Here is a 72089-nt window from a genome sequence, read left to right on the forward strand (position 1 = left end):
GTATATCTTGATGATATTCTGATTTTCTCCAACTCACTAGAATTGCACCGTACCCACGTCAAGAAGGTCCTCCTCGTCCTCAGAGAACACAGGCTTTACTTAAAAGGAGAGAAATGCAAATTCGAAAGAGACACCATCCAATTCCTCGGGTTCATCATCTCCACAGGAGGAATCTCAATGGATCCACAAAAGGTCAAAGCTATCCAGGAGTGGCCAGCCCCATGTCACCAGCCACATGCCACCAGATGCAGATTGCCACATGTCACCAGATACAGATTGCCAGTCACTTGCCACCAGATGCGCATTGCCACAGACACATGCCACCAGATGCAGATTGCCACAGTCACTTGCCACATGCCACCAGATGCAGATTGCCACAGTCACCAGCCACATGCCACCAGATGCAGATTGCCACATGTCACCAGATACAGATTGCCACAGTCACTTGCCACCAGATGCGCATTGCCACAGACACATGCCACCAGATGCAGATTGCCACAGTCACTTGCCACATGCCACCAGATGCAGATTGCCACAGTCACTTGCCACATGCTACCAGATGCAGATTGCCATAGTCACTTGCCACATGCCACCAGATGCAGATTGTCACATGCCACCAGATGCAGATTGCCACATGTCACCAGATACAGATTGCCACAGTCACTTGCCACCAGATGCGCATTGCCACAGACACATGCCACCAGATGCAGATTGCCACAGTCACTTGCCACATGCCACCAGATGCGCATTGCCACAGACACATGCCACCATATGCAGATTGCCACATGTCACCAGATGCAGATTGCCACAGTCACTTGCCACATGTTACCAGATGCAGATTGCCACAGTCACTTGCCACAGCCACCAGATGCAGATTGCCACATGTCACCAGATACAGATTGCCACAGTCACTTGCCACATGCCACCAGATGCGGATTGCCACAGACACATGCCCCCAGATGCAGATTGCCACAGGCACATGCCACCAGATGCAGATTGCCACAGTCACTTGCCACATGCCACCAGATTCAGATTGCCACAGACACATGCCACTAGATGCAGCATCTTAAATGCAAATTGTCACTAAGCACAGAGGCAGTGCAGTGGAGTGGAGTGGTGGGTTCTGCGTGAGAGAGAACAGAGGTGATGCGGGGCGGGCTGTGAGAGATGATGTAATCTCTCTGCTCCCCCGCTTCACCTCCAACAGTATACTGGCCGGGCTGTGTGGGCGGAACAGCGGTGATGTGGGCGGAACAGCGGTGATGTGGGCGGGCGGTGGGAGATGATGTCATCTCTCTGCTCGCCTGCTTCACCCCCAGCAGTGTAGTGGCAGGGCTGTGTGGGCGGAAGTGCGGTGATCGCTCTGCTCACCGCCACTGTCACTTCCGGGGCATTCTATGATGGGGAGCAAAATATGACACTACACCGCATCTCAGTGCACACTTCGCGGCCCGGCTGAAAACAGGCTACGGCCCGGTAGTTGGAGACCCCTGCATTAAGGGGTTCTCCCCGATTATTTCCCCCATCACTCAACTGACCCACCATCAAGTTAAGCTCCAATGGTCTCAGCAAGCCCAGGAGGCATTTGATGAATTAAAGAGGCTTTTTATATCTGCTCCCATCCTTCGACATCTGGATCCAAGTCTTCCTTATGTATTGGAGGTAGACGCTTCCGAATCCGCAACAGGGGCTATCCTTTCCCAAAGAAGTGGTCCGAAGGCTCTTCTTCACCCGGTAGCCTTCACTTTCCAAAAACTCAGTCCTCCGGAGAAGAATTATGATGTTGGAGACCAAGAACTTCTCGCTATAAAATTCACTCTGGAAGAATGGAGATACCTGCTGGAGAGTGCGTCTCAGCCCATCATGATCTTTACAGACCACAGGAACCTGGAATACCTCCGAGCTGCTAAACGTCTCAGACCCCGACAAGCACGCTGGGCCCTCTTTTTCTCCAGGTTCAATTTCCATGTCACCTACCACCCTGGTTCCAAGAATGGGAAAGCAGACACACTCTCCCAAATGTTTCCAGAAGCCGATGAACCATCTCAACCCGCAACTATTCTGTCTCCACATAACTTTCTCCAAATCATCCAACCTGATCTGGAAACAGCCATTAAGCAACATGGGCACACAGCAAGGTATTTATTCCTCCTTCAGTAAGACTCCAGATTTTGCAGACTTTTCACGATCACAAGATGGCAGGACATTTTGGGATCCAGAAAACTGCTGATCTGATCAACCGCTCTTTCTGGTGGCCGGGTTGGAGGCAGGATTGCAAGAACTATGTCCAGCCGTGTGTCATTTGCTAACATAACAAGGGACCAAACACCAAAGCCTGGCAACTTTTGAAATCCTTGCCTGTTCCCGAACGCCCCTGGAGGGAAATCTCTATGGATTTTATTGTTGATCTGCCACCCTCTGACAAGTTTACCACGATCCTAGTAGTAGTGGATAGCCTCTCAAAGATGGCACATTTCCTACCCATGCTTGGCACTCCTTCTGCTGCAGCTACGGCAAGTATCTTTATAAAGGAAGTCATAATACTACATGGTGTCCCCTCCAACATCGTGTCTGATAGGGGAATCCAATTCCCCTCCAAGTTCTGGAAGGACCTCTGCAAGGCTCTAGAGATCAAGACCTCACTATCTTCGGCATACCCCCCGCAAAGCAACAGTCAGAGAACTAATCAAACATTAGAGCAATACCTCCGTTGTTTCTGCTCCTGCTCCCAGGACAATTGGTCCACTCTCCTGCCCTGCACGGAATTTGCTTAAGCCACGTTCACACGGGCGGACTGTCTGGCCAACTAAGTCCATCAGACAATCCGACAGACAGTCCGTCCTACTTTTGAATGAACGGACTTGACCACACACGATGAACAGACAGTCCGTTGAAAGCTTGCGCGATGACGTGTACAGCACGTACGACGGGACTAGAAATACGACGTCCAATACACTGCAATGCAACCTTCGGCCATGTAAATCCTTTCTGAGCATGCGCCATACTTAGTCCGTCCAACTTGCCTACTCACGAGCGGACTGTCCGCTGAAACCAAAGTTGGACGGACAATATTACGGAAATTCCGAAAGACTTAGTCCGCCAGACTGTCCGCTGAAAAAGTCCGCTGAAGCCCACACACGAGCGGACTGTTCGCTGAAATGTGTTTCAGTGGACTAAGTTGGACGGACAGTCCTCTCGTGTGTACGCGGCCTTACAATAACTCCATACACTTTGCCACCAACCAAACACCCTTTTGGGCTAATTACAGCTTTCACCCTTCCTTCCTGCCAGATTCCGTCCCCGAAGTCTCCACTTCTGCAGTACAAGAACAGGTAAAGTCAATCCAGGACAATTTCCTACAGATCCAAGAGGCTATCAAAAAGGCTCAAAGGGATTACGAGGAATACTATAATAGAGGAAGAAAGAATTGCCCAAATTTCAAGATCGGGGAGAAAGTGTGGTTATTCTCTGTTAACTTGAAATTGCCATACCCATCGCGGAAGCTAAGTCCTAAGTTCATTGGCCCTTTGCAAATCAAGAGGGTGTTAAACCCAGTGGCCTTTGAACTTGCCCTACCCAGTTCATACAAGATCCACCTGGTGTTCCATGCATCCCTGTTGAAACCAGTGGTCCCAAGCCCCTTCGCCGGAAGAGAAGTGGCGCCACCTCTCCCAGTTGAAGTCGAAGGCGTAGAGAAATTCGAGGTGGAGGCCATACTGGACTGTAGAAAGAGGGGGAGACAGACTCATTACCTAAGTGGAAGGGGTATCCCCCCGAAGACAACTCTTGGGAACCCTCCAGTAACATCCACGCTCCCTGCTTGATATGGGATTTCCACCGGAGGCATCCTGAGCTACCAGCCAGATTGGGCATCCGGTGGCTGCCCCTTGGGGGGGGGCACTGTCAGAGGACCAACAGACTTCATACCTGTATGCGTCGGTGCTACCCTGTGCCCTGCGCGGTAGAACAGCGCACACAGGTGCGTGATACGATGGGTTTGTACATACGGGTGCGCAAATTAGCGGGTCTGCGTGCACACAGCGGGCGGCTGTGCGCACCACATGATTGCTCTGACAGGCCTATAAAAGGCAACAGTGTGCTCTGTGACCTTGCTGGTTTGTCTCTTCAGCTCCAGTGTTCCTGTGTTTCTGTGCCTTGTTTCCTGAGCCTACCCGTTGTGACCTGGACCGTGCCTGACTACTCTTGGACCTCTCCTGCGATTGACCTTTGGCTTGCCTCCCGGATCTCTCTCTCTGCTGTTCCCGTGTTTGACCCCCGGCCTCCTCCTGGACTTGTCTCTGCTTACTCCCTGTGTTTGATGCTCAAGATCTACTAATTGACCTCTTGTGTATGACCTGGCTTGCTCTCGGACTCTGAACCCATCTAGAATTCCTGGTGATTGACCCTCGGCCTTCTGCTGTTCCAAGCTCCAGGTGTTAGAGCTCCAGCCGGGCGTTTTCTCCAATCAAGTTCCAGGTCCATCTTGCACCGGTATCTCTTCTCCCAGAAGACCTTCTGCATACGTGTCACCTACTGGCAACCCGTGCCCCTCCATTCCCTGTATCTGCTGTTCCACCCTCAGGGGTACTGTGCACCCAGTTGCAAGGGAAGCCGCTCTCAGCAACTCGGCCCTGGCGAGTACATGACACTATGTCATTGCAGAGACACATCTCACACTTTCTCCTGATGAGTGACAACAAGTCACGACACTCGTTGAGCCAACAGATGTCGTGTGCTAACAATGTGTCACATTATTTTATACTTCATTGTACCTATTGTTCTCAGCTCACAGATAGTGGTCTCCATTATCCATTATGTTTTTGCCAAATTTTTTATGGACTTTTTTGAACTGTATATTCATCTATGTGCAATAAAGCTTTACTTATAGTATCATTTCTCATCCCTCTTCAATGTTAGGCATTAGAGTAATTTCAAACTATGCAGGTATCTATTTATGTATACAGTATGTACATTGCAAGGATTATAACAACCTTTGCTGCAGATTCCTACCTTTTGTTACGCTGATGAAATCCCTGTTGATTCCTGTGTGCCCCTGTGATGAGTGGGTGTAATGCAGACATCCCAAGCTGCAAAAACTAATTTCAGGGAGGTGACGCTTCACACCGGCAACTACCCCCCCATTTAAATGCAGCCTTACCAGTGCCAATGAGATAACAGTAAATTTAGCCCAATTTTTTTATATTGTGAAAGATAATGTTACTCCAAATAAATTGATACCCAACATGTCACGCTTCAATATTGCGCCCGCTCGTGGAATGGCAACAAACTTTTACCCTTAAAGATCTCCATAGGTGACGTTTAAGAAATTCTACGGGTGGCATATTTTAAGTTATAGAGGAGGTCTAGGGGTAGAATTATTGCTCACACGCTATCGATCATGGCGATACCTCACATGTGTGGTTTGAACACCGTTTTCATATGCGGACGCTATTCACGTATTTGTTCGCTTCTGCATGCGAGCTCGGCGGGATGGGATACGTTTAAAAAAAAAATTTTTATTTATGTTACCTTTTATTGTTGCACTGTTTTTTTTAAAATGGTGTCACTTTTATTCCTATTACAAGGAATGTAAACGTCCTTTGTAATAGAGAAAAAGCATAACAGGACCTCTTAAATATGAGATCTGGGGTCAAAAAGACAATGCTATAAAAAAAAATTGCCATTAAAAATAAAATATTTAAAAATGGCCCTTTAAGAGCTATAGAGGTGACGTTATGACGTCGCTTCTGCCCTGCATTGTTATGGAGACGGGTGGGGGCCATCTTCCTCTCACTCGTCTCCATGCCCAGCAAGGGTGAAGATCTGATCACTTCTGCTGCTGCCGGCGGCTCCGGTACTTACCGGAGGGCACTGGAGCGCGGCAGGTGGGGGGCCCTCTTCCACCTCCGATAAAAGTGATCTCGCGGCAAATCTACCGCAGAGACCACTATTATCGGAAACCAGGCCGAACAAGAGGATACCAGGGTTATGGCAGCTAGCTGCTGCCATAACAACAATATCCCCCTTCAAAGTAAGGAAGTATATACCGTGCGGTGGTCCGGAAGTGGTTAAACCCCAAAATACATTCTGCTGCTTCTCCTGAGTACGGGGATACCACATGTGTGGGACTTTTTGGAAGGACTAGTTGCATACGAGACCCCAAAAACCAATCACCGCCTTCAGGCTTTCTAAGGGTGTAAATTTTCATTTTCACTCCTCACTACCTATCACAGTTTCGGAGGCCATGAAATGTCAAGATAGCACAACCCCCCCCCATGACCCCAAGTAGACACCCCAAGCTATATGATGAGAGGCACGTTGAGTCCATTGAATATTTTATATTTTGCCACAAGTTGCGGGAAAATTACAAATGTAATTTTTTGCACAAAGTTGTCACTAAATGATATATTGTTCACACATGCCGTGGTTATATGTGGAATTACACCCCAAAATACATTTTGCTACTTGTCTTGAGTACGGGGATACCTCATGTGTGAGACTTGGCAGTCTTATGTCTCGTACACACGGACGGATTTTCTGATGGAAAATGTTCGGTGGGAGCCTTTTGTCGGAAATTCCGACCATGCGTAGGCTCCATCGGACAGTTTCCATTGGAATTTCTGTCGCACAAAATTTGAGATCTTGTTCTCAAATTTTCCGACAACAAAATCAGTTTGTGCAAATTCCGATCATGTGTAGACAATTCCGACGCACAAAGGGCCATGCATGTTAAATTACGAGACGGAAGCACTCGGTCTGGTAAAACTACCGTTCGTAATGGAGATAGCGCATTCTTCACGCTGCAATTTTTTAAATAGTTTAATCCTCACAAACTGATTTCTTTATTATTTCTCATGATCTCCTGAATATAATTTTTTTTTTCGTCAGATCTCCAGAATAATTTTTTGTTTTTATTTTTATAGTGATAATTTTTTTTGGGGGGGGGTTTAATCAAGATCTCCTGTTTTATTTTTTTACTTATATATCTCCCTAATATTATTTCTAGTTTTGTGTGTCAAGTTAACACAACACCATTATTACCTTGTATTTTTTAATCTCAAGGAGGTTGTTTGGTGTTGGTGTCCCTTGTTAATTTGACATTGTATTTTGGAAATGTACCTGCCTACTCACAAACTAACTGTCCTTTTTCAAGTTAAACACATAGGCAAGTATTGCTTAAAAAAATCCATTTATTGTGGGTCATAACAAAATAAAGAGGAAGGCAATGCTGGAGAAACTGGTGAAATTGACAAAGCCTTTGTACCCCAGGGCACACATCAATTATTTGCCAGCCAAAATTGGTGGCCTGAGGAGTCCATATAATAGTGAGTACAATCCGGTCCAGGAAGCCAAGAGATCAGGAACAGCAGCAGATGACATCTATGTCCCCAGGCTGTGGTCATACAACAGCCTGCGTCTTTTGCCAGACCAGACTGAACCCAGGCCATCATTTTCTTGTCTTCCTTACACGCTTCCTTCCAGGCTGTGGCTATAGTGTTGGAGGTGTGGCAAGAGGTGGAGGTGGATGGTCCAACTCAACGAGATGTGTATTGGGTGTGAGTTGGCCCCTCAACCCCTTATTTAATGTGAGATAAATTATTTCCTCATACATGATGCATTGGCCCTTCTCCGTGTTCTGCATTTGTCAGGCTGCCATGGAGGCAAAGGCCTCTTGAGGATTGAGGGGGGTTCTGAGTGCAGCATTAGCCTCCCTAATCAGCCTGACCCCTGCCTCCTCCACATTACTCCCCTTACTGGCCCTTTTTTGTGGAAGGCGGAGGGGAGGGACCTGAGATTGTGTCCGGCTACTGGGCCCCACGACCTCTTGGCTGCCACTAACCCCTGCCACCTCCTGGCTGCCACATTCCACAGCCTACACCTGGCTGAGGCTTTCTTGTGTAAGAAAAAGGGACATAGTTTTAGTATTTTGTTCATCAATCACACACAATTTTCAGCTCATGACTGTTGCAAATTGAATGTTAACAAATAGAAAAGACTATCATTCCCAACATTTTTCATTCTTGTCCCAAACGTTTTTGGCTACTACTGTCTATTGATATGTAAAACACTTTATTAAATCAGCAATTAGTGATCAATAATAACATCTATTTCACATAATTTGTTTTTCGAGAAGAAATATGTTGAACAATGCTATACCTGGCTCAAGCTGGGCTCCTCCACTTCTTCCTGGCTGGAAGGCCCAGGGTGGGCGTCGGAAGCCTCAGCTGGGGTGGAAGGAAGAGTGGAAGGAAGGGTTGAGAGGGATTCCCTGACTTCAGTCTGGTCTGCCAGAAAATGAAGTCTGTCATAGTACCACAGCCTAGGCACATAAATGTCATCTGCTGCTGCTCCTGATCTCATGGATTTCTGGAGCTTAGTACACTCACGATTATATGTGCTCCTCAGGACATTTTTTTTTTTTAAATAGTTGATGTCTGCCGTGGGGATCACTGGCTTCAACAATTCCAGCATTTTCTCCTCTTGCCTGCCTCTTTATTTTGTTATTATAATGCGGATGTTTGACCTGCCACAGGGCAGCTCCCTGTACTTATCTATGAATATTGGGAGGAAGCTCTGGTCTTTGAACCCATCCATTTTCTCTGCACAACACAAGACAAACCCTAATGCCAGGCAAAACTCTCCTAATCTGGACCCAATATCGGTCTCAATCTATAAGCAGTATAGGCCACTGATGCACCAAGTTAAAATTATACCTTTGTTATAATGATTGTCGCTTCCAATACACTTTATGTTCGTTCTAGTGTATTCCCTGCCCCTTCTCTTTCAGCGCAGAGGGTAGAGAACATGGCGGAGACAAAGCAGGTGCATGTAGAGGAGAGCAGGAATGAGGAAAGCCTGGAGCCATGAATGCCCCGATCCCGGAGGAGATTTAAGGCCTCAAATATGTCCTTTATAGAGATGGTGTTGATGGTGGTAATTTTGAAGGAAACGATGGTCAGACCTCAAATTAAGGGAGCACTATCAGTACAGAAAGATCCAGAAACTGCTTCTAAAAAGTAAGTATTTATCGTGTGTTTCTATTATTAGTATTACTTGCATGCTGCTCCATGTGATTTTCTTTACTGCTGTACAGTTTAAAATGGCAACTTTCATGTTCATGGGCACAGTAATCATTCGTAGGAAACATCATTTGTTTGCCCACTAATACAATGTTTTGGCAGATGCAGGTTAACTACATTTGGTCATGCCTATTTGTATTTAAAGAAGTTTATGACATTGTTGTCTAGATGGCTTTGTAACTAGAATGAAATGCAAACTTGATTCACTGTAAGGAGAGGACAATCAGCAGCTGTTTACACATCTGGACGCAGGAGCAGTAGTGTGGGACACCAGAACAAACTTTTAAGGTGTCCCACACAGGTGCTACAGTGCATACTAAGGGTGTCTCCATGTGTGAAACGTGTACAAAAAAGGTAAGTATTCCAGCTTGACAAAGGAATTAAAAATATCTTCAGCTTGGAGCTCTGCCAAAACAAACAATTGTACGACACTTCCAAGCAATGTTTCATATTACTATTTCTGCCCTCAAATATCTGGGTGCTAAGTATACCTTTTTTTTATTCACATAGAGGAGAAAAAGACTCGGGATATCTGAGGACACCGGGGACCCCACACCCCATAAAGAAGGGGAAGTCACCAAAATACAAGCAGAGGAGGATGAGGGAGACGTTTATGAAGTGAGCGAAATTGTCATCACAATAGGTGAGTGTCTGAGACCAAAAGCTTCAGGTAAGAGATCTATGCCTGCATATTTATAATACATGATGCGTTTTTTTCTTTTAGGTGATGTGTATGTTGTGGAAAAAGAATCTCATTTCACAAGTGAAAGTGCCGAGGTCCTCATCGGGGAGATAATGGGGTGCAATCGTGATTTAGAAAATATAAAGGAAAACATCAATGATGTTCAAAAAAAAAATGAAGAACATCATTGATGTTTTAGGCAGAATATAAAAAAACAACAAAATTGTACCATTTTATTGTGTATTTTTTAATTTAAAAAAAGTTTTAAAGTATTATAAAAGCCAAATTTTGAAGATGCACACAGTGTGTCAACATGTGCTAACTGCCATCATGGGATATCAATGTACGTGTTTTGTGGGTACAACCCCTTCCTCCCAAATCAAATAGGTGAGAGGAAGGGGTTGCACCCCCAAAACACATCCATTGATCCCCCATGATGGGAACTAACACATATTGACATTAGGCATGGGATCAGGAGGAAAATCCCCAGTTTGAATCCCAATTTGTGTGCATCTTCAAAATGTGTCTTTTACAGTGTTGACATCACCCCATCTGATGAAGGCAACATCAACACAGTTTGGACATAATAATGCCTCACATTGCCTTCAATTTATCAAAGTTGAACTTTGTAAGTTCCTGAGTTATGTATGTTATGTTTTGAAACATGCCTGTTTAACCAAAAAAAGGCTATTTCTAATGTGACAAAAAAATGTTAAAAACCAAAGATGTTGGTTTGTTCAAAAATCCTTTTCTAAACGCACATGTGAATGTGTTTTGAGTAAAATGTTTTCTACTCAACAATATGTGGCTTCTTCTTTCAATGCTCAATAGCAGTTTTTGGAGTAAGTTGGTGTTTACAGTGACAATGGGGGTTATTTACTAAAGGCAAATCCACTGTGCATTACAAGTTTCAAGTGCACTTTTGCAGTGCACTTGTATTGCAAAGTGAATTTGCCTTTAGTAAATTACACCCACAGTGGTTTATAATTTGCTACAATTAGCCCATTTTGTGGATCCACAAATCTCCTTCACAGTGCTGAAAATGATGAATATTTTTATCATTAATGCATTGCAGACATTAACAACAAAAACAAGCTGTGTGTAGCAGACCCACAACATAATATTTAGCTGAAGAAGAGATTGTCACCTCATGTATCAAATAAATTACGTTTGCACTATTGAAGAAAAAGGCAGAAAAAAAGCCCATTGGAGACATCTAAAAGAAACCCAAGTAGTAAATCAAATGAAATATTAATTCTGTTTCAAAAAGATATTTAGTTAAAAAATGTCTCAGACATTTGGTGGCTTATCAATGACCCCCCTACCCGCAAAGTACTCTAGATACTTTTGGTGAACTTCATGGGCACTTTGGGGGGCAAGCCAGGATGGCCAGCTTCAAGAGCCATCAGTTTTGGATCTGGTAATAATCCGGCCTCAGACCCAACTGAGGCCACATAGTTTGCTGCATTTTTGTGCAAAAAGTTGTAAATGTAAAATGCAGCAGGCAAGAATTATGTGATTACATTTATATTCCACCATGTTAATTGCAGTGAGGAATAGGCGGAACCGGCTGGCCATTATCCCAAAAGTGTTCTCCACCACTCTTCTGGCTCTGGCCAGCCGGTAATTAAAAACTCTCTGCTCTGGGGTGAGGGTCCTCATCAGGAACGGCCACATCAGGTGTTCACCAGACCAAATGCTTCATCAGCAACAAACACAAATGGGAGATGGGAGTCCTTCCACGTTCTCTTCCGGAGGTGGCAATCCCAAGCCACCACTCTGGAGATGCGACACCTGTAGAACTCGGTCTGGGCGATGACTCAACCACCCGACATCCGGCCATTCTTCCCCATGTCCACATAGAGGAACTCATATGTCGCCGACACCACCGCCAAAATCACAATACTATTAAACCCCTTATAGTTGTAATAGTATGACCCCGAGTTGGGGGGTGGGACTATGTGGACGTGTTTCCCATCAATTGCCCCTTCACAGTTTGGAAAGTCCCAAGGATCAGCAAAGTGGTATGCCACAGTCCGCCATTCCTGTGGCGTTGAAGGAAACTGTGGAGTCAAACAAGAAAAAAAATGAGTCATTTTGCACATAAACATTGCAAGCAAATTAGACACAAACATTCTTGGCCAACATCAGTATAACATTTATTTGAAGGAGTATTTAAAGACAAAAGTATAAGGTCCACCTATCAGATTCCTCCCCCTCTCTGATGACCCGGGGGGGGGGGGGGATGTTTTGGACAGGTAACCCTCTCCACTTCATTGAGAGCTGAATGCATAAATAACGTGTCTACTTTGGCCAGCCCCTCCTTACACTATTGGCAGCCCACTGGACAGATAAGAAGTGTCATAATACAAAAATATAAATACACACTGTACAAATTGAAGCACATTTTTACATTCTGCAATTACCTATCAAGATAATAGGAGAACAAAACTTTAAACAGTACCATTTGAAAGTATTCAGGCAGGCCCTTTTACTACATGCTTTGGTGAATTCATCCATAAATATGACCACAAAAGAAGTAGGTATAGTGTTTATGGGTTGGGCAAAGTCAGCAGACAGAGGATTGGTATCGGTTGACTTAGCGGTTGGGGGGAGGGGGGTTCCAAATGATTTTGGGACCAAACTAAAAGCCTCTGGCACTCTGCACGAATGTAAGCGCACACATAACATTTGTGCACATTTTAGGGGGTGTTTAGGGTAAAGCACTACAATGGAGCTGACAAAATACATTGTTAAGTGACCAGGCTAGGTGTGTATGGGCCCAGGATATCATGTTGTGGAGGTTTGTGAAGGCAATATGCATGAAGGACAAAAGAGGAGCATTAAAAACTTCCAGCATGCATGAGAACAAAGAGGACATTCACAGCATATTACAATCATGGTAATTAGGGAATGATGAAAGAAATACAATACATTAGAAAACATGAAATACATGGAATGTGATGTTAAAGGAGAAAACTTGCCTTCATATAGTCCTTCTGCAGGACCTAAATGATGGCAGAACAGGCCTCTGGAATAATGATCCCCAAAGCCTGGGGGCAGATGTCTGTCGAGAACTTGATGTCCTGCAGACTTCTCCCCGTCGCCAAGTACCGCAACGTGGCGACTAGCCTTTGTTCAGGAGTGATGGCTTGCCACATGCAGGTGTCCAGCTTGGTAATATAAGGGGACAGCAAAGCCAAAAAACTGTGAAAAACGGGGTCCGTCATCCAGAGATAATTACTGAAGTCGTCTGGATTATTCTCCTGGATCTCCCGCAAAAAAAAGGGATATGAGAGCATTTCCCTGTTCATGGACTGGACTTGGGTCAAAGTAAGAACCCCAACACCAAGCCCTTGCACAGCACGAACTCTACGACGTGTACGTACAGGCAACATGGCTTCAAAATGGTCGGCTGGTCAGAACGAACTAACAGAAAGCACTGAAAAACAGCAAGGCCTAAGAAGAGCGAGGTGAAAATCAGACACAAGTGGACAAGAACGCACTGAAAATCAAATACGTACTATAACAATAATACGCACTGACAAACAAATACTACACGCACTGAAGAACATATACGAACCCACAAGCACAAACTGAAGAGCAGTAACGATCGGAAAAGCACGAGTCCGAAAAGTGCGAATCGTCTCTCACCAAACTTCTACTAGCACGAGATTAGCAGAAGGAACCCAAAGGGTGATGCACTTGGTATTGAACTTCCCTTTTCTAGTCCAGTCGTACGCGTTGTACGTCACCGCATTCTTGACGTTTGGACTTTCCGCCCAACTTTGTGTGACCGTGTGTATGCAAGACAAGTTTGAGCCAACATCCGTCGAAAAAAAAAAACATAGATTTTGTTGTTGGAAGGTCTGATTGTGTGTACGAGGCATAACTGCGTACAGGACCCCAAAAACCAATCACTGCCTTCAGGCTTTCTAAGGGTGTAAATTTTTGATTTCACTCCTCACTACCTATCACAGTTTCGGAGGCCATGAAATGCCCAGATAGCACAAAAACCCCACAAGTGACCCCATTTTGGAAAGTAGACACCCCAAGCTATCTGCTGAGAGGCATATTAAGCATTTTTTCACAAAGTTTTGAAAATTAAAAAAAAAAAAAAAAATTATTTTCTTTCTTCATTTTCAAAAATAAATGAGATCTGCAAAATACTCAATAATCAACAATACCCTTGTTGTTTTAAAGAGGAAGTAAACCCTGATGAGTTTACTTCCTCTTTCATTCCCTGCAAAGGTAAAGCATAATGGACTACTATGCATCGCATAGTAGTCCATTATGTTTCACTTACCTGACACAGGAGCCAGCAAAGTCACCGCTGTCCCCTGTAGTCCAGCGCATCCATCTTCTCGGTGGGTCTCGCTGCTCCGCCGCTGTTATTCGGTGAAGCCGCGATGACGTCACTCCCGCGCATGCGCACGGGAGCCGCCACGCGTGGCATAGTCGCCGTTGACGGTGCTCAGTGCGCCTCTGTCTACGGCGCATGCGCCGTAGCCAGCGGTGCCGGTCTTTCGGCAAATATCTCCTAAACCGCATAGGTTTAGGATATATTTCTTGGACCTACAGGTAAGCCTTAATCTAGGCTTACCTGTAGGTCAAAGTGTGTTGTAAGGGTTTACAACCACTTTAATGTTTTAACTTTGGATAGTAAAACATTTTTTTTCTGCCAGTAAATATCTTATACAGCCCACTTCCTGTTTCTTGCCTTGTAATAAGCCTAGGCTTATGACATCATGCACAGCTCTTTCTCTTGCCAGGAAGGGAGGGGGTGAGTCATATGAGGGCCAATGAGAGCTGCAGAGCTGGAGGTGTGCCCCTGTGTGTCTGTAAATCCAGGAAGTGAACAGGCAGCAGCCTCAGCCTGCCCACAATTAAAATGTCTGCAGCCAGACTCAGTGGATGGAGATTTCTGCAGCTTATTTGGCAAGTACAGAATCACAGTATATATACAATAATATGCAAAGTGGTTGGAGGGAAGCTTCAAAATGGCAAAAATGTTTTTATTACAAATTATGTGAAAAGACTGCAGTTCCTCTTTAATCTACACACATCCCTTGCCTATGTTTCGTCAGATTAGGCGACCCGTTAGACTTGGTAACGAAAGTGACGTTCCGTCGCCACCATCTTGCTACACCCCTCACAAGGATACACTGAGAAGGGGGCAAGCGGACATCTTGTTACACCTACCAAAGTTTTGCATGTAAATGGAGCTTATAAGGTCAAATACGGTATTTTCGAAATCTGACAGACTGTTTAGATGTTGAATTTTCGAAGCAGCGGCAAACCTGCTGATCTCACAGGTTTGCTAATCTGACAGAACACTGCTGCTTTTATAATTCAACATGTAAACAATCCGGTGGATTTCTAAATACTGAAAGCGGAGCTCCACCCTAAAGTGGAGCTTCCGCTCATTGGAACCCCCCCCCCTCCCCCTCCGGTGCCACAATTGGCACCTTTCAGAGGGGAGGGGGTGCAGATACCTGTATAGTACAGGTATTTGCACCCACTTTGGGCATAGATAGCCGCAGATATTTACGCCACTTCCTGCGGGTCCCCCGCTGTCTGCTGGGAAACACACGGATCCCAGAGACAGGGGGGACCATCCTTATTGCGCAGCGCTACTCGCGCATGCGCAGTAGGGAACCGGGAAGTGAAGCTGCAAGGCTTCACTTCCTGATTCCCATACCGAAGATGGTGGCGGCAGCACCCGAGAGCTGATCGAGAGATCGGCTTCGGGTGCTGACATCGCGGGCGCGCTGGGCGGGTAAGTGTCCTTATTTTAAAAGTCAGCAGCTGCAGTATTTGTAGCTGCTGTCTTTTAAAAACAAAAAACGGTGGAACTCCCGCTTGAATTTCACCATATATGCTGCCTTTACTGTGAAATGCAAAAGTCCGGTGGGTGTAACAAGATGTCCGCTCGCCCCCTTCTCGGTGTAGCCTTACAGTGGAGGAGTGCGGGGTGTAGCAAGATGGAGGCGATGAAACGTCACTTCCGTTACAAATTCTGACGGATCGCCAAATCTGATAACACTTGCATAGGCAATTTTTTTCTAAAAGTGAACTATCATTTTAAACAAAAATAGGAAAAAGCGACACTGGGCGCAAAATTGTTAATATACAGAGTTCCTGCGTCTTCCAAAACATAAAGCGCACGCGCAGTAGCATTCACCGAAGCTTCCATTAGTTGTTAATGTCACGCATGCCCAGTCACCGAAGCGTCCCATAAGTTTAAAAAAAAATAAAAAAATAAAAATGTTACGCATGCGCATTAGGAGTCACTGAGGAAACGCCCTCGTCACGTTTCCAGTTGGGGGCCTTGCGTTCCTTTAGGTGCCCTTTCGTATGCCTGTATGAATCATACATCCTCCTGACCAGATAGGCGCTCTCTTCGTCTCGGAAGTCTGCCATTGCGACATCAGCGGGCCCGCCAGGAACAGACCGGAAGCGGGCGAGTGATTCGTGTGCGTGTCGTAGGATCAGGACTCACAGAGGGCGAATGGATTCGGGGTCCTTTATCACCGAGCCGATGGAGGCCGCCAAGATGTCGTCTAAGAATTTCCGCGTCAGTGACGGAGACTGGATCTGTCCGGATAAGAAGTGAGGGAGGCGGCGGGTTGTGGGGGAGATGGAGGAGCGGTGAGGGGGAGGCTGCGGCCTGTGAGGCCCGGAGTGACCGGAGAGACTTCATGGAGCAGGAGGGTCATTAGTGCTGCTGGAGGACTACAACTCCCAGCAATCACACAGGAAGCGGGCCTATTCCAGTCAGGAGTGTCAATGAATATCAATAAAAAGGACCTGTGATCATTACACCCAACCCTTCTATGCCATTCTATGTGGGGGGCGCACATTCTGTGCCCCCCCCATGCCCTTCTATGTGGGGGGCGCACATTCTGTTCCCCCTCATGCCCTTCTATGTGGGGGGCGCACATTCTGTGCCCCCTCATGCCCTTCTATGTGGGGGGCGCACATTCTGTGCCCCCCATGCCCTTCTATGTGGGGGGCGCACATTCTGTGCCCCCCATGCCCTTCTATGTGGGGGGCGCACATTCTGTGCCCCCCATGCCCTTCTATGTGGGGGGCGCACATTCTGTGCCCCCCATGCCCTTCTATGTGGGGGGCGCACATTCTGTGCCCCCCATGCCCTTCTATGTGGGGGGCGCACATTCTTGTCCTACGTGGGGGGCGCACGTTCCGTGGGCCCCCCCCCTTGTCCTACGTGGGGGGCGCACGTTCCGTGGGCCCCCCCCTTGTCCTGTCCGGGGGGGCGCACGTTCCGTGGGCCCCCCCCCCTGTCCTGTCCGGGGGGGGCCCGTTCCGTGGTGCCCCCCCCCCCGCGTCCTGTGCGGGGGGGGCCCGTTCCGTGATGCCCCCCCGTGTCCTGTGCAGGGGGCGGGCCGTTCCGTGGTGCCCCCCCGCGTCCTGTGCAGGGGGGGGGGCCGTTCCGTGGTGCCCCCCCGCGTCCTGTGCAGGGGGGGGGCCGTTCCGTGGTGCCCCCCCGCGTCCTGTGCAGGGGGGGGGGCCGTTCCGTGGTGCCCCCCGCGTCCTGTGCAGGGGGGGGGCCGTTCCGTGGTGCCCCCCGCGTCCTGTGCAGGGGGGGGCCCGTTCCGTGGGGCCCCCCCGCGTCCTTCTGTGCGGGGGGGAAAACATTCTGGAATCTAATCAACATACATTGGACTCAATGTCTGCCGCCACCCACTGATCCTTCAGTACTGAGGGAGAAGAGCAGTGTGTCTATGTAAAAAGGCAGATCGCCGTTCTGTCAGTAGGGAAGGTATTGATCCTGTGTCTGTGCAAAGCAGGGTCATGGATCCATGTCTTCCCCCAGTAAAAGCACCTCCCCCTCACTGTAGTAAAACACTGGCTAGGTACACAGTTAACCCTTTGATCACCCCTGATATTTACCCCTTCCCTACCAGTGTCATTAGTACCGTGACAGAACAGATATACCTGCACTCAAATCCCAATGGCTTCTACATTTATCTAAACTGTCCGGTGCTAAAGGGGTGTGACCACATAGTAACACTACAAGTTCTGGCTGGACCCTCTGCACACTGATATACAAACTTTCCAGCAGTGTGCAGAGAGGCCATCCAGAATTAGTACAGTGACAGTGCATATTTTTAGCACCGATCACTGGTCCCCAAAAAGTGGCAGTGTACAATTGTCCACCACCATATCACAGTCCCACTATAAGTTGTTGATCGCCACCGTTACAAAAAAAACATGGTTTGTAGACGCTATAACTTTTGCATTATTCATATATGCATATTGTTTATTGTTTTGTTTAAAAAAAAAAAAAATATGTAGCGGAATACATATTGGCCTAAATTGATAAAGAAATTAGATTTTTTTTTTGTATTGAGATTATATATTTTATAACGCAGAGGGTTATTTGGGTACAGCGGGTCATGACTGCAAATTGTCAGTTACAGTGGCGCAGTGCCGTTGTCTTATCATATAAGATCCCCCATCAGATAGCGTCCGCTGTGTATTGCGCATGCGCGGTACACAGCAACACAGATTCCGAAAATAGCCGAGGATGAACGGCGCCTGCGCACTGAGTCCAGGTTCTAGCCCCACCATCCAAGTGGACATAGAGTAGGAATAAAAAAGAGCCGAGCCCGAAGCGTAGCGAGCGGCCGTCTAATTTTCACAACCCTATGTCCGCTTGGATGGTGGGGCTACCACCTCCACTCACGGTGCAGGCGCCGTTCAGCTTCGGAAATTTTACGAAGCTTCTTCTGCCATGTACTGCGCATGTGCAGTACGGGCTGTACGCTATATGATGGCCGGACTGAATATGCCAGAACACTGTATTGTAAAAAAATGGCCTGCCCATGAAAGGGGGTAAATCTTCCAGAGGGCAAGTGGTTAAAATGTTATAACAACTCTCAAAGTATCTAGTCAGATCCATATATGGGGGGGGGGCGCGCATTCCGTGGGCCCCCCTTGTCCTATGGGGGGGCGCGCATTCCGTGGGCCCCCCTTGTCCTATGGGGGGGCGCGCATTCCGTGGGCCCCCCTTGTCCTATGGGGGGGCGCGCATTCCGTGGGCCCCCCTTGTCCTATGGGGGGCGCGCATTCCGTGGGCCCCCCTTGTCCTATGGGGGGCGCGCATTCCGTGGGCCCCCCTTGTCCTATGGGGGGCGCGCATTCCGTGGGCCCCCCTTGTCCTATGGGGGGCGCGCATTCCGTGGGCCCCCCTTGTCCTATGGGGGGGCGCGCATTCCGTGGGCCCCCCTTGTCCTATGGGGGGGCGCGCATTCCGTGGGCCCCCCTTGTCCTATGGGGGGGCGCGCATTCCGTGGGCCCCCCTTGTCCTATGGGGGGGCGCGCATTCCGTGGGCCCCCCTTGTCCTATGGGGGGGCGCGCATTCCGTGGGCCCCCCTTGTCCTATGGGGGGGCGCGCATTCCGTGGGCCCCCCTTGTCCTATGGGGGGGCGCGCATTCCGTGGGCCCCCCTTGTCCTATGGGGGGGCGCGCATTCCGTGGGCCCCCCTTGTCCTATGGGGGGGCGCGCATTCCGTGGTCGCACCCTTGTCCTATGGGGGGGCGCGCATTCCGTGGTCGCACCCTTGTCCTATGGGGGGGCGCGCATTCCGTGGTCGCACCCTTGTCCTATGGCGGGCGCGCATTCCGTGGGCGCACCCTTGTCCTATGGCGGGCGCGCATTCCGTGGGCGCACCCTTGTCCTATGGCGGGCGCGCATTCCGTGGGCGCACCCTTGTCCTATGGCGGGCGCGCATTCCGTGGGCGCACCCTTGTCCTATGGCGGGCGCGCATTCCGTGGGCGCACCCTTGTCCTATGGCGGGCGCGCATTCCGTGGGCGCACCCTTGTCCTATGGCGGGCGCGCATTCCGTGGGCGCACCCTTGTCCTATGGCGGGCGCGCATTCCGTGGGCGCACCCTTGTCCTATGGCGGGCGCGCATTCCGTGGGCGCACCCTTGTCCTATGGCGGGCGCGCATTCCGTGGGCGCACCCTTGTCCTATGGGGGCGCGCATTCCGTGGGCCCCCCTGTCCTATTTGGGGGGGCGCGCATTCCGTGGGCCCCCCTGTCCTATTTGGGGGGCGCGCATTCCGTGGCCCCCCCTGTCCTATTTGGGGGGGGGCGCACATTCCGTGGGCCCCCCCTTGTTCTATGCGGGGGGCGCACATTCCGTGGGCCCCCCTTGTTCTATGCGGGGGGCGCACATTTCGTGGGCCCCCCCTTTCCTTCTATGCCGGGGGCGCACATTCCGGGGGCCCCCCGCGTCCTATGCGGGGGGGCGCACATTCCGCTGGCCCCCGCGTCCTTCTATGCGGGGGGCGCACATTCCGTGGGCCCCCCCGCGTCCTTCTATGCGGGGGGCGCCCATTCTGTGGGCCCCCCCGCGTCCTATGCGGGGGGCGCACATTCCGTGGGCCCCCTGCGTCCTTCTATGCGGGGGGGCGCACATTCCCCCAGTGGCCGTGGTTTGCTATCATCAGTGGGCTGGGGACACCTATGCAGATGTGATTTGATCATATTTACTTTGTGGGCTGTTATAACATTTTAATAAACTGCCTATTGCTGCTCTTCATGGCCCTTTGCTTTCTTTATTGGGTTCTCACACACACACACACATGAGCGGTGGGGGAAATCGCATTCAAATCTTTGCAGTGCGGTTTGTGCCCATTCATTTTGTATGGCCGCAAATTGCACCGTAAAATATCAATACTCCGTATCAGCAAGTTCTTGACTGAAAGTATTCATACTTAACTTTTTTTTTTTTTTTTTTTTTAATTAGCATCGGCGCACCCCCCTTTTGCAGAATAGGGGGATATTGATTGGGATAACCTTGCCAAACATTTGGCCCGCAGTTCCAGTGAGCTCAACTCAGTTGGCAAGTTTGGCAGGCAGTATTTACAAGCCATTTTAAAGGGATTCTTTACTCTGAAAAAATAAATAAGTCGGCAGCTACAAATCCTGTAGCTGCAGACTTTTTTTTTTGTAAATGGGTTACTTACCTGTCCATTGATCCAGCATTCTCCTTACCCTGGCCAGTTCTTCGCCAGTCTATAGGTCCCCAGAGTTGGCATGTTGAGTGTGGGATGCCAGCTGTGACTCCTTGCCGCTGCACCTGAGCTGTGCAACATCTCCCAGAAGATTTCAGGTGGGGGTGCCGAACCTCTAGTGGACTCACCTAGGGTGGTCTGGCTGGAAGTAGGGGCAGTTCCAAAAAAATAAGAGCGGCACATAAAGTAGAACTTCCTCTTTAGGGTAAAGTTCTGCTTTAACTACTTGACCTCCAGAAGGTTTACCCCCCTTCCGACCAGGCCATTTTTTGCAATATGATGTTACTATAACTGACAATTTTGCAGTCGTTCCCTGTACCCAAATAAGATTTATCATTTTGTTTCCCCACAAATATCATATTCTTTTGCTGGTATTTGATTACCTCTGTGTGGTATACTAGTAATGGTGGCAATCAGCGACTTATAGCGGGAATGTGATAGTATGGTAGGCAATCAGGATGCTGACACTTTGTGGAAACCAGTGACTCTAATGTAGTAATCGGGGCTAAAAATATGCACTGTCACTGTACTAATGACACTGGCTGGGAAGAGGTTGAACATCGGGGGCGATCAAAGTGTTAATTGTGTGCCTAGCCAGTGTTTGTGTACTGTATGTGCTCCTTTCACCAGGGGAAGTGATGGATTTTATTATGTGCCGGCGGACGTCCATTGCCTCGCACCCGCATATTGGCTTCTGTAGTGAGTAATCACCCCCCATCAAATCAGCTCAGCTACACTATACCTGGGTGGTGGACACAGCAACCCCCCTGCCCCCCTCTGCCCATATGTCCAATTCTGGGTCCAACTTGAGATAGTGTATTGGGGAGAGGATGTAAACATCCCTGGTGATGGGGGTGGGGGGGGGAGAGGATGTAAACATCCCTGGTGATGGGGGTGTGGGTGGGGGGGGGGAGGATGTAAATATCCCTGGTGATGGGGGTGTGGGTGGGGGGGGAGAGGATGTAAACATCCCTGGTGATGGGGGTGTGGGTGGGGGGGGGGGGAGAGGATGTAAACATCCCTGGTGATGGGGGTGTGGGTGGGGGGGGGGGGAGAGGATGTAAACATCCCTGGTGATGGGGGTGTGGGTGGGGGGGGGGGAGAGGATGTAAACATCCCTGGTGATGGGGGTGTGGGTGGGGGGGGGGGGGAGAGGATGTAAACATCCCTGGTGATGGGGGTGTGGGTGGGGGGGGGAGAGGATGTAAACATCCCTGGTGATGGGGGTGTGGGGGGGGGGAGAGAGGATGTAAACATCCCTGGTGATGGGGGGGGGGGGGGGGAGAGGATGTAAACATCCCTGGTGATGGGGGGGGGGAGAGAGGATGTAAACATCCCTGGTGATGGGGGTGTGGGTGGAGGGGGGGAGAGGATGTAAACATCCCTGGTGATGGGGGTGTGGGTGGGGGGGGGAGAGGATGTAAACATCTCTGGTGATGGGGGTGTGGGTGGGGGGGGGGAGAGGATGTAAACATCCCTGGTGATGGGGGTGTGGGTGGGGGGGGGGGAGAGGATGTAAACATCCCTGGTGATGGGGGTGTGGGTGGGGGGGGGGGGGGAGAGGATGTAAACATCCCTGGTGATGGGGGTGTGGGTGGGGGGGGGGGAGAGGATGTAAACATCCCTGGTGATGGGGGTGTGGGTGGGGGGGGGAGAGGATGTAAACATCCCTGGTGATGGGGGTGTGGGTGGGGGGGGAGAGGATGTAAACATCCCTGGTGATGGGGGTGTGGGTGGGGGGGGGGGGGGGGAGAGGATGTAAACATCCCTGGTGATGGGGGTGTGGGTGGGGGGGGGGGGAGAGGATGTAAACATCCCTGGTGATGGGGGTGTGGGTGGGGGGGGGAGAGGATGTAAACATCCCTGGTGATGGGGGTGTGGGTGGGGGGGAAAGCATGTAAACATCCGTGGTGATGGGGGGGGGGGAGCATGTAAACATCCCTGGTGACAGTAATAGGTGGTGACAGGTACTCTTTATGGAGGGATTGGGTCCCTCCTCTGCACTTCAAAGTATTCAGATCGGCCAAAACGGCGTTTCTGAATACTGTTTTTTTTTTTTCTCTCTCTTCTTTAAATGGCGCCATTGGCAACAGAGTAAACCGGAAGTGACGTCACTTCTGCGTTTACAGAAAGAAGACTGGAAGGAAGCAGTTTAGCAGTTTCCGGCTTCCTTCCAGTCTTACTCTAGCCGTCGGAATTGCCCGATCGTGTCTTGGGTCTCCCGGTGGGACAGGAGGCCCGGGAAGATCGGGGAGGGGGGATTGGGGGGGGGGGCGCTTGTCCCCTCTCGCTCCTTTGGGATAATTGCTGAGTGGCTTTTAGCCGCATCGGTTGTTATTCTTGAAGAGTTGCCCGCTGCTCTAAAAACCGGCACCTGCATTCATCATCCCGGTAAAACCCCCTTAAAGCCGAGGCCGCATGTGTGCGCACGGTCGGCACTAAGGGGTTAATGTACAAGATAACTCTAGGGTGAAATTCCAGTTTAGACCGGAGTGTTTTTTTAAACTTTGCTTCCTGTTTTAAAAATAGTGCATAACGTTGTCTTAAAATACACAAAGTAATTATATCCCTTTTTGGGGGTTGGTGATTGTAATGATTAACTTGCATGTGAAGGTCACACATTGTACAGAATTTATCTCACGGCTATTATGGATTGTCTGCTGTGTACAGAGAGAAGTGAACATTGGCTTTGTTTCAAGACGGCTCGGGCAGAGTTATCTAGCGCAAATTATATATAATGTATGGAGCATTCATTACCCGGCTGTTTCTTCTTTTAGATGTGCCAATGTGAACTTTGCCAGAAGGACAAGCTGTAACCGATGCGGACGAGGTGAGACTTTTATATAATTGTTTACCCAAAGATGCCGCATGTTTTCTGGTCCTGAATGTTCACCGTTTTTATGTTCTACTTAGAAAAAACAACTGATGCGAAAATGATGAAAGCTGGAGGGACAGAGATTGGGAAAACGTTGGCGGAAAAGAGTCGCGGGTTGTTCAGTGCTAATGACTGGCAATGCAAAACGTAAGCTGTTCATGAATTTGTGTTGTGTAGTCTTTGTAGAAAAATATATAATTGAAGCATGCACTTATATGCCTTCTTTGGACATTCTCCAGGGTGGTGGAAACCTGTGCTAGCTTACCTGCCTGTTAAGAGAAGGAAACTTCCCCTGTAATGTTTGTTTTTGCCATTTGTGTCCCATTGGAGAGATTTACTTTGACTTCCTGTCCCATAGCCAAACAGGAAGTGAGGAAATCCCTAAAAATGAAGGGCATTTCTTGGGGACCCCCAGTTCACTAGAACTTGTGTCCCCATTGGAAGATTTCCCCTCCTACTTTTTGGGGGACAACCCAGAATGAGGTGTTTTTGTTTGTGTTTGTTTTTTTTTTTTTTTCCTTTCATTGATAATAGTAACCGGGACAAATGGAGAGGGCGAATCTCCCCAACAGTGACACAGGCAGCAAAACAAAATCCGACAGGCGTTCTAATCCTTTCTTCCCTCTACCCAAAACTCAAAAAAATAGTTTTCTCTTTCATTGACGGACACAGTCAGGAGAGGACTAGGCAGAAAGTGTTAAAAATAGCAAAACTTGCACAGTACCATCCAGGGGACGGTCCTACTGGCCATAGCCCCTCATACTGCATCCAGCAGCTCCAGTGTTTTTTTCTGCCTAGTGTAGAAGGACCTGGCTCCCAGTGGGACCATTGGTCCTGTGAATTTGTATTTTCCCCTTTTTTTTTTTTTTTTTCCCTGCATCTTTTATTCCTGTGATCTACAATCAACAGCCGGCTGGGTGACAGGCTGGATAATATAGATCCTTGTAGTCTCCTCAGCCTGGCCAACGAGTGTGAGCAGGCCTTAGTTACGCGCTGGGTTGGCCATAACATGCCCTGTCTGATCCAGGGGCGGCCGGGGAGTTATATGATCCGGGGCACACATGTGACGGGCTACTGCTGTCTGTGTCACAGTGTGCCATGGCCGGCAGCCACCCCGACCCCATACTGCTTAGGGGATGGGTCTGTCTGTGGAATGCGTCCGGCAGTCCCTGCAGGAGGGGTAAGTATGGTTCCACCTGTCTCGGCAGGATGAAGCAGCTGGACATTCCCTGGGAGGTCGACTAGGGGGGTCTCTCACTCTCCCTTTCTTCTCTCCCTGTCCCTTTCCTCCTCCCCATGCTATGGGCTGCTGTGTGACTGGGCACATGGGGATGCGGTGCACGTACCTGGCCAGGGGTCCTCTGGGGGGGGCTCTGGGTCCTGGCAGGGGGCTGCGCTGGGTGTTGGGGCTCCGGTCATCCTCTTTCCTGTTTCTGGGCCACGGTGGGGTGTTTGTGCTGTGCGAGACGTGGGGAGGCCGCCGCATGCTCTGTGGCCATTTTTTTTTTTTTTTGTAGCCACAGCCAGTTTTTTTTTTTTTTTTTTTTGCCTTTCAGCCATTTTCTAGTAGTTTGGCAGCTATTTTCTTGGCGCTGTCAGACGTTTGTGCGGAGGCAGCCAGCTGCCATTTTCTAGTAGCCTCAGGTAGTTTTTCCTCTAGCGCTGGGTGCTTGTTTCTTTCTAGAACAGTGCGCTTTCCACACAGACACCTCGTGGATGACACAGGGGAGAGCGCACTGCAGCAGCACAGCGCTGTACCTGGGTCAGGGTGGTGAGTCCTGCGGTGAAGTTGTTGGTGTCCCGCAGGTGGTCATTGCTGCGTTTTTTGCATGCGAGTCCTGGGTCTCATGGTAGCCACTTTCGAGATGGTACCGTATGCTCAGTTCCACACTCGAGTCTTGCAAAAGGAGATCCAGTAAAGGTGGGACAAGGTGTTTTTTTTTTTTTTTTTTTATTATAATATTCAAAATCTTATTTAATATGAATTTTAACCTTTTTTAGTGCAAGAAAAGCGCAGGAAAAATACATCCCTTTTAAATTCTATGAATATCTTTTCACTGGTCCCTTGCACTCCCATTGTGGTGTTAAAAATCTTGCTTACTGCATTTTTGGTCCGTTAAAAAAAATAAAGCACCTCCCTGTTGAAATGCATTTAAAACACAGCAAGAACGCATCAATAACACGTTATGTTTTAGATGCAGTTTTTGAGTCACGAGACATATGACACACACCATGAGCACAGTAAAAATGTAGTAAATTGTGGCAGAATAGTTTTTCGGCACTTTTTTTCCTCTAATCGGCAAAATGCACCTTTTGAGACCATTATGTTTCAGTGCATCTTTAGTCTTGAGTGTGGAATTTGCTACTGACCAGTTGGCTTTTTCCTGTTGCTAGGATGGGATGTATGTAAAGGGAAACGCTGATAATTCCATTTTGTATAGTCCTGCAGAGTGATCCATAAATTATTCTATATACAGTCTATGCTGCAGAAAAACCTAAACTCCTGCTACAGTCATATAGATGCACACACTATAAGCAATATACCATAAAAGTCAGCTTTTTTTTTTCTTCTTAATGTTTTTAGTTGTAGAAGAAAATACGGCCAACAAACTCAACGCTTGGGCTATTTTCACACTGAAAGCACCACGAATTTTAGCAGTTCATTTCGGCTGCTGGCGGGGTGCTTTTACCCCCCCCCCCCCCCGCGACCGAAGAAGGGGTTAAAAGCGCCTGCGTTGTGTAGCGCTGCCGAAGCGCTTTGCAAGTGCTTTGGCAGGGCTGCCCATTAATTTCAATAGGCAGGGTGTTTTGGGAGCAGTTTATACACCACTCCCAACCCGCCCCAAAGATGCTGCTTGCAGAACTTTTCATAACGCCCTGCAAGTGCGCACCGTCCCAGTGTGAAAGTCACAAGGAAATGAATGGGGAGGTGGTTTTCAGGCATTAGAGGCTATTTCTAGCGCTAAAATGTGTAAAAGCAGCCTTAAGGCCCGTATACAGGATACATAAAGCCAATGGAAAAATTGTACATGTAATATCCCACCCCCATTGTGTTTAGCTGGTTAGTGGGCATTGGGAGGGAGGGAGTGAGTGGGCTGTCATTTACCACTGTGTATACGCCCACATGTGACTCTTTTGTCACATGGGCTGCTCAGATTGTGATAGGGAGGGCTCAGCATAGAAACTCACTGAAAGGTGAGCATGTGCAGAGCTGCCAATAAGCAAAATCCCTAGCTGATTTGGGGACATGGACAGAAGGGGGAGATGGCGAACAGCAGGATCAACCAGGTTTTTTTTTTTTTTTTTTTGCAGAATACAGAAAGAGCTAAGGCTGGTCATACACGGTTCGATTCTTGGCCGGTTCAGCACTGTCTGTGTTGATTGGGAGAATTGTAGCCTGTGGTTGCAAAGAAGTAATTTACACCATGTATGGCCAGCCTAACTTGCTAATATATACATGCTTATGGTCGTGTCTTAAAAGAAACTGCATTTTTCATTGTATGACTATAATTCTTACAGGTATAATGCTTTGATTAATTGAAAACACATCCCCCCCCCACCCCACCCCCCCTTTTTTTTAAATAATTTTTTTTATATATTTGCTTAGCCAAGTATGTAACTGTTTCATAGATGTCCAAGTTACTAAAGTTTGTTTCTGTTTTTAGATGTGGGAATGTAAATTGGGCCAGACGATCAGAGTGTAACATGTGTAATACACCAAAGTATGCCAAACTAGAAGAAAGAACAGGTATGACCTCCATGTCATTATCTGTAATTGTGGTACATGTTTTTTGTGTATTTATACATCAAAACCTTTGTGGGTGTTCATTTCATTGGCCAGAATAATAATTTGTTATGGCAATTGAAATTAACGTTAAAGCGCTAAACGTGCCAAACGTTGACACACATTAACAAGATTCAAGTGGTTTTTTTTTCTGCCAAAAACGCTGCTGCTCCTGGGCACACTGGCAATTTTTTTTTCTTTTTTTCTTTTCTTTTTCTTTCTTCTTTTTCTTCTTTTCTTTTTTTCTTTCCTACCTCTAAAAGCCCCTGCCACTAAATGCTACTAAAAGTCTGTGTGTGCTTGAACACATAGGCTAGCATGCAGGGGAGTTTAGAGGAAGGGAAAACAAACATCTGACATCCCTAGGAGCAGCTGCACAAACATCCAGTGTGCATGAGGCCTTAGGCCTCATGCACACAGAATGTTTAAAAACGCCAGTGCCGCTGTCAAAAAATCAGCGCTAAAAACACACTATTAGTCTTGGTTTGGTCTTGGTTTTTGAATGGTGCTAAGATGCGTTTTTACAGTAAAAACTCCAAACGCGGCTAAAAGCTTGTTACAGCATTTAAGCCACGTTTTTAACAGCCAAACAGCCTCTGCTCCTGGACGCACAGGCAGTCAACTTATTTATTATTTTATTTTTATTTTTTTTACTGCCCCTAAAACACTTATGCCTCCAAACTCTTGGAAATTTGTGTGCATGGACAAATAGACTAACATGGAGGAGGATTCAGAGGCAGTGTAAAAAAAAAAAAAAAGTCAGACGCCCCTAAAAGCAGCTGAAAAAACGTCCTGTGTGCCTGAGCCCTAAATATACTATTAAGTGTTTTGTCCTCTAAGATTATTACAAAAGATTGTATCCTACCAGAAATCCAGTGTTTCCTGTGTACTTTGCAGTGTTATCTGCCCTACTCCCCTATGTTAAAAAGGGGAAGGGGAGGAGTTCTGTAGTTCCAACACTTTCTGTCCCAGGGTGATAAAGCTGCTCCTCCATAGAATACAGTAAAGTGAGTGACTTTTCCTAGGAAGTGTGTTAGGACTTGTTGAGTCGTGGTCAGGGGGTGGTAAAACAGGCAATTAAGTCACAGTTTTACTGTCTTCCCACCTGAACAAGGACATTTAGCTGCTCAAGGATGAACACATACCGTGGCTATAATGCTCTGCTTTGTGGCCGTGGCAAAAATTAAAGCCCTTGTTATATTTGGTGGCTTCACCTCAGGCGAATGCAACAAATTCCCCAGCATTTTAAGAGTTAAAACAAGCAGAATACAGGCAACACTGCCTCCCAGTTACTTGTCAACCACCCTCAAGTCATCCGTCATTGATCGCTTTTCAGTGTGGAGGCAAGGGCTGTTGCAGGTGAGAACGAGCCCTTACTGCCAGGATCAGCAGGTGAAAGAAATGTTTTAACATTTTGAAGTTCATCTTTAATGTATCATCCAATCGTTGTTTCTAATGTATAATTTGATTCTTGTACTACACCTATATTACTATGTAGGATATGGAGGTGGCTTTAATGAACGTGAGAATGTAGAATACATTGAACGAGAAGAGTCTGACGGAGAGTACGATGAGGTAACAATTGCAGGAATCCTGTATTTGGGTAGTGTTGCTGGCTATGTGTTTTGTCTTCGAACTTTGTATCTTAAAGTGTTTCCTAACCCATATAAACTGACTTTGAACAATCCCCTCCGCTATAGTAAACAATGCCCCTAGTGTATTTGTTTTTAGAAAAAAGCCACTCTGTACCTTATCTCAGAGTGCCAATCAGCACTCACATGGCCCGCTGCCTCCTGGCTGACGCCAGCAGGGGTTTCCCAGCCCTGGCTGCTGAAGCTGTAGCGGCGGGTCATGTGAGCACTGATCGGCACTCTGCGATAAGGTACAGAGTGGCTTTTTTTCTTAAAAAAAAACAAATACACTAGGGGCATTTGTTTAATATAGCGGAGGGAATTGTTCAAAGGTGGTTGTATTATGAGAGCAGTAGGAGCGATAGGCAGGGAGGAGAGAGGTCAGCGCAGATGATTGAGGCACATAAACTGACCGCAGTGTCGAGGCTCAGCAGCCGTGATATACAGTAGTCAGTTTACATAGGGGAGGCCAGAAACTGGCAGGATCAGCCAGATATTTCATGTGATAGAAGGGGCCAAATTACACAGTACAAGCACTGTGCTGTTCATGCTTTAACCACTTGCCGACCAGCCGCGCACTTATACTGCGGCTGGTTTGGCTGCACAAATCGCCGTAGATGTACATCGGGCTTGTACACAGCGATCTGGGGGGGGGGGGTGCACGGGGGTGACCAGTCAACATAGTCTGCTGTGCGCCCTTGATCGTTCCCTGCAGTGACAAAACGGGGATCTGCCATAGTAAACAAGGTAGATCTCCGTTCTGTTAGGGGATGACACACAGATCTTGTATTTCTGCTATGCAGGAAGACGGATCTGTGTGGTTTTCCAGGCAGCCCATACAGTTAGGGAACACTTTAAACCCTTTTGATCGTCCCTGATGTTAACCCCCTTCCCTTCCAGTGCCATTAGTACAATGTCGGTGAATATTGTTAGCACTGATCACTGTAATAATGTCACTGGTTCCCAAAAAAGTGTCACTGTCAGGTGTCCGATCTGTCTGTCACAATGTCGCAGTCCTGCTAAAACTCACAGCTCACCGCCATTACTAGTAAAATAAATAAAACTGCCATAAGTCTATCCCCTATTTTGTAGATGCTATAACTTTTGCGCAAACCAATCAATATATGCTTGTTTTGTTTTGTTTTTTACCTACGATATGTAGAAGAATACAAATTGGCCTAAAATGATGAAGACTTTTTTTAAATTTTTTTTTTTATTGGGTGTGTTTAATATTGCAGAAAAAAAAGAGATCTCGATTTATTTAGTCTGTTCTCTCTGCACTTTTAGGGATGATACTAAATAGAAGATAAGATGTACGGATATTTTGATGTATAACTATGAAACTTTCTTTTGTGAAAATAAAGCATTTATAAAAAATAAAAAAAACAATCATTCCATCCAAAAATTTATAGTTGATGTAGACATCACTGGATATTTTATTTTTTATACCTTTTCAGGAGCTGTTAAATATATGTTAATTAAAAAAAAAAAAAAAAGTATATTTATGGAGAAAGCGGCTAGGGAATTGGGAATCCACTAAATCGCCAACGGTTTTTGGACACCTGAGCAGCACCTGCACATTTCATTAAAAACCACGGGCATTGATTGGAGGACCCCCCCTTCTCCCCCATCTATTGCAGCTATAACAGCCTCAACTTCTCCTGGGCAAGACTTTCCACCAGATTTTATAACTTGTGCTCCCTCATTCAGCCAAATGTTGGGAGCAAAGACTTGGCTATAAAACAGATCTTGGGCTCCCCCACGGTTACTACTGTGTTCTATGTTTTGTATTCTAGCAAATTTAAAGCATACAACTAATAGGACCCTGTACGATTTCCATTGCCCTCATGCTGCCTTCTATATATTGTGGTGGTATTGTGTTTTTTTTTTTTTTTTTTTAATTCTTTTTCTTTCCCCTTCCCCCCCATGTTGGTTAATTGCCTAATCAAAAATGGTTTGGAAAATGTTCTCTATTTCTCTGATTCTAGTTTGGGAGAAAAAAGAAAAAATATCGTGGAAAGCCAGGCAGCTCTAATGCACCAGTCATCGTTAAAAGTGAGGAGAAGGCGTCTGGAGGTGAGGAAGAGGAGGGGGATGAAGAGGAGGATGAAGAGGATGCAGATCTGTCAAAATATAAACTGGATGATGTAAGTTGCTATTCATAAACAAAATCCATCAATTAATGGCTATCGTACAGTGTGTACTATTGTGTTTATCTCTGTGATTGCTCACAGTGATCACATGGTACAGACAGGCCAATCGAAGTGCATGTGAGAGTGTGTGTCTATATAGAGATCGATATCTGTATATCTCACTGTCGCCAGTCTGTCCCTGATCACCTCCACAATGCTATATGATTATGACGACTATGTACTGCACTCGTGACTGTGTGTGTTAAAAAAAAAAAAAAAAAAAATAAAAAGTGTATATGTGTGTATATCTCTCTCAAATTAAAACCTCAAACTCATCATGCCTCTTACAAAATACCTTGGAATGTCTACTTTCCAAAAAGGCACTCATTTGGGGGATATATGTGCTGTTATGGCAACCGAGAGGCTGTCGGTACATCAAGATTAAGGGATTTGCAAATCTATCTACACCATAATTAGTGGCCTATAACTAAATATACACTGATTAGGGTTATTTCCACCAAAGAAATTTAACAATACACTTTGTCTGAAATTTATGAAGAAAGGTTTATTTACACAATTGTATAAAAAACAAAGAAAAGCTTTTTAAAAAAATTTTCCCGAGATTTTGGCCTTTGTCATTTAGCAAACAATTTAAAAAACCCAGTGGTGATTACATAGCACCAAAAAAGCTCTATTTTGTGTGGAAAAATAAAAATCACATACGGGTACAGTGTTGCATGACTCGGAATGTGATTGCCCTGGGCAGGAAGGGGCTGAAAGTGTCCGTTATTGAAGTGGTTAAAAAGTAATGAAAAGCTTTGTTGACCTAATGTAGGCAGTACAAGTTTTAGAGCCAGTTCACACAGGGGGCGGCTTTAAAGGCTGCCCGGCTCTGAAGCCGCCCCATACAGTGCGGCTTGCAAAACGACTTCTGTATAGAACTCAAAGCAAGCCGCTGTCCGAAGTCGCCCCAAAGTACAGGAACCTTTTTCTAAGTCGGGGCGACTTGAGTCGCTCCTTTTAGATTGGTTCCATTGTAGAGAATGGAGTGTGACTTGTCAGGCGGCCAAGTAGCCCTTTTGTGAACCGGATCTTAAAGCTGAGGAAGGTTTGATTGCTCCAGTTATTTACATGAATAACTTTTTTATATTGTAGTGTTCATAGCCCATTATAGTAACTTGTGCTGTTTTAGTGCTAAGAATGTTTCTCTTCCTCTAGGATGAAGATGAGGACGATGGTGACCTTTCAAAATATAACCTTGCCAGTGACGAAGAAGATAATAGCAAAAATAAGAAATCCACCCGCAGCAGATCTAAATCTCGATCATCCCATTCCTCCTCCCACTCAAGCTCAAGGTCTAGGTCCAGGTAAACGGGTACAGGTCAAGGGTAAAGCCGGGCAAAATGTCAGTATCTAAACTTTCTTACTTCATATATATACTATAGACTTGAACTGCCATGCAATATGCATTTAGAGTTTTGTTTTCTCTTCAATTTTCTTTTTTTTTTTTTTTTAACAGCTTTTAATTTGCTTTTAGCCATCATGATTATATTTGGAGATCTGGGGAAATAGACATTTTTTTTTTTCTAATAATAATAAAATAATCAGCAAGGGCATCCTCCTAATTGTAGTCTTGCTCTCGAGTGCTTCTGACCTTGGCTGCAGGATGGATGAGGTGTGGTTGATTTTAAAAATATAACTAAGGGCAAAACGTTACACTTTTACAAAAAAAAAAGCAAATTTCTTTGCAGATAAAATAAATGCATTTAATATTTTGGGGAGTTTAGGGCCTTATAAAGCATTGCCGCAGTCCTGTGGACCTGTATTCCTGTACCTCCAGATACGGGCAGGCAGTTGCACACTGATAGGAAGTTCAATGAACTACCTAGAGCAATCAGCATCGGCCTGGTAGTTCTTTGAGAAGTACAAGCCGACGGCCACAAAGGCTGTTGGTACTTGTAGTTTTCACCATTAACTTAGTGAATGAATGTCGCCAGAGCCCCACGCAGCCATGTGTTTATTTTATTGTGACAGCGAGCTGGGGGGTGTGGGTGCATTTGTAACCTGTTACATCCTGAAGGAGGATAACCTGTTACAAAATGTGAAGCAATCCTTTATTGTAAGGATAGACTAATGTCGTATATAAATTTTTTTATTTTTTTTTGGTGTGTGTCCCTGTTAGAGATTCTCTCTCCAAAGCCTAGTACACACGGGCCGAATGTCAGGTGACATTGGCCGGTTCAATTAAAAAAAGTCTGACATTCAACCCGTGTGAATGGCAGCCGGTCCCATCAAAGCCGGCTGTCCAGCTGGCGTCTGTCGGCTGTGCATGCTGGAAAACCAGAGGCCGATCAACGCTCAGCAGAGGAAATCGTTCTAACGTCAAATTGGTGACACAGCAGCTCCGTCAGTCCTTATAATTTATTTTATTTTTTTCTTCAACCCAGCGGGTGTGTACTAGGCTTTTTTGTCCTAATAGCTATTGTCAACAGGAATGAAACGTTAAGGATAAATCCAAAATTTTGAGTTGCCACCAGAACAGGAACAGAGGAGAAATCTTTCAGCAGGGACCCTTGTTCCCGTGACAATTGTCAGTTTACCTCACATTGGAAAGCCTTTCTCTCACTACCATTTGAGTCTTCACAATTAGAAGTGAAAAGTCTTTCTAATGAGACGCATGGCAAAAAAAATGTATCACTCCCCTACACTATCCAAAGTGGGAGTGGTCTAAGGACAAGTTTTTAGATATGCTTTCCTGGAAGTCTTTTGAAATCAACACTACCATGTACACACAGGCTTCCCTTGTCTTATTGAATAATACATTTTACTGAAAACCACTTAATACCTGGACCTTTCCTTTTGTTTGAGAGTATTGCTGCATTCCACATTGATAAGAGAATTCTTGGAAAAACGTTCCAAGAGATTTTGGTTATGCAATGCTTAAATAACCATTTTGAATCAGTTTGGCCTTGTGAAGGTGTACGAAAAATCTTTCCCCTCTAAAATTATAAGTAGTTCCGGCATTCTTTAAAACTGCTTTACCAACCAGTCTGAACATTAAAGTTTTTAGTTTGTGACTGACTGGTAAATGTTAGTGAGCGAGTCGGACAACGCAAGGGTGTTTTTTTTTTTTAACTTTGGCTGAAACATAAACACCTCTTCAGCACTCCATATGTTAACACTAACCTACATGGAATTTAAGTAGACCCTTTTTTATTTTTTCAGACATCGCCTTTTTTTTTTTTTTTTAATCACTTGGGGCATTTAGAATGACTTACTGCTGTCGACATTTGTCTTTCTCTCACTATCGCTGTGAGAACCCGCTGTATGAGCCTAAGAAAGGGAGCCGGAGGCAGTACTAGTCAGAGCATGGATTATGTCAATGTTTTTATACAAGGCAAAGATGGCTATAGGTGTTTGTGGGTAATATGGTTTTATGGTTGCACCAGTATCAATATTGGTGCCGATATCAAGTATCTTTATGAATATGCTCCTATAACCAAAACCTATACCTTTTGCGGTGTGTTTTGAGCCAGTACAAAATTAATGGGCTCAAATCGCACTGCAAACCCAAGCTTGTCATAGTAATCTCAGCTTGGGCTCACACTGGAGCGGTGCTGGAAAGTGCATGTGTTTCAGGCAGGAATTGCACCACATTCCTGTTCAAATCGCATGCGATTCTTTAAAACCAATCAATGCTCACTCTGACTCATATCCAATGATACGTTAATGTTTCATGTAATGCTGCTTTCCTTGAGCAAAGCAACTCCAAAGCACTAAAAAGAAACTAAGGAGGGTGCAATACCTTCAACACCATTTTTGGATTTATTATAAAGCCAAAGACCTACAATCGCGAGAAGATTAAAAGCATATCTAATCGCAACACCAGCATCGGGGGATCTCCAAATCACTGTAATTGGGAAGTTGACGTGTTTTCAGGAGTCCAACCCTTCCTCAGACAATGCGATTCTTTTGCAGTGCGATTAGAGCTTTAATTTTGTATGGGCTCAAATCGCACCCAAAGGTATTTGGTACTCTGTATCATCAAGTACTCACCAGACAAAACTGTCGGTGCAACCCTAGTTGGTAAAGTTGTGCTTAGTTATCAGATCATGTGTGGATAGATAGGGCTGTAACGAAAGGGAAGTAGGCACACGTTGCAGCAAGGAGGGGAGGAGATCAGGGGGGGCCAGTACAGAACTGATGTGTTGGATCTGTCAAATTTTAAGGGTAAGGCCAGCCATAGAACCGTGGGTTCCAGGAAAGAAATTTGATAATTTTCCCCCATCAACACAGTCAGTGTTTGGAGGAATCCCTCCCTTCATGGCTATTGTGTTCTCCCGGCGGGGGAAGCCATCCTCACCAGGAGAACACTGTAATTATTGCTTGTGGCTATAATAGCCGCTAGCAATAATCGTATGTAAAATCTGACAGACTGGTTGTACCCAAGTTGACCGATCTACTTTGGTACAATCAGCCTGCTCATACAAGATTCGAATCTCGGTTTTTGCTGAACTGGTTGAAATTCGAACATTCTGCGGCCGGCTTAAAATGAAAAATAAAATTAAAGATGTTGGTATACATCATAAACTACTACCCCAAGTGAGCCAAAGGAAAGGTTATGCCTGGCAACAGGATCTCTTTAAAGTGGTTGTAACCCCTTACAAACCACTTTGACCTACAGGTAAGCCTAGATTAAGGCTTACCTGTAGGTCCAAGAAATATCTCCTAAACCTATATGGTTTAGGAGATATTTGCCCGAAAACAGGCACCGCTGTCTACGGCGCATGCGCCGTAGACAGCGGCGCACTGAACGCGGCATTCTCAGCGACGGAGCTGCCGCGCGTGTCGGCTCCCGTGCGCATGCGCGGGAGTGACGTCATCGCGGCTTCGCCGAATGACAGCGGCGGAGCTGCGAGACCCCACCAACAAGATGGATGCGGCGGACTACAGGGGACAGCGGCGACTTCGCTGGCTCCTGTGTCAGGTAAGTGACACATAATGGGCTACTATGCGATGTACAGTAGTCCATTATGCTTTGCCTTTGCAGGGAATGAAAGAGGAAGTAAACTCATCAGGGTTTACTTCCTCTTTAATGCTTGATTGTTTTTTTTATTTATTTATTTTTTGTTTGCATGCTTTTGGGAAATAAGCTTCAGGGTGATGCAACCCTGTGTCTCGTCTCAAGGAAACTTGAATGCATTTCTGCTGCGCTGGTCATATGTTTGAAATTTTGTGTTTTTTAATTTTGGAGGCTTTCAATCAAGGAATCGAAAATATTTTTAGCTATAGGCCACACACGGTTTTAATTGTGCAAATGTGGTGGAAAGGAGTTTTTTCACATTAATGGAAACCTTTTTAAAAATTGTTAGTTGTGTGGCAATTAACTTAAAGATAGGTTTGGAAATTACTGCTTAAGAGATGATTAGTCTGGTGGTGTACAAGCCATACACAGAGAAGCTGCCTGGCTTGGTGAGGTGCCTGTAGCCAACCTCCACCCATGGCTCTGGTTAGGAATTCAGTGAAAGTAAAGTGCATGTGTAGCCAAAACATTTTTTCAGTTTCGCATAGAGTAAGGAAGGGTTACAACACCAGTCAAGGATTATTATAATTTTTTTTTTTTTGGGAGATTTCCTTCACTTCCTGCCATGGAGATAGAACAGGAAGTAAGAGCAAAGATCAACAAAAGAAGAATTCCCCTCATAAACAGGTGTCCCCATTGGTGTATTTTCCCTCTATTCCTGTTTTGCGGAAAACTTTAAAATTCTGAATTTCTTATCTCTTTCCATTTCTGTAACGGCCAAATGGAGAGGTTGAATCTCCCCAATGGGGGTCACAGATGGCAATATATACCTGACGGGGCTCTAACCCTTCCATACTCAAACCAAATCATAAGAGTTTCTGATATACATACACTTTAATGATTCTTTTCAGTACTTTATATTTTTGCAGATTTCTTTGATTTAAAATGTTTAATTCTTTTGATTAATTTTATTTTTAAATGCTCATCCTTATTTATTAAAAGAGAAGGGTTTATTTATTTTTTTTTTATTTATTTTTTTTCCGCCCCCTTTTTTATACTTGGGTGGAAGCAACACTGGACTGATGCTGCATCTGTCCCCCAGCGTCTCTGCACTGAGAACCGAGCCACCGAACATTTCTGATGGCTCGGTACTCTCTGCTCCCCAAGCACAGGGCTGCTGCCTGTCAATCAGCAGCTCTCCTCTCTGCTCCTAAATGCTTACTGGAGCGCTGAGATGGGAGGGGCGAGGAGCGGCAGTCTCAGACTCTCGGCAGCTTGCTGAGAGGCTGAGATGGGTGTCAGTGCCTGGACTGATTCCAGAGACATCGGCATAGAGCGGACTTCAGACCAGTCTCTGCTGAAAATGGGTCACAGGAGTGCAAAACGAATTGCACTCTTGTGATCCTTAGGAGAAGCCCAGCCAAATGAGCTTAAGCTGGACTTCATTTTAGGGCAGTGCAAAAATCAGAGATGACCTGCGAGGTGCATTAAACCAATTAGAATCCTCTTACAAATGAAATTGTTTCATGGTTTGCTGCATCTTTGATATGTACTGCCTTATGGAACAAGTTTGTTTACGCTCTTTTTGAGGTATCTATGATTTTATTAGTATATAAAGTCGGTTAAATCTGAATTCTGTGTAGTGTGCTTCCTGTAGAGTTGGTTGCAGCTTTATTTAATGTGTGTTTAAAGTATTGATCACAAGAGCTGGACAAAATTGCACTGTGTTGTTTCAGGTCTCGCTCAGGAACTTCTTCCAGTTCAAGATCGGGCTCCAGTTCAAGAGACCGTTCTCAATCTCGGGGTTCCAAATCCAGGTGAATGAAGGATGCCAGGCTCTCTGTCACAGTGACAGAAAAGTGGTTCAGCGACGTGTGATGCAAAACTTCTTCCCTTTTTTTTTTTTTTTTTTTTGTTCTATTTGTGTTGTGCTGTTTTGAACTGTTATAATATTATTATTCAGGATTTATATAGCGCCAACAGTTTACGTAGCACTTTACAATATAAAAGGGAGACAATGCAGTTATAATACAATAAAATACAAGTATTAAGAGGGTCCTGCTCAAATGAGCTTACAATCTAATAGGGTGGGTCAGGTGGTACAAAAAGGGTAGTAACTGTGAGGAATAAGCTGATGGAAGTGGTAAAAGATATTGAAGTTGTTTCTTCATGAATAACCTAGTTCAATTTTTTTCAAAGTTTTTAATATTTGCTATTCCAATCACAACTGTTGTCATGTTTAACCACTTGCAGACCGGACCATTTTGCTGGTCAAAGACCAGACCACTTTTTGCGATTCGGCACTGCGTTGCTTTAACTGACAATTGCGCGGTCGTGCGACGTGGCTCCCAAACAAAATTTACATCCTTTTTTTCCCACAAATAGAGCTTTCTTTTGCTGGTATTTGCTCACCCCTGCGGTTTTTATTTTTTGCGCTATAAACAAAAATAGAGCGACAATTTTGAAAAAAACGCATTATTTTTTAATTTGTTATAATAAATATCCCCCAAAAATATATAAAAAAAACATTTTTTTCCCCTCAGTTTAGGCCGATACGTATTCTTCTACATATTTTTGGTAAAAAAAAAATCGCAATAAGCGATTGATTGGTTTGCGCAAAAGTTATAGCGTTTACAAAATAGGGATAGTTTTATAGCATTTTTATTAATAATTTTTTATAATTTTTTTTTTTACTAGTAATGGCGGCGATCAGCGATTTTTATTGTGACTGCAACATTGTGGGGGACCCATCAGACATATTTGACACATTTTTGGGACCATTGTCATTTATACAGTAATCACTGCTATATAAATGCAGTGATTCCTGTGTAAATGACACTGGCAGTGAAGGGGTTAAACAGTGGGTGGCAGTGTAGGGGTTAAGTGTTCCTAGGGGTGTGTTACTAACTGTGGGGGGGTTGGGCTTTCATTTAGTGAACACTGATCTCTGCTCCAATCACATGGAGCAGAGATCAGCGTCACTAGTTGCTAGGCAGAATGGAGAAATGCTGTTTACTCGGCATTTCCTCCATTTGGCCGCTCCGTGAGACGATCGCGGGGATGCCCGCGGCGATCGAGTCCGCGGGTCCCGCGACCGGACTCACGGGGGTCCCGACCAGCGCGGGAGCGCGCCGCCGGCAGCGCGGGAGCGCGCCGCCGGCAGCGCGCTCCCGATGGCAGGGCGGCATTGAATATTGGACGTACCTGTATGCCAATATGCCTGCCCGTGCCATTCTGTCGACGTACATCGTCGTGCGCTGGTCGGGAAGTGGTTAAGTTACACCTATAATTTAATAATTAAAGATTAGGTTTTTGCAGGCTACTAGCACCACTTCCACTGTGTAGTGAATTTAAGTTGTACTAAAAAAGAAAAAAAAAAGTTTTATCCTTCTGTGCAGGGTAGATTTGATTTAAATCGAGTCGATTTAAAGTGGAGGTCCGCCCATCCCAGCCAAAATTAAAAGCCAGCAGCTACATGTACTGCAGCTGCTGACTTTTAATAATAGGACACTTACCTGTCCTGGAGTCCAGCGATGTCGGCACCGCAGCGGTTTCCATTCACTTTAATGGGGCGGATGGTGATTGACACAACAAGGTGAGGGACGTGGCGGCAGCAGCTGAGTGGATACCCGCTAACGGACGCTGCCGTGATGGATCTAAAATGACGACAGGTGCTCTTTAAATTTAAGGACTTATTCTTGCCAATAGTTAATCTTTAATATTTTCGAACAAAATGAAGGCTTCCTATTTAGAATAATAAGCTGTTAGGTTAGTAAAATGGCGATATCAGAACTGATTCAATCATACAGTTTGACTTTGTAGTGCACATAGATTTGCAAAACCATGAGATAAAGGAATATCCCTGAATGTTGTTTGATCTCATTATTACTGTGAAATTGTGTGAATGCATCAATTCAGTGCATGTTATCTCAGCTTGCAGAGCTTGGATTTATTGCGTTTACCAAAAATGTAAATATTGCAGAATACACAGCCTCGTGCTGCATAACTAAGCTCCATTTCATGATGAATAAACCAAATTAATTTATCTTAAAGCGGGAGTCCGCCGGGACTCCGCGTTTTTTTTTTTTTTTTTTTTTAAAGCCAGCAGCTACAAATACTGCAGCTGCTGACTTTTAAAATAGTGACACTTACCTGTCCAGCGCGCCCGCGATGTTGGCACCCGAAGCCGATCTCTAGGTCGTCTGTCGGGTCCTGCCGCCGCCATCTTGGGTATGGGAATCAGGAAATGGAGCCTTTCGGCTTCATTTCCCGGTTCCCTACTGCGCATGCGCGAGCCGCGCTGCGCAATAAGGATGGTCCCCGCTGCCTCTGGGATCTGTGTGTTTTCCCAGCAGGCAGCGGGGCACTTGCGGAAAGGGGCGTAATATACGCCCCTTTCCGCAGAGAGCTATCCTGGAAGTGGGTGCAGATACCTGTACTGTACAGGTATCTGCACCCCCCTCCCCCCTGAAAGGTGCCAATTGTGGCGCCGGAGGGGGGGAGGGTTCCGATGAGCGGAAGGTCCACTTTAGGGTGGACCTCCGCTTTAAATAGAAAACCTTTTTTTTATTTTTTATAAATCAAACCTGCTTCTGTGTAATAGTTTTGCACAGAGCAGCCCCGATCCTCCTCTTCTGGAGTCCCCCCCCCCCCCCACCAGCTCTCCAGGCTGCTTCTCCTGCCAGAAGAAAAGCACTTAGAAGGTCCCAGTGTACATGTGCCAGTGTGTCAGTATCTGCGTACTGTAAAAAAAATAAGAGGATCCTCATTAGGGAATTTGTAGTAAAGTAAAATGACCACAGACAAGAAGGGCTGTGACCTGTACTTTAGTGGGGGAAGACAATACGGGCCGCAAAGTGTATCTTAGTGGACAGGGGAGACGAGGGCCGCAAACTCTACCTTAGTGGGGGAAGATGGCTGATTGAACCTCAGTACAAATTTCCAGACCTGTTTTTAATGGCTTCAGACACTTCCAAAGTCTTAAATGATGTTTACATTCCAGATTTATTTCTTTAAACATGTTACAGCAGCTTTTGTTTTCTATTGCCATATTAAATTCTCTTCATTTTTAATAAAGATCCAGCTCCAGGTCCCACCGGGGTTCTTCTTCCCCGAGAAAAAGATCTCACGCAAGCTCCCGATCCTCGTCATCTTCTGGGAGGGGCAAGAAAAGGAGCCGCTCCAGATCCTCGTCCACTGAGCGCATAAAAAAGCGAACAAGATCACGGTCAACCGAAAGGTTTGGGTTACTGTAGAATTAGAAGGGGAATTGATGTGTACTCTGGGGAAAATAAATGCCAAATGTCTTTCTTGTGTTCTACCTCCAGTTTGAGGAGTTTATTTTTTATAAATTTTAACATTTTTAAATGTTTTACAGCTGAGCTAACTTTTGTAACTAATTTTAGGGATAAGCCTTTTCCTTCATATTTACAGCTAGGTGAGAGGATTTGTGCAGCTCACATTTGGCAGATAGGATTGGGAAGATTCATTTAGTACACAATGTCTAATGTGCATCCATTGCTCACGAAAAGTATTTGAAGTTTTTGTGTTTAATGCCCACTTGGGGGTGCTGTTGATCAGAACAAAGGCTGCAGAATCAACACAAAGCAACACTGAAACATCATCTCATTTTCACATAAACCAAAGAAACTATTTCACTTGGTGGCAATGGCTATTAACCAGTCTGTGGTTGAGCTGTTGGCTTTTGTGTGTGTGCAACTTCAATATATTTCAACTCCAGGTTGTAATGCTATATAAAAAAAAAGTGTGACAGCGAGATATAGGGGTGTGTGTGTGTGTCTCTAAAATATATATATATATATATATAGAGAGAGAGATTATATATTTTCAAATTCTCAATATGGGGTTTTTGGGGCTTTGTAATCTTCCTTCTGTGGCTCGGGACAGCCAAGCAAAGTCAGGATCAGCTTTAATCACCCGTTTGTAATAGTGACTCAGACGTGATGACATGACATCACTTCCCGTTTATTCAGAAACCATCGTTTTTTTTTTTTTTTTTTTTTTTTTTTTTTTTATATTATATTAAATTTATTTATAGCATTTATAAATGTATAAAATGTATTATAATAAAAAATGGTTTCCGAGTAAAGTGCAAGTGAGGTCATGTCATCACGCCTGAGTCACTGTTACAAACAGGTGATTAAAGCTGATCCTGACTTTGCTTGGCTGTCCGGGCGGACATGCTGGCGAGAGCCACAGAAGGAAGATTACAAAGCCCCAAAAATCCCATATTGAGAATTTGGATATATATAAAAAAAATATATATATATATATATAAAAAATTCTCATAGAAATGGAATCCCTCCTTTCCATTTTAAAAGCATTCAACTTTGACTGTTTTTAAATGCTGTCTTTTTTTTATTTTTATTTTTTTATTTGACACCTTTTTAAGGCTACAGTCATAACGTCGCTTCTGGGTTACTAGATCTGAGACCCAATCAAAGCAGATTCTGGGTCTCTGGCCAGCCGGCGGACGCGCTGAATGGTCGCTCAGGCTTCCTGGTGGGACTAGAGACCCTGAGTGGAGCGACGGGGGTTGACAACTGTCCCCTCCTGCTGCTGGTAATAACAATAGAGCGGCTTAGCCACATCGGTCATAATCACAAGATAGCCGACCGTCTGCTCAAAAAACTGTTCTGGGGTGATAGCTGCAGGCATCACCCCAGTACAACCACTTGAAGCAGAATTGATGTACAGATACATGACCAGTAAGTGGTTAAAGTGTATTTGTTTAAAAATGGTGCTGCTTACAGGAAACCAGAAGTGATCTATGCTCATTGCTTCTGGTTCCCTATATCTTGGAGTGCAGTTACATGCACAAATAAACATTATAACCCCTCATGTGTACACCACACATGAATGTAACAAACCTCTAATTTTATTAAGACCTAACTAAGTGAAGGTGGTGCCTCTGCTGATATTTCAATGCAAACACACTAGCTTGTAGTTAACAGACAGATCAGCAATACATAGAATCGGCTTCACAGAAATTGGAGAAGAACATTTCTATTGCCAACAACCAGAATGGTTTTCTAACTTGTACCAGACACTATCTTTTCAGCCAGTTTCTAAGCTGCCCATCTGTGTCTTCCACCCAAATGAACCTACAAATCTACATGTTGTTGTCTGATTTAATATTATAAAAACATAGCATAGATATAATGTAACAGGACAGCATTGCTTGTATTGTAACCTGAGTGACGAGTCTTTCGGAAATTAACAAGATGCCTACCTTTCAATTTCTCTTCCAGGCGCAGAAACTCACCATCTGGATCGTCTCATTCTGGCTCCCGATCATCCAGTTCCAAAAAGAAATAGATATTTAGAAGTAATGTCCACTCTAATGCATGAGGAGGATAAACAAATGTTGCAAAAGAGTTAAAAAGAAATCTCCATGTTTTATTTGATCTGTAGCAGCAGAAGTGCTTTGACCTGTGCTTCCTCTAAACCTCAGATACACTCAGTCCAGCATTTTAAGCCATAAGCGTTCTACTGCGTTTTCCCCCACCGGACGGGATGGAGTAGAACTCTGCAATAAAACGGCATAGATTTTGTTTCTTAAACATAATGTCTTTCATAGGATATTTTTATTTTTTTTAAATGTGTTTTTTTTTTTTAATTTGTAGTATATGGCTTTTTTTTTTTTTTTTTTTCTTTTTTGTTAGTGTACCTCTGTTTACATCCCTTTATACCCTTATAGCATGCAAAGAAATGTGAATTTTGGTTTTCCGTATTTTTAGTTTTTGTGATCCCTTATGGCTTAAAATGCAAAAGCGGTATTTCACTGGGGGGCTAAATTAGGCTAATAAGGGCCCATTTGATTATCAAGACTAAAAAGAAAAAATATAAAATGTATTTTGGTGGTGTTTTCGAGGTAAGTATTAGTTATTTGTATGGAACAGTGTCAGCATATCATGGAGTACTTGAGCTTGGCAGTTTTAATGTTCAGTCATTTCTACAGTCCGACACCTCAATAGACAATTCTGGCGATCCTGTTTAAAAAAAACATGGAGGAAAGGAAAAGTATTTGCCTGTTTCAGCAAATTTGCTACTGCCCTGTATTTTCTATTGTGCTTTAAAATCGTCAGCTGAGATTTCATTGGTGGGCAACACTCCAACACTAAGTGTTCCAACTATATGTAATAAGCCAATTATCAACCAATCCAATTCCTGTGTGGTGCAGTCTAATCGTTTTAAGAGATTATTTCTGAATGGTTGCTAGGGGTCGTAACATTGTTGCACTCCCATCATAATTTGATCCAGTCAAAAACTTTCCCTTTTCTCCTTACTTTTTTTCACCATGAAATCTACCTTATTGAGTTGGCATAGCTAAACTGAAATTGGGTTTGGAGTGGAAGGGGAGTTTAAAAAAAAACCAAACCAAACGCACCACCTGCAAAGAAACATTTTATACCCACCCTGCCACGCTACCTGAATCTCCTGTCTTTGCTCTGTTCAAGAGCTTCAGCTGCCTAAGGCTGCTTTAACATTGCTTTGTTGCAAAAACATGGCATGTGTTGTACTATTTTTGCCACATTTTTCACCTGTAAAAAAAGGACACAACTCGCCAAAAACGCAACCACGGTGCGTTTTCCAATTATTTCAATGGGTATCTCCGTGTTTTTTTTTTTTTTTTTGCCACACCAAAAATGCAGCACGCAGGATAAAACTGACCCACAACTTAGCGTTCCATAGGATTTGAGGGTCATGCATTTTTCCATAGGATTTGAGGGTCATGCATTTTCTTCTGTTTTTTGGTAAGGGAAAAACAGAAGAAAAACTGATCAGTGTGAAAGGATCCTAAAGAAATATCACATCTGATTCCAGGTGTGTCTGCTGCTCATGTCCCAGGCCGTGTGCTGTGAATTTTTGTCTGCCGCCCCTTACATCACCTCCCTGGTCCTTAGACATGAGGAAAGGCAAAAGAACCACAGCATGTGTCAGGGGACCAATACACCTTTTGACAGAAAAAAACCTGACAGGGTTTCTAAGCCTTCCACACTCTTCCCAAAACAAAAACGTATACCGGTATACTCCTGGCTCTATTTATACTTTTCACACTATTGCATTGCGTTTTGTGCAGTGTGGGTGTCTATCATTTTGAATGCCATTCCAGCTGACCTTCCCAACATGCTCATTGCAGCATGGGAAAACGTACGAACATGCTGTGTGATGCACTACCAAATACGTTACACGCACTTCTATGGTGCGTTGAACAACCCACCCAAATCAATAGGCTACCTTAACGCAACTGCCTTTTAATGTACCGCAATAGTGTGAATGGGCCCTAAAGATTCTAATAAGTATTCTGGCGGGTTATTGATTAATAATTGACTCTCTTGCTATGGTAAATAGCACCACCTGCAGAAGAAGGGAGTTTAAATTGTTACCTGTTCCTTCACCGTTCTGATCTTTGCTATCTTGCAGAGCAATGGCCTCTTGTACCCGAGACACCCAGGCAGCGAGAATTTATGTTCTTTTGTAAGGGTTGAGTTACTAAAACTGGAGAGTGCAAAATCTGATGCAGCTGTGCATGGTAGCCAATCGACTTCTAACTTCAGCTTGTTCAATTAAAGGGGGTGAAAAACCTTCTGTAGTGCAGCAGCCCCCCTTGTACTTACCTGAGCTCGGTCTTTCTAGCAACGAGAACAGCTCCAGCCAGTGTCTCGGATCCTCATTGGATAGATAGCAGCAGGAACCATTGGCTCCTGCTGCTGTCAATCAAATCAAATGATCCGGGGGTGGGGCCAAGTCCTGCTGTCTGTGTCAATGGATGCAGCAGCAGGACACGGGAGTGCGCCCGCACAAGTCCTCTGAGGGGGGCACTTGAAGAGAGAGCCAGGAGCACAGCTGAGGGACCTCAGAAGAGGAGGATCGGGGTGCCTCTGAGCAAAACCAACTGCAGAGGAAAGTATGACCCCTTTTACGTAGCCTTTAAAGTGTTACTAAAGTCTGATTATTTGTTTTAATTTAAAAAAATAAAATAAACCACGCTGTTCTTATCTGCTCTGTGGAATGGTATTGCTCAGAGTGGCCCTGGTCCTCCTCTTCTCAGCCCCCCCCCCCTGCTGCGATCTTGGCTGCTTCTCTTTGTGTGTCCCCACAGCAAGCAGTTTGCTATGGAGCCACATGGTGCGTGCTCGCTCCCAACCTGTGTGTCTGTGGAGCCGTGCTCCATAGACTCAAGCCTCTTACACACGGTACGTTTTTTGATTGTGTGATGGATTTGTGTACTGACCATCTGAAAATCTGACATCAATCTGTTGTCCACCGAAAATCTACTAGCCTGTCATCCAGGGCATCCAGGGAAAATTGGACAATTGTCAAAAGGGGCGTACTAACGGTCAGATTTTAGGAGAGCATCCTGTCAAGACAATCCCCTGCCAACAATCGAACCGTGTGTGTACAAGGCTTTACACTGTGGGATTTAGGCTCACCCCCAACTTCCTCTTCACTGCATCTGATTGACAGTAGCGAGAGCCCATGGCTCCTGCTGCTGCTCTAATGCTCTGCAAAGAGGAAGTAATGTGAGAATAGATGCAGCCGTGCACAGCGCTGATCTCTTCTCCCCTCTCTTCCCCTTCACACAGGGAAGGTGGGCACAGGGAAACCTTTTTTTTTTTTTCCCTGATGTAAACAATGCATTAAGGTACTAAACCTAAACGTGTTTTTTTTTTTTTTTTATTTTTTTTTTTTTATCACTTTAAAGCGGGAGTCCGCGTTTTTTTTTTTTTTTTTTTTTTTAAAGCCAGCAGCTACAAATACTGCAGCTGCTGACTTTTAAAATAGTGACACTTACCTGTCCAGCGCGCCAGCGATGTCGGCACCCCGAAGCCGATCTCTCGATCGTCTCTCGGGTGCTGCCGCCGCCATCTTAAGTATGGGAATCAGGAAATGGAGCCTTTCGGCTTAATTTCCCGGTTCCCTACTGCGCATGCGCGAGTTGCGCTGCGCAATAAGAATGGACCCGCTTCCTCTGGGATCTATGTGTTTCCCAGCAGGCAGCGGGGGACCTTCGGAAAGGGGCGTAATGTACGCCCCTTTCCGCAGAGAGCTATCCCGGAAGTGGGTGCAGATACCTGTACTGTACAGGTACCTGCACCCCCCTCCCCCCTGAAAGGTGCCAATTGTGGCGCCGGAGGGGGGGAGGGTTCCGATGAGCGGAAGGTCCACTTTAGGGTGGACCTCCGCTTTAAGCCTTGACTAAAACTAGAAGCTAATTGGTTTCTATGCAGAGCTGCACCTGATTTTGCACTCTCCAGTTTTAGTAAATCAACCCCAGTCTGTAGATCTGCAAGATTTGATCAGTGTTGGTATCCTCCTTGTACACAGCAGTAGTGGATAGATCCTAAAAACATGTAGACTGCTTTGCATATTCTGTAGCGGGTGAAACAGTTACTGTCTGTATTTTGCTGCAGTTGTGCTATAAATAGGCCTGTTGGTTTTTCCTCCAATTTAAAAAAAAAAAAAAAAAATTTTTTTGTAAATCAGGCCAAAAATGAACCGCTGATGTGAGTGGGTCAGTCCTACATGTCACTATCACCTGCTGACAGCTGTATCTCGACTTCTGTGTCCTATCTTCTCTTGAATGTAAACTGTCACTCAGAGTAATCGTATTTGTGCCTATCTTTCTAAAAGTTACTCTTTGAACTATGTGCAAAGCCTCTTATCAGACGATATTAAAGGTAATTACTAGTCTGTCCATCTTTTTTTGTATACCCCAGGTGAGAGTTTTTATTTATTCTTTTGGGGGGCACACACAAACTGAACTCCGATTTATGGTTTTGTCAGATATAGCGAGCTTGTAGTTCATTTTTAGGTTTCTTTTTTTTTTTTATGTAGAAATGTGTAAATAAAAGATCACACTGATTCGTGCATCAAGTGTTTCTTTCATTTGACTTCTGATATTGATACTGTGTAACCACTGTTTTATGGGTAATGTTGCACTAGGGTAGTGATGGGGAACCTTGGCACCACCTATGTTTTTGAACTACATTTCCCATAATATTCAGCTACACTGCAGTGCATGAGCATCATGGGAAATGTAGTTCCAAAACCTCTGGGGTGCCAAGGTTCACCATCACTGCACTAGAGCCTTCCATGCCATTAAGTTGAAAATCACACCTTGGAAATTCTCACTGGACTTACAAGGTCGGTATATGGGTTGTCCCTAAAAGGAGTGTGGAAGAGGGAAAGATGAGGCCCTGCTGTCCTCTACAGATTGGTCTGGATGACCAGAAGTAGAATACAGACCGCTACACTATATTGCTAAAAGTATTGATGCCTGCCTTAGCCCTTGTACACACGGTCAGAGAATCCGTCGGAATGTGTCCTATCGGACCGCTTTGTCGGATAATCCGACTGTGTGTGGTATGCATCGGACTGTTTACGTCGGAATATCCATCGGACCAAATTCTCCAACTTGCTGGAAATATTTTCCGACAAACTGGTCCGATCGGACATACTCCGATCATGTGTAGAGAATTCCCATCAGACAAAGTGCCACGCATGCTCAGATCAAATTCCTACACCAAAGCTATTGGCTACTAGCCTGAACGTAGTCCTGTCGTAACGAAATAACGTCATCACGTTCTGAACGATTGGATTTTCCGACAACTTCGTCCGACCGTGTGTATGCAACAGTTTCAGACAAGATCCGTCGGACAGAATCCGTCGGATTTGGTTGTCGGAATCTCCGACCGTGTGTACACGGTAGAGGTCAGGACTCTGCGTGCCAGTCAAGTTCCTCCACCCCTAGCTCGCTCATCCATGTCTTTATGGTCCTTGCTTTGTGCACTGGTGCGCAGTCATGTTGAAACAGGAAGGGGCCATCACCAAACTGTTCCTACAAAGTTGGGAGTATAAAATTGTCCAAAATGTCTTGGTATGCTGAGGCCTTAAGAGTTCCCTTCACTAGCTTAAACCCTGAGAAACAACCCCACACCAGAAAGCAAGGTCCATAAAGACATGGATGAGTCAGAATCACAAGACATTTTGGACAATTTCATGCTTCCTTCGTTGTGGGAACAAGTTGGACATGGGGCCCCTTACTGTTCCAACATGACTGTGCACAAAGCAAGGTCCATAAAGACATGAATATGAGAGTTTGGGGTGGAGGAACTTGACTTGCGTGCCCAGTCCTGACCTCAACCCAATAGAACACCTTTGGGATGAATTAGAGTGGAGACTGCGAGCCAGGCCTTCTCCCCCAACATCAGTGCCCGACCTCACAAATGCGCTTCTGGAAGAATGGTCAAACATTCCCATAGACACATTACTAAACCTTGTGGACAGCATTCCCAAAAGAGTTGAAGCTGTTACAGCTGCAAAGGATGGCCAACTCAATATTGAACCCTACGGACTAAGACTGGGATGCCATTAAAGTTGATGTGTGTGTAAAGGCAGGTGTCCCAATACTTCTGGCAGTATATCAAGATGGTTAAAGTGACACTAAACAGTCATTCTCCAAAAATAATCTATACACATCTACTATTTAATGGCCCTGTATTTGGCTCATAAAATTGTTTCTTTGACCTGTAACATCCACTGTGTGTTCCTAAATCACCCCCATATACTTCCATTTGTTTTGTACAAACAGTGCAGTCTTGTTCATGGCTCTATGCACCGTACAAATCCCATAGTCTATTCTGGGAGCCAGCTACTTTCCTACATACAGTGGGATGATGGAGAACAAACGTATCCACCCTGTAACAGGAAGCTGGATCACAGCAGCAAAAAAAAAGACATTTTGAGGAGGCTGAGAGCAATAGGGAGTACTTTATATAAAGTATACATACCTATATAATTTATTTTTAGACCGGAGTTTAGTGTCCATTTAAAGCAAAATTGAAACTGTCAAAAATAAAATCCTCTGCCCCCCTCCCCATATAATGTGCAAGCTTTTACAACATGTTTGTACATCATGGCACACGTATCTTGTAAATGTGTCCCTTCCAGAGCTTCAATGTCTGTGCTGCCCTTTTATCACTTCCATATTCACCCTGTCCTCCTTTTCTTGAGGACTGGAGTTGAGAAACATTGTCAGGGGCAGGCAAGGCAGGGGTCTCAAACTGGCGGCCCTCCAACTGTTGCAAAACTACAAGTCCCATCATGCCTCTGCCTGTGAAAGTCATGCTTGTAACTGTCAGCCTTGCAATGCCTCATGGGACTTGTAGTTTTGCAACGGCTGGAGGGCCGCCAGTTTGAGAACCCTGTCTTAAGGGATGGTATAAATGCAAAATGCGAATGTGCTGTGTGAAAAGAGATTGAGAGGGTAATGACTGTAGAGTCATTTGGCTTCTCATTCAGTACCTGACTGAAGCCACAACTCCCTCCTGGCCTCATTTTGTTCAGGAGAAATCCTTTTGGTAGTTGTAGTGCAAAATGCCAATGCATTAATTAGGAGATGAGGGTAACCAACTTTGTTGATATGTTGCTGTTCCAAAAGCAATACCCAGTTTACCAACATACACTCTCTACATAAAGGGCCTACAGCTTTATTGGGCAGGCCTAGGATGGTTTGTAAAATGAAAGTGATGCTGCAATCCTTTTGCCTTGCAAACGTGTAAAATTGACAATACCTGTGCTCAGACCATAGCAGCATGCGCTGTCAAACAATCTTCCAGAACAGCCTTTCTCAACCTTTTCAACACAGAGGAACCCTTGAAATAGTTCTCCGGTCTCGGGGGAACCCCTGTTAAAAATTAGAAGTCTACAATTCATGATGTATTAGTGTGATGGTCGGTGGGACGAATGGTCCTTACACTTGTGGTCATTGGGAAGAACTTCCTCCTTACAGATAGCTAAAAATATCAATGGTGTCGGTGGGAACTTATCTGAGAGGCAGAAATTGCCCAATGCTGAAGGAACCCCTAGAAACCTCTGGAGGAACCCTGGTTGAGAATCACTGTTCCAGAAGAAGGTGGGCAACAAGGGATGTCATCTGCATAAAATACTTATTTACTTTAAAGCGGGATTCCACCCTAAAGTGGAACCTCCGCTGATCGGAACCCCCCCCCCCCCCACCCCACCCCCCCCTCCGGTGTCACAATTGACACCTTTCAGGGGGGAGGGGGGTGGAGATACCTGTCAAAGACAGGTATTTTCACCCACTTCCGGGCATAGACTCCCGTGGGAGTCTACGCCATTACCTGCCCTGCCGCGCTGTCTGCTGGGACACACACGGGTCCCAGTGACAGCGCGGAGATTTCCTATTGCGCGGCTCGCGCATGCGCAGTAGGGAACCGGGAAGTGAAGCCGATTCGCTTCACTTCCTGATTCCCTCACCTAGAATGGTGACTGCAGCAGCCGAGCGATCGATCGGCCTCGGCTGCTGGCATCGCTGGAACCCGGGACAGGTGAGTGTCCATTTATTAAAAGTCAGCAGCTGTAGTATTTATAGCTGCTGGCTTTTAATATTTTTTTTTTGGTGGAATCCCTCTTTAAATCCATCCAGGTATAGTGAATAGTAGTTATGACTAAAGCCCACCTGGTCTGAAACGTGTCAACGTTTGTACATTGTTCTCCCTACCTGGATGGACTTAACCTCCCTGGCGGTGATCCCGAGTCTGGCTGGGGCTGGGATTTCAGTACCATAAGTGGTAACCCCGAGCCAGACTCGGGATCGTATCGCTGGATACAGGGAGAAGTTACTTACCTTGTCCCCTGGATCCAGCGATGTCCTCCGCGCTGTGTGATCGAGCTGTACTCCACTCCATTCACACAGTGCCCGAGTGCCCTGCAATGTTACGACGCACGGGAGCGGAGATCGGCGCCAAAATTAAAAAACTACACAATACACACACAGTACTGTAATCTTACAGATATGTATATATATAAAAAAAAAATAATACACATCCCCTTTGTCCCTAGTGGTCTGTCCAGTGCCCTGCATGCACTTTTATATTATAAATACTGTTTTTTTTTTTTTTTCCTGCCTGGAATTTGGAGATTGTCCATAGCAACCAAAAAGTGTCCCTTTATGTCAAAAGTGATTTTAGACCAGCTAGAAAAGAGCGATAATAAATTAGAATCACTTGCAGAATTGAGCGATAGTAATTTGTGGGGAGATCCGTCGTCAAATACTAAATCTAATGACGGCGACAATTCTGCAACTGAGCAAATTTCAGTGTTTTTTTTTTTTTTTGGATTTGATTACATTATTGAATAATTTTTATTATTATTTATAGTTATTTATTATATACTTTATCATACCCGGGATGTCTACTAGACTCTGGTTTGAACAGATTTAAGTGAGCTATTCCTAAGAATTACAGGCCTGCAATATAAAACGCCAAATTTCCATGCAAAATAATTGTACCGCTTTCAGCACCTAAAATCAGAAACAATCATACCGCCAGGGAGGTTAAGGTTTGACCTATAGCCGTTTTACTGCTGCATGGTGGCAACTCTGCACCAGATTGTGTGTGTGTGTGTGTGTGTGTGTGTGTGTGTGTGTGTGTGTGTATATATATATATATATATATATATATATGTGTGTGTGTGTGTGTTGTGCGGCTCTTCTGGGTAGGGGGCACACATGTGCATTGCTGGCTCGCTCCCGCTGTGATCATACACAACGGAAGCCCAGCGGTGGGTATCGTGACCTCCATGTCCTCCAGCAGAGAGGCAGAATAGTGGTCAGCCTCTGTAAACAAGGCAGATCACTGTTTTGACAGGAAGGGAAGGTGTTGGTCCTGGAAAGCAGAATTGTGGATCCATCTCTTCCCCTAGTAAAAGCACCTCCCACAGTACACACAAACACTGGTCAGGCACACAGTTAACCCCATTGATTGCCCCTGATGTTAACCCCTTCCCAGCCAGTGTCAGTACAGTGAACAAAATTGTAAACTAGAATTGCGCTAAAACTACAAAAATAATTGAATATACAAATTCATTGATGACCCCACTGTTTGGGAAATATTCAAAATCTGGCATAAAGTGATAAACCATATGTGTTAAATGAACAAAATTTGTAAATCTTGCATATGCCAAAGTACATTAAATATGAAAACGTGAGACCCAAATTGATGAAAACTCAGAATCAAATATATCAAGTGAAAAATAAATGACAAAAAACACAAAAAGTGTCCATTTATATATATATATATATATATATATATATATAAATATATATATAACATCCACCCATGTGAATGAATGAAACTAATAATAAAAAAGTTCATCAACAATTCTGATAAATCTTCAGATGTTGGTGCAGAGAAGATTAGTGCTCAATCCAATTACTTCTTACCAGAAGCCCGTGATCCCCCGTTACAGAGGATCCAGGGAAGCCTGTACATTAGTACAGTGACAGTGCATTTTTGTTTTAAAGCACTAATTGCTGTATTAGTGTCACTAGTTCTCAAAAAGTGTTAGGGCCGGTTCACACAGGGGGCGACACGACTTGCCGTGCCGCGACCTGACAAGTCGCCCCCGTTCTGTACAATGGAACCGTTCTGAGAGGAGCGACTCGAGTCGCTCCGACTCAGAAAAAAGGTTCCTGTACTACTTCTGGGCGACCTCGGGGCGACTTGCATTGACTTCTATACAGAAGTCATTTGCAAGTCGCCGCTGAGGTCGCGGCGAGGCAAGTCGGTGTCGCCTCGCATCGCCCCCTGTGTGAACCGGCCCTTAGTGTCCAAATGTCTGCCGCAATTTTGCAGTCCTGCTATAAGTTGCTGATCGCCACCATTACTAGTAAACAAATAAATAAATAAAAATGTCCCATAGTTTGTAAACACTATTACTTTTGCGTAAACCAATCAATATCTGCTTATTGGGATTTTTTTTTTTTTTTTTATTTATTTTACCAAAAACTTGTAGCAGAATGCATATTGGCCTAAACTTATGAAGAAATTCGATTTAAAAAAAATAAATATTGGATGTTATATAGCAGAAAGTAAAATAAAAAATATTTTTCACAAATGTCTTTTTTTTTTTTTTGTTTATAGTGCAAACAATATAAAAATAAAAAAATGCAGAGGTGATCAAATACCACCAAAAGAAAGCTCTATTTGTGGGGGGGAGATACATTTTATTTGTGTACAGCGTTGCATGACTGTGCAATTTGTCAGTTAAAGTAATGCAGTGCCGTATTGCAAAAAATTGCCTGGTCATTAAGGGGGGGGTAAATCTTCTTGAGGTCAAGTGGTTAAAATAAAGAAGATTTTATGCCGGTGACATGCCATCTTTGCCGACTTTCTTCTGGACGTTAGGATGGTCTAACCTGGCAGGATTGTGACTCCAGATCTGGAAACTACCGTTGCCCGACTTCCACGAATGGTGTTCGGTGTGTGAAAGCTTTAGTTGGAGATGATGCTGATAAATGCTCGCCGCGTTTGGGGAAATAAGCAATGGCCGCTTTTACGGTTGGTTGACTAAGATAACACCCATCATGGCAGGTTCCAATTTATATTTTGAGACCTTGTATATGAAAAAAAGCCCTTTTATCTAACAAGATAAGACCAGAATACCAGAAGCATTACTTGCAAGTTTATCTTTTTTTTTTCCTGGGTGAGCACTCCCTAATGCAAACTGTTTTCTAAGAACAGGGTGGGGGCCAAATCATCGGTCCACTCCCCTAGTTATGTAAATAGCAACCATGTGCAGGCCTTGCTGTGGCAACATTTGTAATAGTCATCTGAATGTTGATGTAAGGCACCTGTTGTTGGTAATGGCTAGTAATATATGTCCTTTTTTAGGCTGGGTTCGCACTGCTGCGGCAGCGAGAACCGGATGTGATTCGCACCGCACTGCAGTGCAAATCACATCTGATCTCTGTGCGGTGCGAATCACATCTGATCTCTGTGCAGTGCAAATCACATCTGATCTGTCTGTGCGATGCGAGTTCAGCCATACAGATAGTATGGCTGAATTCGCACCCGCAGCAAACTCGCACAGGACCCTTTTTTTGGTCCGCAGCAGAATCGGATCGCATGGGTGTTCACACCATGCCATCCGATTCCTGTCCGAGTTTGCAGATCGCACTGCGATATGCGAACTGATCTGGGGGTGTCATTAACATTTCACTGACACTCCCAGCAGTCCGCATAGGGCAGTGTGAACTGCCGGCGGGAGGCATGCGATGCGGGAAAACGCCGCGGATTTGCGACGTTCCCGCATCGCTCCAGTGTGAACCCAGCCTTAGGGTTGATTCACACTAAGGCTGGGTTCACACTGCTGCGATGCGGGAACGCTGCGAGTCTACTGCGGGTTCCCGCATCGCATGCCTCCCGGTCGGCAGTTCACACTGCCCTATGCGAACTGCTGGGAGTGTCAATTAAAAGTTAATGACACCTCCAAATCAGTTCGCATATCGCAGTGCGATTTGCAAACTCGTACAGGAATCGGATCGCATGGTGTGAACACCCAAAAATGCATTGATGTGAACATGTTCCATAGGAACCCATGTTAAAAAATGTCAATGCATCAAAAAACGCGTTAGTGTGAATCAAGCCAAACGTGTTTTTTGATGCATTTTGCAGAAATGCAGGGACATTTTTTAACATGGATTCCTATGGAACATGTTCACATCAATGCATTTTTGTGCCGCTGCATTTTTGGAAAGGGTCGGGGACTTTTTTTCATGCAAAATGCAGTGTTTTGCATGTAATAGAAGTCAATGGACCCGCATCAAAAACGCAAGTACCGCGTTTTTGCCACAATTTGCGTTTTGCGTTTTTTTTTTCACTGTATATAGCTGGTTGCTAAGCAACCAATGTGCAAAAAAACCCACAAAATCGCAGTAAAAATGCGTGTCCAAAAACGCAAAAAGCACCGCAAAAATGCTCAAAAGCAACATGCATAGATGTGAATCGAGCCTTAAAGTGTATCTCCAACCTTCCCTCTCCCCATCTTCGTTATGGCCGGGCATTCATTTTTTTCCAGCAGGCTTTTTAAAGTGATTGTAAATTCAGAAAAAAATAAAAATAAACCCTGCAAGACAAAGGCATAATGAGCTAGTATGCATCGCATACTAGCTCATGAAATACTTCCCTTAGATCTAAACTGTTGCAGCGATCCCCGCACATTGATGTGACCAGCGACATGTCTCCCGGAGTTATTTCCAGGTTCGTGGGCACCAGTGCTTGCTGATTGGCGGGAGCCGCCATGATGTCACTCCCGCGCATGTGAGCGATCGGGCATGGCCCATGAAGAAACGGCGCGAGTGGGCGATTTTTTTCAGTGCACATCTGCCGATGACGTCGGCACATGCAGATACAGTGAATATCTCCTAAATGGTGCAAGTTTAGGAGATATTCACGGTACCTAGAGGTAAGTCGTATTATAGGCTTACCTGTAGATAAAAGTGCTGTAACAAGGTTTACAACCACTTTATTTTTTTTAATTTCACTTTATTTAATGTTTTTTTTTCCTTTTCAGTACAAAACAGGGCCATTGGGGCATACTCCGGCCCACCTGTGCACATAGTCATGTGCATAACATAGTACTACTAACGGTTAACGGTTTTATCTAAAATCTACACATTCTTGACTAAACACAACACTTTACAAACACTTTAACTGCTTGCCGACCAGCTGCCGCAGAATGGCACGGCTGGGCGAAACAACGTTACCGTACGTCGCTTCGCCTTTTGGCCACTAGGGGCGCGCCCGCAGCGTGTACACCCGCGATCGCTCGTGACAGTGCGAGAACCGGGATCTGTGTGTGTAAACGCTAAAAATTCCGGTTCTTTCAGGGGAGAGGAGAATGATTGTGTGCTACTACTAAGTATGCACACCTATATCTCTCTCCTCCCCTAGTCAGTCCCATCCCCCTTACAGTTAGAACACACTTGGTGAACACAGTTAACCCCTTGATCGCCCCCTAGTGTTAACCCCTTTCCTGCCAATGACATTTATACAGTAATCTACATTTTTATAGCACTGATCTGGTCCCAAAAATGTGTCCAATTTATCCGCCGCAATATCACAGTCCGGATAAAAATCTCAGATCGCCGCCATTACTAGTAAAAAAAACAAAAAAAAAAACAAATAATAATAAAAATGCCATAAATCTATGCCTTATTTTGTAGATGCGATAACTTTTGCACAAACCAATCAATATACGCTTATCGCCATTTTTTCCCCCAAAAAATATGTAGAAGAAAATATATCGGCCTAAACTGAGGAAAAAAAGTTTTTTTGAAAAAAAAATGTGGGATATTTATTATAGCAAAAAGTAAAAGATTTAAAAAAATAAATAAAAACGCTCTTATTTTGCTTATAGTGCAAAAGTAAAAACCGCAGAGGTGATCAAATGCCACCAAAAGAAAGCTCTGTTTGTGGGAAAAAAAAGGACGTAAATTTTGTTTGGGTACAACATCGCACGACCGCGCAATTGTCAGTTAAAGCGACGCAGTGCCGAAATCGCAAAAAATGGCCTGGTCCTTGAGCAGCCAAATCTTCCAGGGCTGAAGTGATTAAAAGTCTGGCATAGATAGCCGAGGGCAGGTCAGATCCTATTGATGAAGGCACAGAGGCAGGTCAGGATCTTGGCAGTCAGCAATGCAACAGCGTTGTTTTGCTGGGATAGAAATGAATGGAAGTGTGTGGAGAGGGGGTGGAGTAACTACGCCGATTGGGATTTCAATGCAGCAGAAGCACTAGCTTAAACAAGCAATCGGGAGTTTGCTACATTTCTAACAGATCAACCAGTATTGTTCAGTACTTGCAAAGCAAAGTAACCACTTTACCTCCGGAAGATTTACCCCCCCCCCCCTTATGACCAGGCCATTTTTAGCGATACGGTACTGCGCTACTATAACTGGTAATTGTGTGGTCGTGCGACACTGTACACAAAATGTGTAATTCCCCCCCCCACAAATCGAGCTTTCTTTTGGTGGTATTTGATCACCTCTGTTTTTTTTGTGCTATTAAGAAAGGTTGACAATATTACTACCGTTTTTTATTTTTTTTTACTTTCTGCTATAAAACATATCCAATAAAAAAAAAATCTAATTTTTTCAAAAATTTAGGCCAAAATGTATTCTATATCTTTCTGTTAAAACAAATTTTAGGAAAAACAAAACCCAGCACATCCCCACTGACAGGACGGAGCTCTGCCTTGTTTACATAGGCAGAGCTCTGTTTAGTGGTTCTCGCTGATCAGCGGGTTTCCGGCGGACATCCATTGACTAATCGCATCACAAGCTGCGCGCCGCCTACCCAGAAGTCATCTGTCTCAAGGAGAGCCACTCTGCCACCGCTGATGGTCGTTAGGTGATCAGCAAGTGGTGAAAGGGATAAAGCCGGGATGTATCGCTTATGCCGCGTACACACGACCGGACTTTTCGACGGACTAGGTCCGACGGGCTTCCCGACGGACTTTCTGCGGAGTTCCGACTGACTTTCCGAACGAACAGACTTGGCCACACACAATCACACTAAAGTCCGATGGATTTGAACGTGATGACGTAGGACCGGACTAGAATAAGGAAGTTCATAGCCAGTAGCCAATAGCTGGCCTAGCGTCAGTTTTCATCCGTTGGACTAGCATACAGACAAACTTTTGACCGGACTCGAGTCTGTTGGAAAGATTTGAAACGTTTTATTTCTAGGTCCATCAGACTTTTGGGGGGAAAAAAAAAGTCAGCTGGAGCCCACACACAATCATAATATCTGATGGATTAATTCCGTCGGACCTAGTACGTCAAAGTCTGGTCGTGTGTACGCGCCATTAGTTTTGCCCACACTTTTACCTCCTGCCAACCAGGGCTCGACTGGGACAAAAATTTGGCCCTGGATTTCATCATGGCCGGCCCACTTTAATTTTGAGTGTCTCCATCATCACTTTCCCTTACATCAGAGTGTCCTCCCTCTCCACCCTCTCCCACGTGTACTCACAGTTTTGAAGGCAGCTTCATGTTCCTCTCTCCAGTCATGTGATAAGGGGAGAGAGGATGGAACGCCTGCCAGCTGTCTATCTCCCTCTGCAGGCTGGAGGGAGCAGAAAGCCTAATGCTCTCTCCAGCAAGTGACGGCAGCTGCTCCTCCTAACAGGAGTGAAATCACGATCAGTCACTGTCAGAGAGGAGCGGCCCCAGGACTGCACCCGACCGGCCCACTGAGCCATCGGCCCACCGGGAAACTCCCTGTAGTCCCGATGGCCAGTACATGCCTGCTGCCAACCATGTAATGCATGTTTGCGGCTGGCGCGATAGGAACCCGATCAAGTGATCAGGAAGTCCATCCAATCATTTCCAGGAGGGAGCAGGAAGGGATTAATCATCAATTCCATCAAAAGCAATTGGTTTATTTTTGTAAACACTGGTAAATTTTCTTGCCAAAGTTGACATTTTTACGACAAAATACATTCGGATGCAATCATTTGTATGCCAGTTGTTTGCTAGTAAATTAAAGCCGTTGTATACCCATTTTTTTTTTTTTTTTTTTTTTACTTTGACCTACAGGTAAGCCTATAATAAGACTTACCTGTAGGTAAAAAGAATATCTCCTACACCTGTACGGTTTAGGAGATATTCCCCTCGCATGCAGCCGCTGACTTCAGTGGCGCATGCGCTGTGAATTTCCCGGCTGAAAGGTCCGTCAGCTCCCTCGGCGTGGACCGAGATCACCTGCCAATGCCACGTTCTAAGGTATTTCATAATGAGCTAGTATGCGGTGCATACTAGCTCATTATGCCTTTTGCCTTACAAGGTTTAAAAAAATGAATAAATCTGCGGATTTACTACTGCTTTAAGGGTTCACATTATCTTCGCATACGGCTCACAGCTATTTTTGGCTGAATTCGGACCTGAAACAGACCAAAAGACACACAGGGCTCTAGTGCAAATTCGCACCGGAGATATGTGAACCGGCTACATAGAGAGTCGGTTAAAATCTCCTGCTGTTGCGAATTGGATGCGAAAAACCACACCCAATTCGCAATAGTGTAAACCCAGCCTTAAGAAAACCTGTCCTGATATTTAGGTGCCGCCATCACTGATCATCTACTAAAAAAAAAATAAAAAAATCCTTTGTGGGTTTAACAAATCTTGTTTTTTTTGTACAATTCTCCTTTAAGGGGGCGTGGCAAGGGGTGTGTCCTATGCCTGCATACTTTTGCTGGTAGGTGTCCCTCATTCCCATCTCAAAAAGTTGGGAGGTATGAAGTACATGGTACAGCAGGTACATATCAGGAATATGAAGTGTTGGGGTAACATATGCTTTAAGGACAGGTAACCCTAGAATGGCGAGTTGCACAAGCATTTCCCGCACTATGTATGAATGCAATGCCCTTGCCATCTGCATAGGGGTGCCAATGTAATGTAAATGGCACCCCAAATGCATATCAAAAACACTGTGCTCACGGGCACCAGATTACATGGTACCGCAATACCATGCGATTTGGTCCTGCAAATTTTTGAAAGTAGTGCATGTGCTACTTTTTTCTGTGTTCCGGTGCGATTTGCAACCCATTTAAGTGAATGGGCTGCAAAATTGTACAACACATGTTCCTGTGGCGTTCTGGTTTGACCTGGCCCTTATATTTTATATGCTATAAAAATATTTATTGTTATATATTGTTGCATAGGTTGCATAAAGACACCAGTCCAACCTGGGTGTGTATCTACAAGTGTCCCTATCCCTGTACATTGTGTCTCATTAAGATGCCCATCTATTATTTATTTAAGGTACCCATATAGCGCCATCAATTTACGCAGCGCTCCACATGTACATCGGTCCCTACCCTCAAGGAGCCCACAAATCCCCAACTCACATTCATATACTAGGGCCATTTTATTTTGGACAGAAGCCAATTAACCTACCAGCGTGTCTTTGGATTGTGGGAGGAAACCCACGCAGGCACAGGGAGAACATGCAAACTCCATGCAGGTAGTGTCAGTGGTTGGGAATTGAACCAGTGATGCTTTTTACTGCTAGGCAAGAGTGCTAACCACTACACCACTGTGCCGCCCATAGTGTGAGCACTAAAATTTATGCAAATGTGTTTTTTTTTTTATTCCTGAAAATTGGTGTTTGAGCAACAGCTGTGCCAATATATAACATAATAAATTTTAACAACCGCTATTCTATTCTCCAGGGACTCTGCTTTCTGAAAATATAGAATGGGTGGGGGTTCGAAGTCATTTTCTAGCACAAAATGCTGATTTTTACATGTACTGTATGTGAAAAATGACAAAATTGCCCCGAACAGCTAGTGGTTAAAGATAATTGAAAGTAGCACTTCTTCCTACAGTAGTTACAGAACAGCGAGGGAGCGTCGTCACCCCAGGACAGCAAATGTGTTAATGTTTGCTTCACCAGGTGAAAATAAAAGGGGAGAAAATCCTCTGAAAAGGAAAATCAATGCGGCCACCACTTCAAAGTTCTGATAAGAGACAATGTAATAATACATTTTTGTTCTTAGGTTCAGAATCACTTTAAAGTACTGGAGCTTGAGGATTCATGTGCCAAGCACCTAATATATTCAGAAAGAGAGGTCGGCAGCCTCCACAAACATACCCCTATCTGTGTTATTTAACCACTTGCTCTCAGGAAGCTTTTACCCCCCTTCTTGACCCTGGCCATTTCTTTTGCTTTTGAGCACTGCGCTACTTTAACCACTTGAGACCCGCGCTATAGCCGAATGACGGCTACAGTGCGGATCTCCTTTGCCGGGACTACGTCTATTGAGGGGCGCGCTCTGTGATCGGCGAGTCTATGAGATTCGCCTGATCACCGATCCGAGCAAGGGGTCGATCCCGACCCCTTATCACGTGATCGGCTGTCAGCCAATGACAGCTGATCATGTGATATAACGGAGCCAGTAATCGGCTATTATTCCTCCTCGCGCTGACAGCGCGAGGAGAACAAAAAAGAGCCGATCACCGGCGGCCGTGATCGGGACATCAGTCCCGATCACGGCCAGCCCTGCCAGTGCCCACCTGCCCCCTGCCAGTGCCCATCTGCCCCCTGCTTTGCCACATAAATAAAAAATGTGCCCCCCCTGTCAGTGCCACCCAGCAGTGCCCATAGTGCCACACAGCAGTGCCCACAGTGCCACCCAGCAGTGCCACCAACAGTGCCACCCAGCAGTGCCCACAATCTGCCTCAACAAAGGTGCTGCACCCCAGTGCCGCCCATCAGTGCCCAGCAGTGCCACCTATCAGAGCCACCTATCAGTGCCCATCAGTCCCATCTATCAGTGGTACCTATCAGTGCCCCTTAGTGCCACCCATCTGTGCCACCCATCTGTGCCACCCATCCGTGCCATCTTATCTGTGCCCATCTTTGCCCATCAGTGCCGCCTTATCTGTGCCCATCGGTGTCGCCTTATCTGTGCCTATTAGTGCCGCCTTAACTATGCCTATCAGTGCCCACCAGTGCAGCCTATCAGTGCCGCCTCATCAGCGCACTTCAATGAAGGAGAAAAATGCAAAATTTTATAACAAACTATTAAACATGATTTTATTTTATTTTTTGCATCTTTTTTTGTTTGTTTAGCAAAAAATAAAACTCCGAGCTGTAACTAAATACCACCAAAAGAAAGCTCTATTTGTGGGAAAAAAATGATAAAAATTTCATTTGGGTACAGTGTTGTATGCCCGCGCAATTGTCATTCAAAGTGCATCAGCGCTGAAAGCTGAAAATTGGTCTGGGACTGAGGGGGGTTTAAGTGCCCAGTAAGCAAGTGGTTAACCACTTCAGCCCTGGAAGAATTTACCCCCTTTCCGACCAGAGCACTTTTTGCGATTCTGCATTGCGTCGCTTTAACTGACAATTGCGCGGTCGTGCGATGTGGCTCCCAAACAAAATTGATGTTCTTTTTTTCCCCACAAATAGAGCTTTCTTTTGGTGGTATTTGACCACCCCTGCATTTTTTGCACTATAAACAAAAAAAAGCGACAATTTTGGAAAAAATTCATTATCTTTTACTTTTTGCTATAATAAATATCCCCCAAAAAATATATAAAAAAAATAGGAATTTTCCTCAGTTTAGGCCGATACGTATTCTACAAATTTTTGGTAAAAAAAAAAAAAAAAATGCAATAAGCGATTATTGATTGGTTTGCGCACAATTTATAGCGTTTACAAAATAGGGGATAGTTTTATGGCATTTTTATTAATATTTTTTTTTTTTTATTAGTAATGGCAGCGATCAGTCATTTTTATTGTGACTGCGACATTATGGCAGACACATCAGACATTTTTGACACATATTTGGGACCATTGTCATTTATACAGCAATCAGTGCTATACAAATGCACTGATTCCTGTGTAAATGACACTGGCAGTGAAGGGGTTAACCAGGGGGTGGCAGTGTAGGGGTTAAGTGTGTCCTAGGGACGTGTTACTAACTGTGGGGGGTGTGGCTATGTCTTAGTGAACACTGATCTCTGCTCCAATCACAGGGAGCAGAGATCAGTGTCATTTGTTGCTAGGCAGAACGGGGAGATGCTGTTTACTTCCCCATCTCCCCGTTCAGCCTTCCCGTGAGACGATCGCGGCAAAAATATCCCCAAAAAATATATATAAAAAAACATTTTTTTCCTCAGTTTAGGCCGATATGTATTCTTCTACATACTTTTGGCAAAAAAAAAAAAACGCAATTAGCCATTATTGATTGGTTTGCGCAAAAGTTATAGCGTTTACAAATTTTTTTTTTACTAGTAATGGTGGCGATCAGCGATTTTTATTTTGACTGCGACATTATGGCGGACACATCACACATTTTTGACAAATTTTTGGGACCATTGTCATTTATACAGCAATCAGTGCTATTTAAATGCACTGATTCCTGTGTAAATGACACTGGCAGTGAAGGAGTTAACCACTAGGGGGCAGTGTAGTGGTTATGTGTGACATTATGTGTTTTTTTTAATTGTAGGGGGGTGTGGCCTGGCATGTGATGTCACTGATTGTCTTTCCCTATAAAAGGGAAGAGACGATCGGTGACAGCCACAGTAGGAAGCACAGGGAGAGGTTTGTTTACACAGACCTCTCCTCGTTCTTCAGCTCTGTGACCCGATCGGGGGACACCGGCGGCTAACTTTGTTTTTTTGTTTATTTTTGTTTCTTTTTGTTTGTTTTTTTTTTTTGTTTTTTTTTTGCTTTTTTTTATCCATTAGTGTATTTTTTCCCAAGCGTTTAAAAAGGTCGCTGCGCAAATACAGTATGACGTAAAATATTGCAACGACTAGCATTTTATTCTCTAGGGTCTCTGCTACAAAAAAAAAATATATGTTTGGATGGTTCTAAGTAATTTTTTAGCAAAAAAAATGTCAGAAAAAGGCCTGGTCTTCAAGTGGTTAAAGTAGAAACTATATTCTGTGTTTTTCCAAATTATCACCCCCGGGTACCCGGCAGCACTAATGCCGGCCATACACGGTTCGAATTTCAAAACTATTTTTCGAAAATTATATCTAAGAATTTTCATACGAATTTCACACCATTATCGGGCTGCGGCAATCAAATTTGAGGAATCGGACATGTTGGAAATTTTTTTAAAAACAAACGATTTTCTAATCAATGACGGGAGAATCGTGCAAGAAATGTAAGCCCTTGTACACACGGTCGGACAATCCGATGGACAATGTCCGATAGGACTGTGTTGTCGGATAATCCTACAGTGTGTGGGCTCCATCGGACTGTTTCCGTCAGAGTATCCGACGGACCAAGTTTTCCAGCTGGGCTATAAAATTTTCCGACAACATGATCCGGTCGGACTTTGTCCGATCATGTGTAGAGAATTCCGATCGGACAAAGTGCCACGCATGCTCAGATCAAATTCCTAGACCAAAGCTATTGGCTACTAGCCTGAACGTAGTCCCGTCCTAACGAAATAACGTCATCACGTAAAGTACGATCGGATTTTCTGACAACTTTGTCCGACTGTGTGTATGCAACAGTTTCGTACAAAATCCGACGGTTGGTTGTCGGAATGTCCGACCGTGTGTACAAGGGCTAATAAGAAAAGAAATGCGCATGTGCAAGAAAAGAAAATTTACGGAGAGAAAAGAAGATTCCCGGCTACGAAAATTCTTTTCTGTAGCAACATGAAGTGAAATTGAAGGCTTGGTCGGCCGAATTTCGAAAATTAATGGTGGCGTCATCAGATCACAAAAAAAAACGAACTTTCTGATTTTTTAAAAGAAAATTTGTTCGAAATTTGACCATGTATGGCCTGCTTAACAAAGGCTGTCATGCACAATGTCAGGTGTTTACAAATAAAAAGCAAGAAAAGGTATAAAGGGAGTATTGAAGAATCATTTTCCTTCTGAATGGTTCTCTTGGTTTGGGATTATTGTTATTTTGTATTCTATGTACTGTTCTGCCTCTGGTTACTTATACAGGTTTCTATGTTTTTGTCATTTATGGGACAATGTCAGGTGGCCTCTTATCGGCTTCTCCTCAGTATGTATCCCATGCGTTGTAGAGCTGGCTTGAAGGACATTCGTTGTGTTCCTAACAACGGTGGAGGTGGTGCCTGGTGCTGAGTAGGACGCGGTAAACGAGCCAACGGCTGAGTCGGTGTTTACATAAACTGGAACAGAAGGTGACTATCTGTCCCTCTCGGCTTATATTTACCATCAGAGGAAGTTGGAGAAACCAGCAGAAGTACAAATTACATAAAGGGATTTATTACTGGAAACAGGCGTCCAATAAATATAGGTCACGTTTATATTTGGTATTCATTTACTGTTAAAGAGGCACCAGGATTTTTTTTTCTTCTTCATTTTTAGTCCTCCGTTCCCCTGCCTGACAAAAGAAAACCCAGTTTTTACGCACTGGTCTCTGAATCCTCTTCTGTCCTGCACCAGCGGTCCTCGTCAGGCTGAAGGACAGACATGTTTTTTTGCTAGTTTCCTGTGAGCCCCTAGGTCAGTGATGGTGAACCTTGGCACCCCAGATGTTTTGGAACTACATTTCCCATGATGCTCCTGCACTCTACAGCGTAGTGGAGCATCATGGGAAATGTAGTTCCAAAACATCTGGGGTGCCAAGGTTCGCCATCACTGCCCTAGGTGGTGTCTTTATGCTGGCTGGACTCAGAGTACTCCAGGACTAAAGCCTGGTACACATGGGCCCAGGGCCGATGCGTGACTATTTTGTGCCCTAGGCAAGACTAACACCCAACCACCCCGGTAGTCTTGCCTACCACCCCGGTAGGGTTGCCACCTGTCCAGGATTCACCCGGACAGTTCGGGTTTGGAATCATGCGTCCAGGTTTCAGACTGTATGAAACCCGGACACATTATTTAGACTGGACTATGGTTTCCCAGCAGGGTTTCTGGCTGCAGTTTTCACTGCTGAGAGTGTCTGTTACACTGTCTTTCACACTGCCCAAAGCTACCACTAACAAACCATACCCTCCACCCCCCCACCAACACATACAGACGGGAGAAGAGAGAGGGCTTGATCTGCACCTCTTCCCCCCCATCCCTACCCCTCTGTGTCTGCCCACACTCCAATCCCCGGTGCTGTGCCTCAGAAAAGGAAAGTTGAGGCTGGAAATTTGAAGTCCAGCAACCTCAGATCCATCTGAATGAGAGGTGCAGACTGCCAAGGGGTGAGTGAGCTCACCATCCATCCCTGTCTCTGAATGAAGTCTCCCCCCTTCCCTCTCCTTCCTCAGAGAGAGTACACTAAGTCAAATCAGGGTTCTCAGAGCACCCCTTACATCAGAGTTACCCTTTACACCAGTGTTTCCCCTTACAGCAGAGTCCTCTCTGTACATCAGAGTACTCAGTGTTCCCCCATAAATCAGGGTTCACAGAGCATCCCTCATGTCAGAGTCCCCAGAGTTCAGAGGTAAAAGGGGAACTCTGTGGACTCTGATGTAAAAGAGGACTTTTGTTATTAACTTATATACATATGATTAGAAATGTTATTTAGTAGCAAAATATATGTATAGCTTATACTATAAAAAAGAAATTTCTGTGCGCCACAAAACTGTTCGGGTTTGACTTGAAGAAAAGGTGGCAACCCTACACCCCGGTAGTCTTGCCTAGGGCGTAGGTGACTACAACAGGGAACAGGATCAGAGCCTCTCGGCAGCTGTCCTCGTGCCCTCCTCATCGGGCTCCCCAGTGTCCCCTCCGCCTCCCCAGCTGTGCCCGTCTTGTCTGGCTCCCCAGCTGTCGCCCTCCCCACAGTCTGAGCTGCTGCTGACCTCCTTCGCAGCAGCCACAACGGATGTCCTCCACGGCTGCTGCTTTCTCTGGAGAGTCGGTCAGCACCCCAGCCTTGTGTAGGGTGGCATTCTTCAGCCTCTCGTGTTCCTCGGCCAGACTAGTAGGGGACTCTAAGCCCTTGTACACACAGTCGGACATTCCGATGGAAAATGTCCGATCGGATCGTGTTGTCGGATAATCCGACTGTGTGTGGGCTCCATCTGACTTTTTCCGTCGGAATGTCCGACCAACAAGGTTTGAGAGCTGGATATAACATTTTCCGACAACATGATCCGATCGGACTTTGTCTGATCGTTTGTAGAGAATTCCGATCAGACAAAGTGCCACGCATGCTCAGATCAAATTACAAGACCAAAGCTATTGGCTACTGGCCTCCATGTAGTCCCGTCGTACGTAACGAACGTCACCTCGTTCTGAACGATCGGATTTTCCGACAACTTTGCCGACCGTGTGTATGCAACACCAGTATCGGACAAAATCCGTCGGAAAAAATCTGACGGATTTTGTTGTAGGAATGTCCGACCGTGTGTACAAGGGCTTAGAGGTGGAAGACCGCGCTCGACTGACTTGCTCGGTTGAGAGTCTGTGAGTGAGTGATGGTGAGGGCGTGCTGGGGAAGTCCGCTCCCGGTGAATCCAGCCCAACTTGGCTGAAAGGTGGCGGTGGGGCCCTTTTGAGGGCTTGGGCTGCTACCTCTGGGTACGGCCTCAAGGTAATTTCCAGATAAACTTGTGAGGATAGGAAAAAGCAGTGCCCAGTATCCAATTAGAATGGACATTTTTATTGGAAATAGCATGATAAAACCAATGCGTTTAGGGGAAATAAAGACTCCCCTTCAGGGCTGCTGCTCTATGCCCTTGCCATGCTGCTTGTCAGAGAACATTGCAATTGTCCCCATCCCAGTGTCACAGACACACCATTTTGGGCACATCTCCATCCATCATAGCATAGAGCAGCAGCCCCGAAGAAGTCTTTGTTCCCCCGAAGCGCGTTGGTTTTTATCATGCTCTACTATTTCCAATAAAAACGACTCTCCTACCTTTCAGCAGTTGCAGCATTCTTCAATGGTGCTTCCAAGAACAATATTGCTTCCGCTATACGTGTATAATGCCGCGTACACACGGACGGACTTTCGGCGGAGTTCCGACGGACTTGACCGTGATGGCGTACGACTGGACTAGAATAAGGAAGTTCATAGTCAGCAGCCAATAGCTGCCCTAGTGTCGGTTTTTGTCCGTCGGACTAGCACACAGACGAGCAGATTTCACGGTCCGGCGGAGTTCTGGTGGGAAAATTTAAAACATGTTCTATTTCTAAAGTCCGCCGGATTTTTGGCAAGCAAAGGTCTGATGGAGCCCACACACGATTGAATTGTCCGATGGACTCGTTCCGTCGGACCTTTACTGTCAAAAAGTCCGGTCACGTGTTCGCGGCATTAGTGTTTCTTAAAGTGGAACGTAACTCTATCTGAGCAGTGATTAATCACTTCGAAAAACCCCATAGCATTTCTAACCACAGCTATCTTAAGAAAGGGAAGATGATTCACCTTTTATTTACTTCTGATTGGATACTGGGGGCTCCTTTTTCCTATCTTCACAAGACTAGTAGGGAAGTCAGCGGCCGTGGCTGCACCCCCTAGGCAGCAGTGTGTAATAGGCAGCTGCCTAGTTTGCCTAGTGGTAGCGCCGGCCCTGCATGGGCCGAATATCGGCTGGTTCATCAGAAACCACCTGACATTCATTTGTTGTGTATGGCAAACAGAGGCTACGATGGCAACTTCCTTGGCTGTAAAGGACAAAATGCAAAGTGATTGACTAGAAGAAAAATCTAAATAAAATCAACAATTGGTGTGACCTCCCTTTGCCTTCAAATCAGCATCAGTTCTTCTAGGTAGACTTTCACAGTTTTTGAAGGAACTCAGCAGGTAGGTTGTTCCAAACATCTTGGAGAACTAAGCACAGATCTTCTGTGGGTGTCCACTGCCTCAAATCCTCCTCTCTCTTCATGTAATCCCAGGCAGACTCCATGATGTTGAGATCAGGGCCGAAAATAAAGGAAAAAAGCCTAAAATTAGAAAACAAACGCAGCCATTACATCTACAAATTGTTAAAGTGGTGTTGCCACCAAAAAAAAAAAAAAAATAGCTCAAAATTCATAAAGAAATAAATAAATAATTGGAATTTTTTTTTTTTTTACTCACCTCTAAATGCCTGTTGCTAGGGGGTCCCTCGTAGTCTGCCTTCTTCAGTGCCCGGGCTGGTGACATCACTTCCCCTCGCGCCGCACAGTCATCTGAGACCTGTCACGTGTCCCAGATGACTGTGCGGCCTATCACGGCACCCCGCACCGCTCGCGCATGCGCAGTGGGTGCCCGGCTGTGAAGCCACAGCTGGGTGCCCACAGTAAGAATGCCGGCGCTGCGGGGAATGAGGGGGGGGGGCTTCGTTCCACCGCATCGCTGGACCCTGGGACAGGTAAGTGTCCAATTATTAAAAGTCAGCAGCTGCAGTATATGTATGTTTTTTTTTTAGGGGGCACCCCACTTTAAGTTGTTAACTATTTCGTTCTTCGGTTCAGATACGTGGTTCTAAAGGCTCAAGGATTTTACATTCTATGCATGCAGCAGCTCCCCTCCCCCCCAAATACTTACCTGAGGCCTTGGCTCTCTGGGACTCTCTATCAGTCACAGCCAGTGAGCCAAAGAGGAAAGAGAGGGGTGGGTCTAAGCCACAGCTCTGTGTGCAAATGGTCTTGCAGAGCAGCGGTTCAGGAGCGAGCCTGCCTGGGTGCCCCCATAGCAAGCTGCTTGCTCTGCAGACACTCAGCAGGAGGGAGGGGCCAGGAGCGCTGGCACAGGACCCCAGAGGAGGATCAGGTTTCATAGTTAGGTTGAATAAAGACACCAGTCCATCCAATTCAACCTGAGTGAGTGTCTACAATTGTCCCTATCTCTGTACATCACACACTCATATCTGTCCCTACCCTCAAGGAGCCCACAACCCAAGGTCCCCATTCATATATTAGGGCCAATTTTTGTCAGAAGCCAATTAACCTACCTGCATGTCTTTGGATTGTGGGAGGAAACCGGAGTACCCGGAGCCAGGGCTGGACTGGGACAAAAATTTGGTATTCAGACCGGCCCACTTTAATTTTGCAAACAAGCACAAAAACAGTATATAAAACTATACGCAATTGTGCAAAAAAACATAAGTAACATAACATAAGGAGTCCTCACTAACCTCTAATTATTTCACTTATTCTCCTCTGTATTTTTCTCATCTTTCTCACATCACTGCGTGAAGTTGAGGGCAAGCTGCGCAGCCATTACTTTGTCACTGAAACCGGCCCACTGAGCCATCAGCCCACCGGGAAACTCCCTGTAGTCCCAATGGCCAGTACATGCCTGCCTGGAGCAAACCCACGCAGGCACAGGGAGAACATGCAAACTCCAGGCAGGTAGCATTGTGGTTGGGATTTGAACCAGCGACCCTTCTTACTGCTAGGTGAGAGTGCTAACCACTACACCACTGGGTTGCTTCATGCAAAACCACTGCACGGAGCAGGTACAGTGCCTTGAAAAAGTATTCATACCCCATGACATTTTCCACATTTTGTCATGTTATAACCAAAAAGGTAAATGTATTTTATTGGGATTTTATGTGATTGACCAACAACAAGTGGCACATAATTGTGAAGTAGAAGGAAAATTTTAAATGGTTTTCAAATTTTTTTTTCAAATAAATATGTGAAAAGTGTGGGGTACATTTGTATGGCGCCCCCCGGAGTCAATAATTTGTAGAACCGCCTTTCACTGCAATTACAGCTGCAAGTCTTTTTGGGGATGTCTCTACCAGCTTTGCACATCTAGAGAGGGACATTTTTGCCTGTTCTTCTTTGCATATTAGCTCAAGCTCTGTCAGATTGGATGGAGAGCGTCTATGAACAGCAATTTTCAAGTCTTGCCACAGATTCTCAATTGGATTTAGGTCTGGACTTTGACTGGTCCATTCTAACACATGAATACACTTCGATCTAAACCATTCCATTGTAGCTCTGGCTGTATGTTTCTGGTCGTTGTCCTGCTGGAAGGTGAACCTCCGCCCCAGTCTCAAGTCTTTTGCCGACTCTAACAGGTTTTTCTTCTAATGCCGTGTACACATGACAGGACTTTCTGGCAGACTAGGTCCGAAGGGATTAGTCCGTCGGACAATCCGATCATGTGTGGGCTAGTGCGATCATTTTTTGGAAAAAAAATCCGACAGACCCAGAAAGAACATGTTTCAAATCTATCCAACGGACTCAATTCCCACGGACTAAAATCGGGAAAACCGCTCGTCTGTGTGCTGGTCCGACAGACCAAATACGACGCAAGGGAAGCTATCGGCTACTGGCTATTGAACTTCCTTGTTTAGTCCTACGTCATGTTCAAAATGAACTGACTTTTATGACTTGACTGTTCATGCATGACCAAGTCCGTTAGTTTCTGAAAGTCCGATGGAACTTCACCGAAAGTCCGTCGGGTAGATCGTTGGACCTAGTCTGCCGGAAAGTCCGGTCGTGTGTACGCCGCATAAGATTGCCCTGTATTTGGCTCCATCCATCTTCCCATCAACTCTGACCAGCTTCCCTGTCCCTGCAGAAGAAAAGCATCCCCACACAGTGGCGTAACT

At 45.3% G+C, this 72089-nt stretch overlaps 1 protein-coding gene across 1 annotated transcript; it reads left to right on the forward strand.

Annotated features, from left to right (window-relative positions):
- Nucleotides 1-16099: 16099 nt before the first annotated feature.
- On the forward strand, nt 16100-48149 carry ZRANB2 (zinc finger RANBP2-type containing 2). The gene is made up of 10 exons (XM_077450481.1): nt 16100-16374; nt 23593-23645; nt 23729-23837; nt 27356-27438; nt 28973-29049; nt 31094-31252; nt 32456-32604; nt 37997-38077; nt 41338-41499; nt 43532-48149. Exons 1-10 carry the CDS (start codon nt 16274-16276, stop codon nt 43596-43598), a joined length of 1041 nt encoding a protein of 346 aa, XP_077306607.1. The 5' UTR covers nt 16100-16273; the 3' UTR covers nt 43599-48149.
- Nucleotides 48150-72089: the final 23940 nt, after the last annotated feature.

This window comes from Lithobates pipiens, unplaced genomic scaffold, assembly GCF_037356315.1.
Source record: "Lithobates pipiens isolate NorthernLeopardFrog02 unplaced genomic scaffold, aLitPip1_a1.2 Scaffold_23, whole genome shotgun sequence".
In the NCBI taxonomy this organism is placed as follows: Eukaryota; Metazoa; Chordata; class Amphibia; order Anura; family Ranidae; genus Lithobates; species Lithobates pipiens.

Excerpts from the sequence above, each read along its gene's own strand:
- ZRANB2 (XM_077450481.1), top strand. The coding sequence starts at position 16,274 with ATGGATTCGGGGTCCTTTATCACCGAGCCGATGGAGGCCGCCAAGATG. Across the intron at positions 29,050-31,093 it reads CTGACGGAGAGTACGATGAG|TTTGGGAGAAAAAAGAAAAA; the intron begins GTAACAATTGCA and ends CTCTGATTCTAG. Across the intron at positions 32,605-37,996 it reads AGCTCAAGGTCTAGGTCCAG|GTCTCGCTCAGGAACTTCTT; the intron begins GTAAACGGGTAC and ends GTGTTGTTTCAG.